Below are 72,089 nucleotides of genomic sequence, written 5' to 3'. Positions count from 1 at the left end.
AGCATTGATACTCTCTATGACCCTTTCCCTCCAGACCACAGGGCAGAGACTTAGTCTAAGCAAACCTATAAACAAGAGAAGAAAGAAAGATAAAAAGCAACCACTGATATAAGAAGTATTGTATTCCCAATGAGACAAATGAGAGACTTCAGTAGCTTCTCTCTGTATTTCTAATCAAATCCCAGGACTCTCCAGTCCTAAGAGAAAACACTCACACAAATTAAGCCAGAAGCTCTGGTTATATTGATGATTAATGCTTTCTCCCTTACACCTGAAGTTAAACCTCCCCCAAAAGCTATGGTCAGATATTGGGATGTTAGTTTAGAATTCTGAGAGAAATTCAGTGTGTGGGATTCATACTCTGAATTAGGCTGAGAATAAAAATCGCACAAGAGGCACAGTTTTCAAAACTGTCACCACTGTCCTCATCAATGCCATTTACCTTCTAGAACAGTGGGTGAGATAACCCTAAGTTCTAAGACTGACAGTTGAGTAAGTGCTCTCCGTCTAAACCTAAGTCTTAGGAGCCTAGAATTTTGTGAAACATAACCTGAAAAGCCTGCTTCGTCAGCAAGAGATCTCAACATGAGGTTGGTGAAGAAATGAGTGCTATGAGGGAAAGTGCAGAGCCAGTGGTTGTCAAGGGGGCTCCAGCCTCTCTGTCTTTCAGTTTTTCTTCATTAAGGAGAGGACGACAGTTTCAAAGGATTTTTCACCTTTTACCATCAGCTAACAAATGAACATCTTAAAAATATTTTCTTATCTCTAAAATAGGTACAGAAATCATTGCTTTGGGTTATCTAAATTTTTATTAGGACTTCAGACAAAGACAAAGATAGGCCAATGACCACAAAGAAAAACCTGTAGTCATTTCTTTTTGTGACTGATTCTTCATTATCTCTCATATTACCAACATTGCCCCAACCACAGTACTCACTGGAGGAAATTCAGGTAAAGCTCATTTTAATAGTTGGGCATACATGTCTCATAAGTCTGTGTGGCCACTAGAGACAACATGGTGTTCAGAGACAACATGGAAATACTGAATAGTGGCCAAAGAACCCTGGTTTCAGTCTCCCATTTTTTTTTTCTTTTGTGGAGGCAATCAGGGTTAAGTGACTTGCCCAGGGTCACACAGCTAGTAAATGTCTAAGGCTGGATTTGAGCTCAGGTTCTTCCAACTCCAGACCTGGTCCTCTATCCCCTGCTCTACATAGCTACTCCTCAGTCTTCCATTCTCTATGAACCTCTGAAAAATTGTATCTCTTCTGCTGTGCTGCTTTTTTTCCCATTCTCACAGAGCATCCCTTTCAAATGGACAGAGGAAATAACTCTGCAGTGACAAAATTCATCCTTGAAGGGCTAACACACAGTCCAGAGCTCCAGATTCCCCTCTTCCTGCTATTCTTGAGCATCTATGTGGTCACTGTTATGGGGAACCTGGGCATGATAACACTGATTGGCATCACTTCTCACCTCCACACTCCCATGTATTATTTACTCAGCAGCTTGTCTTTCATTGATCTCTGTCATTCTACAGTGATCACCCCCAAAATGTTGGTGAATTTTGTGTCAGAGAAGAATGTCATCTCCTATAATGAGTGCATGACTCAGCTCTATTTCTTCCTCATTTTTGTAATTGCTGAGTGTCACATGTTGGCAGCTATGGCATGTGACTGTTATGTTGCCATCTGTAGGCCCCTACTATATAGTGTCATCATGTCCCATCAAGTTTGTCTTTGGTTGGTGGGTGGTGTATATATGATGGGCTTAGTTGGTGCAACCACTCACACAAGCTGCATGCTTAGAGTTGTCTTCTGTGAAGACAATGTCATCAACGATTACTTCTGTGATCTCAATCCTCTCTTAGAGCTCTCTTGCTCCAGCACCTATGTTAATGAAGTGATGGTTGTTTGCCTCAGTGCATTTAATATCATCACCCCAACTCTGACCATTCTTAGCTCTTACATCTTCATTATCGCCAGCATTCTCTGCATCCGCTCCACTGAAGGGAGGTCCAAGGCTTTCAGCACCTGCAGTTCCCACATGGCAGCTGTTTGTATCTTCTTTGGCTCAGCTGCCTTCATGTATCTCCAGCCCTCTTCAGTCAGCTCCATAGAACAGGGGAAAGTGTCCTCTGTGTTTTATACAATCCTTGTCCCCATGTTGAACCCCTTAATCTATAGCCTGTGGAACAAGGATGTCAAAGTTGCCATTAAGAAATTCAAGGAGAGAAGAATGTTTTAATGAAGAAAAGAAATGACAGGGTAATGAGTTTATAGGTTGTCCTGTAAAATATGTTGCTTTTTTAAAAAATCATTTATCTTTCTCAGATGCCAAAACACGCTGGCATACACTTTCTACTCAGGATGTCTTTTCTGAAATCTCTCCATGATCTTCTATCTTTTCAAATATATTACAGTACTCTTCTTGGAGCAATAATAATGATCAGGTATACTAATAAAGAACATTAAAGTATCATATCCTTTTTTGGTGAACCATTGCTATTTTAAGGATTGCAAAGTGACATCTACCATAAAGATTTCACTTCTCAAGGATTTCATTTCTTTGAAATTTATGTTCACCATTGCAATAAGCTACTTATGTACCTTAACTTTGCTGCTTTATCTCTAGCTTCCACTGCTACCTTTTGTTATGTTATACCATTCAATCTTGACCCATTTTTTACTCAGTGCTTGGCCTACCCAACCAATTAGTTAACTGGGCTTGTGGCTTAAATCCCTTCTTTCTTATATTGCTAATATGATAATTTCATTCTTTTGGTAAGTTTCTTGTCTTTAAAGACTGCAAACTGCTCCAACTCTGTGGATGTCTTTGTGCCCTGCTGTAAGCTGTATAGCCATCTGTCACCAATACAGGCCACTGCTAGCTTCCACTAGCCTTACCAAATCCTCAAGGTCCATAGAAACTTAGCACTTTTAAGTAAAATTTAGTGTTCTAAAGCCCCCTTCAGGGTGAAGAAACCAATTAATCAAATATTTGCTAAAGAGTTACAATAATCAAACTGTAAGCCTCCTAGCAGGTAATAGGGGCATTGGAGGGAATGAGTTTACTTGTACAGATGTAAGACACTCTTTTGTTACTAAAAAGCGCATGAGGAAACTCAGTACACAATTCTTATAAGGACACTTCTCAAGTCAGCTTTAACCTGGGACATTGCACACACCAGCTGTTTTAACAGGAATACCAGCTTGGTAGATAGACTATTAGGGATCTCCCTATAGGTATGTATAATCTATATGAAACTCATCATGAATCCCAAAACTTCAAGAGTTGGATCACTTAGTACAGAAAATCTGAGAAGAAACGAGTTTATTTTTTCCCCCGGCTGCACAAAGAGGATGTAGCTGCTGAACCTGGAGGTTGACTGAATGAAGTATCAACCCAGCTACCTTGGAAAATATTGAGGGGTTTGAGAGGATGTCTTCTCTTCACCTTTTGACTGAGGAATATGGAGGTGTTACCTGATACAAAGAGGAGAATCAGAGTTGTGGTGAGTGATTGTTATAATATAGGTAAAAAGTGGGACTGTAAGAAACAGGGCAGAGACTTGGAGCCATCATAATGGAGGTGATAGCAATCCAGTAGCACTTGCTCAGTATGTTTTTTGCCTAAGTGGTTATCCTGGTGCATAGGAAGGAAAAGGGTCAGTGTATGGGAATTTGCTTCAGGAAGGGCTTGTGCTTGATTTCTACTACATAGTGGTATTTACTAATAGTAAATATAGTAGCAGTAGTAGTAGTATCTACCAACATAGTATCTACTAATACCCAAAGATAATCCTGAGCATTTTAAACTCATATTATTCTAATAGAGCTTTATATGAACCATGAGCACAGCTGGATATGCCTTCACATTTTATTTCTTGATAAAAAATTCATAGGAGTTTGCAGATGGAGAGAGTTAGATTAGGCAACCCAACAAAGAGACATGAAAGTCATTCTATACTCTGCCCTGGCGAGATTACATTCACAGTCTGGCATCAAATTCCAGCCAGTACATCTTAAGAAGAATGCTAATAAGGTAGACATATTCAGGGGTGGCACCAGAATGGTGAGGGTACTGAAGACCAGACATTATAGCCATCATTTGAAATAGAGTTGTTCAGGCTTGAGAAGAAAAGAGAAGGTTAGAGGCTTCAAGTACTGAAAGTGCAGTTATATGGAAGAAAAATTAGACCAGAAAGACAGTCAGACAGAGATAGAGAGAGAGAGCCATAGACAAAGTCATGGAGAGAAAGGGAAGAAAAAGGAGAGAGAGAAACACAGAGAGAATTTTCATTCTTTTCTTAGTCTCTTTTGTGCCATTTTAACATATAGTTATACGTTATAATATGTCTCTATGTTAAGGGATAATTTTAGGTAGATGTTCAATATGACATAAGCAGATATATCAGACAGCCTGGGCACAATCTGATTCAGCACTCGTTCTAAGATTATCTTATCACCCTAATAGTATGCTTAAAAATCCAGACATAATTGTTCCCTTGTAGTATCATGGAAATTCTTCTTTCTTCCACCATTATCCTTGATGACCTGGTAACATGTGGTCACAAGCTTAGAAAGCAAGCACAGGAGTAGCAGTTCATAACTAACACATGAGCAAGATAAACCTGTTCATATGATGCTTATTATGCATTCAATACTGTTGCATATTCATCCTGACTCTAAACTCAGTTTAATAATTCACACACACATATCTTTAAAGTACAACAGAAATAGATATCGGCTTCTCTTGATGAGTGTGAACTAGGATTTAAAATGTAGACTCTCATTTTTGCTGTTTCTCAAGTATAGGTGTCCCTTGTGATAGGGAATTAAGAAATATCTTGGGAAGGAAGAAATGGAGGAGGAAGAAAGAAATGAGACTGTTGCTTTAGTGTTAGCCAGAGTTTAAGGCAGGGAAACTTGAGATTTGTTGGTGATGTTATTCTTAGTAGGATATGGTTGCAGGCATTCTGGAACAATGACATCAAAGAAATTCATTGTTAAATATGTAAATGATTTTGCCAACTGAAACCCATATTAGTCCAGGGAGGCAGAATTAGCAGAATTACTTTTAAGGGACTATCTGAGGAATTGGAGGCCTTCTTATACATGTATCCTGTACCTACAGATTTAATTATCTTCACTGACATGAACATATATGTCAATGACTACCTAGAGCAGTGTTCTCCACATTTTTTGATCTTGCACCCTTAAATAAGAAACTTTTTGAGCCTGCACCATTAACAGAACTATAATTATTTATTTATAAATTAGATAACTGATCTTCTCTACTAACATATTATTCAAATTAACAACGAGCAAGTCAACAAGCATTTATTAAGTGCCTGTTTTCTGCTAGGCACTGTGCTACATGCCGGGAATAGAAAGAAAGTCAAAAAAAGTCTCTGTTCTCAAGGAGCTCACCATTTAATGGGAAAAAACAACCTGTAGACAGCTATGTACAAACAAGATATATACAAAATAAATGGGAAATAATCCAGAGAAGGAAGGTGCTTCCTCAGGAAAGGCTTCTTATACAAGGTGGACTATATCTTAATATTGAAGGAAAATCAGCGAAGCCAGGAGCTGGAGACAAGGAGGGAGAGAATTACAGGCATGCAGGAAGTCAGTAAAAACATACGGAGTCAGGATGTAGAGAATGATATACAAGAAGCAGCAAAGAGTCAGTGTAACTGAATAACAAAGTACATGGAAACAAAGTGTGAAAAGGTGTGAGAAGATTGGTAAGGTGAGGCATAGGTTATAAAGGCTTTTCAGTGCAAATAGATGATTCTTATTTGATCTTCTAGGTAAGAGGAAGTCACTCAGGTTCATTGAATGGAAGAGATTGACATGGTCAGACCTGAACTTTACAAAGTTCATTATGAAAACTTCCCTTTTTTCAACCTTTGGCTTGACTGGAATATGAACTGGAGTAGGAGAGACTTGAGGCAAGGAAACCAACCCAAAGGTTATTTCATAGTCTAGGCAGGAGGTAATGAGGCCAACACTAGGATGGTTACAGTGTCAGAAGAGAGGAGGTGTATATGAGAGATATTATGAGGATAGCATCAATAGGACATGGCAACAGATTGGACTGATCATGAGAAATTGAAGATGACCCCGAGGTTGTAAGCCTAGGTGATTGGGAGGATGGTAGTACCCTCAAATGTAGTAAGAAAATTAGGAACAAGGGAGGGTGTGGAGGAAATACAATGAATTCAATTTTGGATATGTTGCATTCAAGATATCTATGGGACATCGAGTTTGAAATATCCAATAGAAAGTTGAAGATGTTAGACTCGGGGTCAGGAGAGAGGTCAGGACTGGATAAATAGAGTTGAGATTTATCAGCAGAGAGATAATAATTGAATCAATGGAAGCTGATGAGCTCACCAAATAAAATAATAGAGAGGAGAAAAGAGTCCAAAACATTAGGAAACATGAATGAAATTGAAGTTAAAAAAATGAGATAAAGATGAAACAAACATTTTAAAATGCTGTGTTTTCACTGATGTACAAAATTTCTTTTGTCCTTAAATAAAATATCAGAATTATATTAAATAAACTAATGTTTTTGAGAATATGATTGAATTTTTTTTATCTTTGGAAGTCTTAGATGCTTTTTGATAAAGTGATTTAAAAGCCTGGTTCTAAATTCAATTTATTTCACACTAGGTTTCAATGGATGCCATTGCTTGGAAAAAACCCCACCAGCTTTAGAAAGCCAGAATTTCAAATGGAAGAAGTTCATCATTGGCTGGATTTACTGAATCATAAAACAAATTTTAATCCCATCCATCAATTATAGGAAAGGTGTTTTTTTTACTGAGTTTTGACTAGTAAGTCTCCTTTTTCCTGATGCCAAACAGTTGTATTTGAGCATCAATGTGTTGCATTATGTATATTGTATGTGTGATGTGATATGTGTTTGTGTGTATGCATGTGTGTGTGTGTCTCTGTGTGTATGTGTGTATCCCTTGGTTGCATGGGACTACTCTCATGGATGGAGACTGTTTACTCAATGCTCCACTCTTATGTGAGGGACAGAGTTAGTGGGAGCTGGAGAAAAGAGAGATCCTTGCCTTCTGTCTTCCAGCTTCAAGAGAAAAGTCATAACAATTCAGAGTCTTTTCAGGTCACTGAAGGAAAAGAAAGACTAAGAAAAAACCAGACATTTAAAGGAGCTGGAAACCTCTATTATATTCCTATCCCCAATTTGAAACTTACATCAGAGAATGGGGAATTTTTCCTTAGGTAAGAACTGAGATTTTCTCTCTTGGTTGAGGTGAGACACCTCAGTTAAGTGATATGACTACCAAAAGAGTCCTTGCCCTCAAGAAGCTTATAATCTAATGGGGGAGACAATAAGTAAACAAATATGTATAAATAAGCTATATATAGAACAAATAGGAAATAACTAAGAAAAGAAAGACAGTCAGATTAAGAGGAGTTGGAAAGGTTTATTGGAGAAGGTGGGATTTTAGTTCAAATTTGAAGGAAGACAGGGAAACCAGGAAGCAGAAATGAGAAGAAACAACATTCTAGGAGGACAGCTAAAGAAAATGCCCAGAGTCAAGAGATAGAGTGTCTTGTTCATGGAAGATCAAGGAGGCTAGAGTCATTGGATCCAAGAGTATGTGGTGGACAGTAAGATGAAAAAGATTGGAAAGGTGAAGAGGGAGGGGACTAGGTTGTGATGGACCTTGAATACCAAGGACTTAGTATTTGTTCTGGGAGGTGATAGGGAGCTGCTTGAGTTCACTGAGAAAAGGGGTGACAAGTTTGGACCTGTGATTTAGGAAAATCATGTTAGTGGTTGAAGGATGGATCGAGGTGGAGACATACTTGTAGCAGACAGACCCACCAGCAGGCTGTTGCAATAGTCCGAGCATGAGGTGACAAGGGCCTGTACCAAGATGGTGGCTGTATCAAAGGAGAGAAGATGGAATATTTGAAAAAAATGTTGCAAAGGTGAAATGGACAAAACTTGGCAATGGATGGGATATGAGAGGTGAAAGATAGTGAAATTGAGGTTAATACCTAGATTGCAAGCCTGGAAGACTGGAAAGATGATGGTGCCTTCAGTAGCAATGGGGAAAATAGAAGCAAGGGAGAATTTAGGAGAAAGATAATGAGTTCACTTTGAGACAGGTTGAGTTTCAGATGTGTACTAGGCATCCAGCTCTGGAGATGTTGGGGCAGGATAGGCAGACTTGTGAATCATAAGCATAGTGATGATAATTAAATCCATGGGAGCTAATGAAATCACTAAAAGAAATAGTATAAAGGGAGAAAAGGAGAGCGCCCAGGACAGAACCTTGTGGGACACTTGTGGCTAGTAGACATGACCTGGATGAGAATAAAGCAAGGAGACTGAGGAGTAGTCTGATAGGTAGGAGGCACATCAGGAAACAGTGGTATCCGGAAAACATAGAAAGAAGAGAAGCCATTAACAGAGTCAGAGCCTTCAGAGACGTCCAGGAAAATGAGGATTGAGAAGAGGTCATTGAATCTGGCAATAAGGCAACATATATTTTATTTTTGGCAATGTACACTTAGGTCAAGTTTCAATATTAAAGATAGTGGATAGATAGCCATAATGCAAATGATATTAATAATTTTGCATATTTTTACTCTTCTGATAATATGTTAAGATTCCCATTGTTTTACCTTGTGTTGTGAGATTTTTCTTAGGAGCTGGAGAAATGACAGCTTTGCTACTCTTTTGTTCACTTGTGTTCCCATTAGTAGCATCATATTTTACCAGTAGTTTCTTTATAGGAATCTTTTGTAAGTTGTCTGGTTTTTGAAAGTTAGTTTTAGTTAAAACTAACTAATATAATTAATTCACAGTGGAGGAAGGATTGAAACACATACCCCAGCAAGTGTTGAATCTGTGTTCTGGTCACTTCAGTATGGCTCAATGCTGAAGGGCTTATTGCCATTTAAATCCATTTAAATGGGCACATGTAAAACATGGTGAAAATGAATGAGTAAGGTTAACTTCAATTGTCAATCCCTCCACACTGTGGAATTCCCACTGTTCCTAAGGATGCCACATATACAAGCTTGACATATTGACTGAGCAAAAATGCCAATGTCAATCCACGCATTAAATATTATTAAAGTCTACTTTCTTTCTAACTTTTAGATAAGAAAACATAAATCCAATGTGAGTTTCATCCCTACACACCAATGGGTCACCTTGCACCATATAGGGGTCATCCTAAAATCCTCAACTCCCCCTATCCAATCTGTTGCTACCCTCTGCCAATTTTACCTTTGCAATATCTCTCAAATTCTCCCCTTCCTCTCCTCTGATACTGCAACCACCCTGATACAATCCCTCATCACCGCATGCTTATACTATTGTAAGAGCTCACTGGTAGGTCTGTCTGCCACAAGTCTCTCCCTACCTAGTCTAACCTTAATTCAGTGATTGAAGTGAATTTCATAAAGCACATGACTATATCATCTTTCTATTCAATAAATGCCAGTAGCTCCCTATCACTTTCAGCATTAAATATAAAATCCTCTGTTTGATGTTGAAAGCTTCCATAACATAATCTCTGTACTCCCTACATATCCCTCACCCACCATTCCAGTACATTCTCTTGGAACCTGGCCAAGACACTGGGCAGGAAACTAGGCTCTTTGCTGTTCCGTGAATAAGACACTCTGTCTCTTGACTTCAGGCATTTTCTCCGCCTGTCCCCCATGTCTGGAATGTGCTCCTGTCTCACGTCTACCTACCTGCTTCTCTGCCTTCCTTCAAGTCCCAACTAAAGTCCTATCTTCTACCACAAGCCTTTTCTAAACTCCTTTAATTCTAGTGCCTTCCCTTTTAAAAATTATTTCCAATTTATTGTTTATATACCTTGTTTGAACATATTTGTTTGCTTATTGTTTTCTTTTTCTTTTTGTCATTGTAGATGGCTCTCTGAATGGGAGGGACTTGTGAATGATGTAAAAACAAAATATATCAATAAAATTTATTTTTATTAATTTATTTTTAGTTTACAACATTCACTTCCATAAGCTTCTCCCCACCTGCTTCCCCAAGACTGTGTGCAATTTGAAATAGGGAGTTAATTGATGGCTTACTCAATTTCTTTTTTCTGAAATGGAGTTATTTAAATATTTTACTTCCTCTTCTGTCAATCTGGGCAATTTGTATTTTTGGGAATATGCAGCTATTTCACTAAGATTGTTAAATTTATTGGCACACAAATGGGCAAAACTGTTCTAATTATTGTTTTAATTTTCTCTTCATTGGTGGTGAATTCACACTTTTCATCTTTTATGTTGGTAATTTGGTTTTCTTTCTTTTTTTTAAAATTAAATCAACCAAAGGTTTGTCTATTTGTTGTTTTTTTTTTCATAAAACTAGCTCTTAGTTTCATTTGTTAGTTCAATAGTTTTCTTAATTTCAATTTTATTCATTTCTCCTTTGGTTTTTAGTATTTCTAATTTGGTATTTAGCTGGGGATTTTTAATTTGTTCTTTTGCTAGTTTTTTTTTTGTGATTGCATGCCCAATTCATTGATCTCTTCTTTCTCTATTTTATTCATATAAGCACTGAGAGATATAAAACTTCCCCTAAAAACTGCTTTTGCTGCATTCCATAAGTTTTGGTATGTTGTCTCATTATTGTCATTTTCTTGGATGATGTTATTGATTGTTTCTATGATTTGTTGTTTGACCAATTAATTCTTTAGGACTAGATTATTTAGTTTTTAATTAATTTTAGTCTACCTTTACATGAGCCTTTATTACATGTAATTTTTATTGCATCATGATCTGAAAAAGATGCATTTAATATTTCTGCCTTTCTGCATTGGATTGTGAGGTTTTTATGCTCTAGTAAATGGTCAATCTTTGCGTAGGTGCCGTGTACCACTGAGAAAAAAAGTATATTCCTTTTTATCCCCATTCAATTTTTTTTCAGAGGTCAACCATATCTAACTTTTCTAAAATTCTATTCACCTCCTTAACTTCTTTCTTGTTTATTTTATGGTTAGATTCGTCTAGTTTGGGGGGGGGTTTAGGTTCTCCACCAGTATAGTTTTGCTATCTATTTCTCTCTGTAACTCCCTGAACTTCTCCTCTAAGATTTTTGATTCATACCACTTGGTGCACATATGTTTAGTAATTATATTACTTCACTGTCTATGGTACCTTTTAGCAGGATGTAGTTTCCTTCCTTATCTCTTTTAATAAGATCTGCTTTTACTTTTGCTTTGTCTGAGACCAGGATTGCTATCCCTGCTTTTTTTACTTCAGCTGAAGCATAATATATTCTACATCAGCCTTTTACCTAACTTAACCTGTGTGTATCCCTCTGTTTCAAATGTGTTTCCTGTAAACAACATATTGTAGGATTATGGTTTTTAATCCATTCTGCTATCTGCTTCTGTTTTATGGGAGAGTTCATCCCATTCAGCTCAGGTGAGTTCCTGCTTTCACTCTACCATCTTGGCTCCGCTCTGTCAATACATTTTTTTTTAAAGTGTAGGGGACTTGAGCTTCTGCCAAGGTCCAGTACTTATGGTTCTACCTGCTGCCTAGATCTGGAGTTTACTTCCCACACAGAACAATTATATCTTCCAATGCAGCCAGTCACAGTGAGAATTACTCTACTTGTCAGGGTAAGCTTTTGGATGTCTACCATTGTTAGTTTTAGGCGATCTGCTCAGGGAGCCAGTGAATAATGTCAAATTACCAGCAATGGACTAAAAGGATTATGATCATCAATAGCATTCCAGGAATCTCAGCAAAAGAAGCTTATATGGTCATAGAATCTAGAGCAATATGAAAGTCCAAATTTGTATCTAAGATAAGAGATTCCAGTATCTAGGCCAGATGGAAAGGTTGGGTTTTCCTAGAACACTGAAAAGCCAGAAACCAGATGTGATATTAAAACTGGGGCTACTAATGTTTCATCTAAAGACAGAATTTAAAGGAATCTTGATTCAACACTCTATCTCCAAATCTTCAGACTTCCAGCATAGCTATGTGTTCCTTGCCCTTGACCCTCTCTTGCAGTCATACGTTAACATGATCTTAGACTTGGTCATTGGTACTCGGCCATGAATTAGTCATGCAACAAAAGGCTAAAGACTTGGCAACAGAAATGGAATAGTAAAAAGAGGAAAGTTGTTATTTTGTTTCAAAGTTCTCCAAAGTTGTGGGTTGGGGGAGGGGTCATGTCATATCTAATTTCTATTTCTAGTTCAAACTTTACTAAGTTTCTGCTAAGTTACCACTCTGAGAATCAGTTTACTCATCTGTAGCCCTGTCTATTCTTGTGTCCATCCTTAAAAAACGCATCTGCAGTTTGAATAACCACAGTGATCCATGGGAATAAGAAAGACTAGCACAAGGGAAGGTCTCAATATAATGTACACTTTATCTTCTTCAAACATACTCTCTTTCACCTTTTGCCCAAGATCAAAGACTTTACTGTATACTTGCCCATAGAACTGAGGAACCTTCCAATATCCTTAACTAGGGTGTCTATGAGGATACTTTTAAGTGCCAATTCTTCCCCATTGACCCTGAAAATCATTCACCTGAGTGAAATGAGGAATGTGAGAAACAATAGAAAAAGTTCCTCTCCTATCTACAGTCAGTAATCAAGCATTCCGCAGTACCAATAAAGGCTTGAATTCCCTGGGATTTAATTAAATTGGTGGCCTTTGTTATAAATGCAAAAAATGGCTTCTACAAATGTAAGTGGTTCATTAACATTCACCCCATTCAAAACTATTTTAAATGAGACTGCTTTTAAGTGGGTTTTCTACATCTAGGTAAAGAGACACTAGAGACAATTGCGATGTATAATGTACACACTTGAGTATAGTTTGCACTCAATGTATAACCTTCATTTTCTGCAGTAGAGATTCTTTCCTTGGAGAGTTACATAAATAGCCTAGGGTGTTTCTAATGTGAACTCAGATGAACTTTTCCCAGCTATTGCAAGTCCCTCCAAGGATCCTAGAGAAAGTATAACTTTTAAATTAATCACTGAGGTCTCCTTTTCCCCAGAGGTTCAAGAAAATTTTGCCTTCTGGGATTAATTTCAGTGCTGGTTTTATAGATGAGTTATTGGTCTCTGTACACAGGGACACAGGCTGACAGACTAGAGATTGGGAATTTTAGTGACTTCTGCAGTAGAATAGTTGGTATAGATTCTAAATATTGGGATTTTAGAAGGAAAGAAACACTTACAGATGAAAAATCAAGAGTTTATCTGATTTAACCTTTTGAGACTGAATTGAGTCCTATCATTTGAAATGTTTCCTAGCCAAGCCATTCCACATGTGCACTGATCCAGTGTCTAAGCATATTTATAGGTGTGATCAAAGTCCTTCATGCTATACTTAGGCTTATTTCCACATTGTCTTATTGCTTAACAAATAGGAAAAAAAAACAATCCACAACCACAGTGAAGAAACTGGTGTTACCTGTCATTGATATTGACTGAAAAGTAATAAAAGCATAAATGTATTTACTCGTATGCACATACATACACTCATAAAATCAACAAATAAACAAGCAATGATTAAGAATTTATTGTATGGCAGACAATGTACTAGACACTAGGAACACAAAGACAAAAAAAAGCCCCTTACTTTAAATATTTTATATTCTATCATGAGATCAAATATCTACTTACATGAGTGTGTACATGCATTTTTACATTTGGATCCAAGGATACATAAAAACTTCCCCATTCATTTGAATATCTTTGGGATCCAAAGGCCAGCCTTATAAATTGAACTTAAAAATAGCTAACAGGGAAGGAAATTTTAATTCCTAATTATTTATTTGCCCATTTTCCTCTTCCTCTCTCACTGGGAATGCTTTCTTTCTGAATATAAAATTTTTCCATGCTTCAGGACCCACCTCAGTTGTTACTCTGTCAATGAAATCTTCTCTGACTATTCAAGCCTTACCCAATGTGATTGTTTTTACCTTCAGTGTGGCACTTATTCATGCAATATCATGCAATATTCATTTTTCCCATGGGTATTAATCTTTTTTCCCTAAATCAATTATGATCTCATTCAGGTCAGAGACAAATCTTTTATTTTCTTCTCTACCTCATTTTCTATCTTTTCTACCTATCCTTTAAAAAAATGTGTTGAATTATTCACTGATGAACATGAAAAGGTAAATGGGGAGGTAGGTAGCAGGGCTAAATAAATCTTGAAGAGTAATTTCATTTCACACTGAGAATTCATAGGAGCAAATGTTTCTACATCTATCTGGCATGTAAAATTTCTCAGGATAACTTCATTTCTTCCCTCTTCATATGAGGTCAGATAATTCTACTCTTCAGACTTCCAAAGGGAGAGAGAGTAGGACATTCTTATAACAGATCTTTCCTTAGGGCATTGAAGAGAATGCTTTAAAATATATTTTAACTTTTCATTATGATTCCCAGCTCTTCTTTGTCTTTTTATTCATTTTTAAAATGAACCTTTTAGATATCTACTTAACACTGTAGGGGACAGAAAACGCTAACTTTTTCTTTTTATTTCACTGTATCATTTCCCTGCTTTTACCAAATAGAAAAAAAAAATCTCAAAAATAACACATTTCATGAATAGCTCCATTTCTGGGATGATATCTTCTGTTTTCATCAATTTTGGTAGCTTAAATTTTGATATTTATAACTATCCTTCCTGATGCCTATTTCCCTCTCACTGAGTTCTCCTGTTTTACCTATTAAACCACTCCTCAATCTCTCCTTTGCTGTTTCATCATCCCCTAACTACGGGTGACCTATAATACTCTGACCTAGGCTCTTTAATTTTCTTTCAATTTAGCTTCTCATTCTCTATTTTAGTGATCATATTGACACTTAGGGGTTCAATTATCATCTGCATATGGTTAATTTCCAGATCTATCTACCCCTAGTCTCTCTCATGTACTGTTCTCCCAAATCACTAACTGCCTTTAGGGCATCACGAGTGAAAGTTCTATAGATATCTCAGAATCAATGTGTATAAAAAAGCCCATTTTCTTCCCCCGCCTCTCTTCTCAAAAAACTCCCACCCCTCTCCTTGACTTCTTTAGTCCTTTTGAGGACACTCAAGTCTTTCTAGTCATCCAGTTTCATGATTTTGGACTGATCCTTAACTGTCCTCTCTCCTCCAACCCCTAAAAGCAATTGCCAAATTGTTTTCCTTTTACATACTTTATTGACATTTTCTGTTTCTAATATCACTATAGTATCTCTTGCATCCCTCTCCCTCTTCTTCTTTGCGAACTATGCCAAATGATAAATAGTTTTTCAAAGAGAGGCATAAAAAGTCAGGAAAATGGATGGATACATTTATAAAAATCTGAAAATCTGTGTAATATGTAATACCTGTAGCCCTTCTACTTCCATGAAGGAATAGCTTGAGAGCATCTTTTTATATTTCTTCATTTAAATCCAACCTGATCTTTATAATTTTGTTGCATTTATTTTTCATTTTTTGGTGTGTTGTCTTTCCATTTACAATGTTGTAGTTACTGTGTATATTGTTTTCTTGGCCCTGTTTACTTCACTCTGCATCAGTTCATAAAAATCTTTCTGTGATTCCCTGTATTCATCATATGCATCATTTCTTAAAGCATAGTAGTATTCCATTATGTTCGTGTACCACAGTTTGTTTAACCATCCCTCAATTCAAGGGCATCTACCTTGTTTCTAATTCTTAGACATCATGAAAAGGCATGTTATAAATATTCTGGAGTATGTGAAGACTTTTTCTTATGTATAGCTTTCTTGTGGTAGAACTCATTTTTCTTTTACAATTCCACATTGCTTTCCAAAATTCACTGCACCACTTCACAGACCCACTAGCAATGTATTAGTGTGCTATCTTTCCACATCTCCTCCAATATTTACTTTTGCTATTTGTTACCATTTTTGACAATTTGCAAAGCATGAGGTGAAACCTCAGTGTAACTTTAATTTGTGTTTTTCTTATTGTAAGTCATTTGGAGTAATTTTTCTTGTGGTTATGAATACTTTGCATTTCTTCTTTTGAAAACTATTCAAAATTTTGGGGAAAACTAGAAAGCAGTCTGGTAAAAACTAGTATAGACCAATACCTTGTACCATTTGCCAAGATAAAGTCATTGGATACATGACATAGTAGACATAAACTGAGACATCATAAGTAAATTAGAAGAACGTGGGACATACTGCCTACCAGACTTATGGACATGAGAGGAATTTAGGAATAAACAAGAGATAGATAGCATTGTGGGATATAAAATGGATAATTTTGACCACATTGAATTAAAAAGGTTTAGTGCAAATAAAACCATTGTAGCCAAGATTAAAAGGAAAGAAGAAAATTGGAAAAATATTTTTTTATAAATGGTTTCTCAGATAAAGGCCATATATCAAATATACAGAGAATTTTTTCAAGTTTGTAATAATGAGTCATTCCTCAATTAACAGATGGTCAAAGGATATGAACAGACTTTTTTAATGAAGAAATCAAAGCTATATATAGTCATGTGGAAAAAGTACTTTAAATCATTATTGATTAGAGAAATGCTAATTAAAACAGCTTGGACATATATCATAACTATCAAATTGACTAAAATGACAGAAGAAGTAAATGACAAATACCGAAGGAGATGTGGAAAAATTGGGACGTAATTCACCATTAATGGAACTGTGAGCTAATCCAACCTTTAGAGAGTGATCTGGAAATTTTCCCGAAAGAGTTATAAATTGTGTATACCCTTTGCCCTAGCAATACCACTGTTAGGTCTGTTTCCCTAAGTGATCAAGGAAAAAGGAAAACAACCTATATGCTCTAAAATATTTATAAGAGCTTCCTTTTTGGTGGCAAAGAACTGGAAATTGAGGGGATGTCATCAATTATGGAATGGATAAACAAGTTGTGGTGTGTAATTGTGATAGAATACTACTGTGCTGTAAGAAATGATGAGCAGTGTGATTTTAGAAAAACAAATGTTGTTACTGTATCATATTATCTTGGTTCTTCTTATTTCACTATTTTCATGCAAGTCTTTCCATGTATTTCTAAAATCACACTGCTCATCATTTCTTACAGCACAGGATGTCCTGAGTATTATAAATATTCAAATCCATCAAGCTCAGGAGGTTTTTTCTCTTAGGTAGTACTTTAATCCCAACTTTCTTTTTCTGAGATCAGGTTATCTAAGATCTCTAACTGATCTTCTGATAATTGGGATATTTTATTTATTTTTTTTGGTGATATTCTTTTTTTAATATAAATTTATTTATTTTCAGTTTTCAATATTTACTTCCACAAGATTTTGAGTTCCAAATTTTCACCCCATCTCACCCTCCCCCACCCCAAGATGGCATGCATTCTGAATATCCCTTCCCCTAGTCTGTCCTCTTTTCTATCTCTTCCTCCCTTCTCTTATCCCCTTCCCCTTCTATTTTCCTGTAGGGCAGGACAGACTTCTGTACCCCATTTCTAATATTTCTTATTTCCCAGTTGCATGTGAAAACATTTTTTTAAACATATGTTTTAAAAACTTTAGGTTTCAAATCTTCTCCCTTCCTCCCTTCCCACCTACCCTCATTGAAAAGGCAAGCAACTCAATATAGGTTATACATGTGCAGTTATGCAAAACACTTCCATAGTAGACATGTTGTGAAAAACTAACTCTATTTCCCTTAATCCTATCCTGCCCTCCCATTTATTCTATTCTTTCTTTTGACCCTGTCCCTCCTCAGAAGTATTTGCTTCTGATTCCCCTTTCCCAATCTGCCCTCCTCTCTATCATCCCCCTGCTCTCTTGTCCCCTTCTCCCCCTATTTTCCCTTAGGGTAAGACAGATTTCCTTACCCAATTGAATGTGTGTTATTCCCTCTGTAAGCCAAATCCTATGAGAATAAGATTCACTCATTCCCTCTCACCTTCCCCCATTTCCCCTCCACTGTAAGAGCATTTTCTTTTCTGTTTTTTTTTTGTGAGATAATTTACCCCATTCTACCTCTCCCTTTCTTCTTCTCTGAATATAATCCTCTCTCATCCCTTAATTTTATTCTCCAGATATGACCCCTTAATCTTCAACTCACCCTGTGCCCTCTACCTACCTACCTACCTACCTACCTATCTATCTATCCATCCATCTATCTATCTATCTACCTATACATACATATAATTTTTTTCCTCCAACTACCCTAATACTGACAAAGGTCTCATGAGTTATAAATATCATCTTTCCATGCAGGAATGTAAACAGTTCAACCTTAATAAGTCTCTTATGATTTCTCTTTCCTGTTTACTTCTTCATGTTCCACTTGAGTCTTGTATTTCAAAGTCAAATTTTCTATTCAGCTCTGGTCTTTTCATCAAGAATGCTTGTAAGTCCTCTATTTCACTGAATGACCATTTTTTCCCCTTAATGATTATATTCAGTTTTACTGGGTTGGTGATTCTTGGTTGTAATCCTATCTCCTTTTCCCTGTGATCCTTTAATGTAGAAGCTACTGAATCTTGTGTTATCCTGATTGTGTTTCCACAGTACTTGAATTGTTTCTTTCTGGCAGCTTGTATTATTTTCTCCTTGACCTGGGAACTCTTCAATTTGGCTACAATATTCCTTTGGGGATCTCTTTCAGGAGGAGATCAGTGGATTCTTTCAATTTCTATTTTGCCCTCTGGTTCTACTATATCAGGGCAGTTTTCCTTGATAATTTCTTGAAAGATGATGTCTAGGCTCTTTTTTTGATCATGGCTTTCAGATAGTCCAATAATTTTTAAATTCTCTCTCCTGGATCTATTTTCCAGGTCAGTTGTTTTCCAATGAGATATTTCACATTGTCTTCTATTTTTTCATTCTTTGGATTTGTTTTACAGTGTCTTGATTTCTCATAAAGTCACTAGCTTCCAATTGCTCTATTCTAATTTTTAAGGAAGTATTTTCTTCAGTAATCTTTTGGACTTCCTTTTCCATTTGGCCAATTTTTCTTTTTAGGGCATTCTTCTCATTGGCTTTTTGGACCTCTTTTGCCATTTGGGTTAGGCTATTTTTTAAGGTGTTATTTTCTTCAGTATTTTTTTGGGTCTCCTTTAGCAAGCTGTTGACTTGTTTTTCATGATTTTCTTGCATCACTCTCATTTCTCTTCCCAGTTTTTCCTCTACTTCTCTTACTTGCTTCTCAAAATCCCTTTTGAGCTCTTCCAAGGCCTGGGACTGATTCATATTTTTCTTGGAGGCTTTGGATGTAGGAGCTTTGACTTTGTTGTCTTCTTCTGGTTGTATATTTTGATCTTCTTTGTCACCAAAGTAAGATAATATAGTCTGACTCTTTTTGCTCTGCTTGCTTGTGATTCTGGCCAATTACTTGAGTTTTAAACTCTTTGTTATGGTAAGCGTCTGCTTCCAATGTGGAGAATGTACTGTCCCAAGCTTTGTTTTTACAGCTGTTTTCAGAGATACTTGTAAGGACCTGTAAATTTTCAGTTCTTGCAAGGTGGTATAATAAGGGGTGAGGTGTTTACTCCTTTCCTGGCCTGTGTTCTGGTCTACTAGTGACCACAAGCACTCCTTTCTGTCCTGGAACTGTGAGGAAGATTTCCTGTCCACAGCCACTGCAAGTTCCACCACACCAGCACTCTTCCTCACCCCAGGAACACCCCCAGAACTGTGACCCAGATCCAAGCACAGGCAAAGCAAGAGATTCCTGCCTAAGCACCAGCAGAGAGATCCCTGCAATCCCTCTCTGATCAGCCCCTTTATTCCCCCTCAGTCTGTGGGCCAGAAGCTCAGGAAGCAGCTGCCCATCCCAGGGCCTCATTCTTGGCCAGTTGGAGCTGAGACCCCGCCTTACTCTCTCAGCACTGGCCAAACAGACTTTTCCCACTGACTTTCTAGGTTGTCTTTGGCACTGGTGGATTGAGGAGTCTGGAAACCGCCACAGCTGCCCGCGATTCAGTTGTCTAAGGCCTGCTCCAGGTTTGCTGTGGCCTGCATGCCCACACTGCACTGCACTCCTCTGCCAGCCCAGAGCAATATACCTTTCTGAGCAATCATCCAGGTTGTCCTGGGCTGGAAATTTATTTTGCTCCATCTTTTTGTGGGTTCTGCTGCCTTAGAATTTGTTTAGAGCCATTTTTTTATAGGTATTTGGAGGGGTTTGGGGGAGAGCTCAAGCAAGTTGCTGCTTTCACTCTGCCATCTTGGCTCTGCCTTTAATTGAGATATTTTATATTTTTACAGATACTCTATTTCTTTGATGTTTTGTTTTATTATATAACTGCATAATATGTTCTGATTATTCTTTTTATTTCTTCCAGTTTTGCTGTGATTTTGCCCTGCTCATTTGATATTTTATTGATTTGATTTCTTTTATCACATTTGCTAAGGACTTCTTAATTTATTAGGTTTTTTTTGAAGAGCAAGCTTTTAATTTTATTCATTATTTCCATGGCTGTTTGTTTCTTTTTCAAATAGTATCTTATTTTTTCCTCAATTATTTGCCAAAACAATGTTTAGCATTCATTTTTTACAGATCTTGAATTCCAAATTTTTTTCTCTCCCTCCCTTTCCTGCCCTCTTCAGAAAATGGTAGGCAATTTGATATAGGTTATATATGTGCTATCATGTAGAACATATTTCCATGTTAGTCATAGTTGTGAAAGAAAAAACAGCTCAAAAGAAAAAAAAATGAAAAAAGAATAAAGTATGCTTTGATCTGCATTCATAGTTCATCAGTTCTTTATCTGGATGTGGATAGTGTTTTCCTTTGTGAGTCTTCATATTTATCTTGGATTATTGTGTTACTGAGAAGAGCTGTGTTATTCATAGTTGATCATCACATGATATTGCTGATACTGTGTATACCATATTCCTGGTTCTGCTCATTTCACTTTATATTAGTTCATACAATTCTTTCTGGGTTTTTCTGAAATCTGAATGTTTGTAATTTCTTATTGCACAATAGTATTCCATTACATTAATATACCATTCAGCCATCCCCCAATTGATGGGCATCCCCTCAGTTTTCAATTGCCACCATGAAAAGGGTGCTATAAATAATTTTGGACATGTGGGTCCTTTCCCCTTTGTTATCATCTCTTTGGGATACAGTCCTAGTTCTGGTATTGCTAGATCAAAGGGTATGCACAGTTTTAGAGTCCTTTGGGTATAGTTCCAAATTGCTCTCCAAAATGGCTGGATCAGTTCACAAATCCACCAACAATGCATTAGTGTCCCAATTTTCTCACATCACCAACATTTATCATTTTCCCTTTTTGCCATATTAACCACCTGATAAGTATAAGGTGGTACTCAGAATTGTTTTAATTTGTAATTCTCTGATCAATAGGTCATTTAAAGCAATTCTTCATATGCCTATAGATAGTTTTGGGTTCATCATCTGAAAGCTGCCTGTTCATATTCTTTGACCATTTATCAATTGGGGAATGGCTTGCATTCTTATGAATTTGACTTGGTTCTCTATATATTGAGAAATGAGGCCTTTATTAGAGACAATTTGTTATAAAGATTGTTTCCTAGTTTTCTGCTTTCCTTCTAATCTTGGTTACATTGGTTTTGTTTGTACAAAAGCTTTTTATTTTAATATAATCAGAATTATCTATTTTGCATTTTATGAGGATCTCTGTCTCTTGTTTGGGCATGAATTCTTTCCTTCCCCATAGATTTGACAGGTAGACTATTCCTTGCTCTTCTAATTAGCTCATGGTGTCACCCTTTAGTCTAAATCATGCACCCATTTTGACCTTATCTTGGTATGTGGTGTGAGATGTCATCTATAACTACTTTGTGTCCCATTTTTCCCAGTTTTCTCAGGAGTTTTTGTCAAATGGTGCATTCTTACCCCTAAGGCTGGGGTCTTTGGGCTTATCAAATACTGCATTACTATGCTTATTGACTACTGTGTCTTGTATACCTAATATATTCCACTGATCCACCACTATTTCTTAGCCAGTATCAGATAGTTTTGATGATTACTGCTTTATAATATAGTTTAAGATCTGGTGTGGTTTGTCACTTACCTTTGATTTTTTTTTCATTAATTCCCTTGTTATTCTTGACCTTTTCTTCTTCCAGATGAATTTTGTTGTTATTTTTTTTCTAGCTGTATTAAATAACATTTTGGTAGTTTGGTTTGGCACTGAGGAAGTAAGTTAATTTAAGCAGAATTGTCATTTCTATTATATTGGCTTGGCCTACCCATGAGCAGTTTTCATTTTTCTTATTGTTTAGATCTGATGTTAGTTGTGTGAAAAGTGTTTTGTAATTGTGTTCATGTAGTTCCTGGGTGTGTCTTGGCAATAGACTCCCAAGTGTTTTATATTGTTAACAGTTATTTTAAATGGAATTTTTCTTTCCATTTCTTGCTGCTGGGTTTTGTTGGTCATATAAAGAAATGCTGGTGATTTATGTGGCTTTATCTTATATGCTACAACTTTGCTGAAGTTGTTGATTATTTCAAATACTTTTTTAGTTGATTCTCTAGGGTTTTCTAAGTATACCATCATATCATATGCAAAGAGTAATAGTTTGTTTCCTCATTACCTGTTCTAATTTCTTCAGTTTCTTTTTCTTCCCTTATTGTTATAGCTAACAATTCTAATGCTCTGTTGAATAATAGTAATGATAATGGCATCCTTGCTTCAACCCTGATTTTACTGGGAAGGCTTTCAGCTTAATCCTATTACAGATAATGCTTGCTGATGGTTTTAGATAGATAGTGCTTATCATTTTGAGGAATGCTCCCTTTATTCTTATGCTCTCTATCATTTTTAAATAGGAATGGGTGCTTTATTTTGTAAAAAAAAAAAAGTCAGCATCTATTGAGATAATCATACGATTTCTGTTGGTTTTATTATTGATATGGTCAATTATGTTGATAGTTTTGTTAATATTGAACTAGTGCATTCCTGGTATAAATCTCACCTGGTAAAATATATAACCTTGTGCTATATTGCTGTAGTTGCCTTGATAGTACTTTATTCAAAATTTTTGTATCAATATTCATTACGGAAATTGGTCTATAATTTTCTTTTTCTGTTTTAGCTCTTCCTGGTTTAGGTATCAACACCACTTTGTGCCATAAAAGAAGTTTGGTAGGACTCCTTCACCTTTTTTTTCCCCCAAATAGTTCATATAGTATTGAAATTAATTGTTCTTTAAATGGTTGGTAGAATTCATTTATGAACCCAACTGGCCTTGGGGATTTTTTCTTAATGGCTTGCTCAATTTCTTTTTCTGAGATGGAATTATTTAGGCATTCTATTTGCACAATTCTAACTTCTAAGGAGTTGTTTTTCTCAATTAGCTTTTGTACTTTCTTTTCTATTTGGCCAATCCTCCTTTTTAAGAAGTTATTTTCTTAAGTGGATTTTTCATAATTCTCTTGTATCATTTCTTTTCCTAATTTTTCTACTACCTCTCTTATATGGTTTTAAGCTCCTTTTTGAGCTCTTCCATGAGTTTTCTGGTCTTGAGACCGCTTCCCATTTTTCTCTTTAAAAAAAATAATCTCTTCCTTTAATTCTTCTATGATTATCTTGTAAGATGTGTCCAAGATGCATTTTTCTTTGAACCTTTCCTTGTAGAGGTTTTCAAGTCATTCTCTACTGGGTTTGTGTCTTTAGATTGCCTGCCACCATAATAGCTGTTTGTGATGGGATTCCTTTTTTTGTTTGTTTGTTTGCTCATTCTTCCAGTCTACTTCTTTATTTTGGCCTTTATGTTAGAGTTAGGCTCTGTGCCCTTTTGGGCGATGTCTGGGCTGAGGTTCTGTCTGCTTATATTCCTCTGCACTTTTCATGGTTCATCCTGGTACCGTTCAAGCTTCCAAAGTGCTTCCAAAGTGATACGATCCAGGGTATAGTCAGCTCATTGCCCTCCTCACCTGAGCTCTGCAAGAACCTGACCCAGATTTGGGCCTGTCAGCTTGCCCCTGATTGGGAGTTTCACTAGACTACTGCTGAACTCAGCTGCCATTAGCCCTGTAGGAGGCCCTGCAATTTCAGAACAACTTAATTGCAGGCTAACCTTTTGTCTGGAACTCCTACCCTGGTTATTCCACTGCAGGCAGACTTCCATGCTGGGCTGGAGTGTAGAACTGATTCACAACTCTTCTCATGGGATCAGATGTCCATCACTGTAGTTTGATTTTGGAACTTGTTCCTTGCTCAGTACACAACTTGGGCCCATGCTCACAACCATTCCTTTCCAACCTGAATCCAAGGCTGAGAAGTAGGTGGTAGTCACCATATGGCACCTGTTCCTTCCCCCCTTCTAGTATTTTAAAAATCCCTTGAATCTCTTTCTGCCCCCATTTCCTGTCTCCTTTTCTGTGCTGTCTCTCTCTTTAGATTGTAAACTCCTTGAGAGTGGGGAATTATCTTTTTATTAACTGTCTCTCCAGTGCTTAATACAATGGCTGGAACATAATAGGTGCTTAAAAAATTTTCATTGGATTGAATGGATTGATGCTTTTTTGCTCTCATCTTCAGCCATGGCACTCTTTCACTTTCTAAGCATTGGAACACTCTGCATGCACACACTCCTGACAAGACCCTGTCCATAGTGTCTGAAGACTTCTCTGCTTGTTTCCTTATGATGCTCTGTATGGAAAAAAATATTCTACCTGTGTGTGTGTGTGTGTGTGTGTGTGTGTGTGTGTGTGTTTTACCAATCAGAATTTCATCTGGTCCATTTCCTAGATACTTGTGAGGGAAGATTAGTGGGGATCTAGGCTCCATTGCTTTCTTTCACTCCCTCATTTTGTTTCAACCACTTTTCTTCTTCCTATTAAGGCCACGTAGACTCAAATTTATCCTCAACTCTTCACTCAGCCTTAACGTACAATCTGTTGTTTTTACTTTTGTGAAGTCGCTCAGACCTTCTTTATTTGGACAATTTAAATAACTTTTTAATTAGATTTTCAGTCTCAAGTCTCACTGAAGTAGGTACTTCAGTCCATCATCTCTGCTCAGCTGCCAAGGCGTTTTTTCTGAAAATGATTGCATGCCTTTAATTAAAAAAACCTACAAAATCCCTATTATCTTTAGGATCAAATATAAAGCCCTCCATTTGAAATTTAAAGCTCTTTACAACCTGGGTCCCTCAATCTTTCTAGTGTCCTTACACTTTACTCCCTTCCCTCACTCTATGAGCCAACTATACTCTCCTACTTTCTATTTCAGACACAGGATACTTCATCTCCCACATCCATGCCTTTGCACTGACTGTCATTTCTTCTTGAGTTCTTTCATTTTGTCCCCTTGGCTTCCTTCAAGTCTTAGCTTAAATTCATTTTGCTAAACCCTTTGCCAGTCCTTCCAGCTGCTAGTGCCTTCTCTTCTGAGATTAGGTTCCATTTATATAAACTAATGTTACATTTGTGTCATTATTTACATATTGTATCTCACATTATCATATGAGTTCCTTGAAGACAAGGACTGTTTTTGCCATTCTTCACATCCCTAGTGCTTAACACAGTAACTGTTACATACTAAGTGCTTAAGAAATGCTTGTAGACTGAATAAAAGAAATAACACACCCTTGTAAAAAGTAAAGATGACTGACAGCTCAGCTTTTGTCCTCCAACAGCACCTAGTAACTTACATGTGGGAGCTACATTTGGGAACCTGTTTTTTTTTTTTTGAGGTATGCTTACTTAGACAAAGACTTGTACTATAGTGAGCCAAATATACTTCCCTAAATTAAAAAAAAAATCTTCTTTCAATTTTTTTCTTTTACTTTCAAATTTGAGTACATAATTATTGGTATGAACCACTGGATTTGGGGAAAGTTTTTCATTCTTTTACACTCCACTTTTAGTAGAAGCTCACATTTATAAAATCTTTTTTTTTTCTTCAAGGGGATAGGAGTCTACTTTTCAGACTTTTGCTCTCTAACCTTCTTATTATAACTAAGTACTCCTTCAAAAGCATGATCAGAATGTACTGGTTCACTATTAGAACTCGTTGTCAAAGATATTAGCACAGCATGATTAAGGGAATTTATTGCAAGATTTCTAGGGCAAAGTTCCAGGAAATAGGATCTATCAATAGATTAATTATAGAATTGTAGATTTAGGACTAAAAGGAACCATTGAAATCCAGCTCCTTAATTTTATATGTAAGGAAAATAGGACCTAAGAAAGCTAAAGATATTTTTCCAATGTGACACAGGAAATATGTGGCAAATGATTTCTCACAAAATTTTATGATGCATTAAAGCAGGAGTTATTAGCCTCCTTTGTGCCATAGACCATTTTGGCAATCTGATGAAGCCTAGGACCTTCTTCCTTGATAGAGAAATGATAATGTCTTTGAATGCACAATTAAAATAAATAGGACAATATAATCATAGATTTAGGGCTTGGAAAGACCATAAAGGTTTACATAGTACAACTTTCACATTTTATATATGAAGAAATTGGGACCCAGAGAGGTTAAAAGACTCCCTCAATGTCATATAGATTATGTGTCAGAGACAAGATGTTAATCCAGGTCCTAAAACTCCAGAGTCAGTGTTCTTTCCCCTGTTCCAGCTAATATTCATTAATTTAGTAGTGACTATAAGATCATTTTTTTAAACACCAAGAACTGAAATTCAAATTCATTTCCTCTTCCTCTAGTTTAACATTCTTTCCATTGGATGGCCTAGTGGAGCTGGAATAATTCTTTCTAGATCCACTGGTACTACATATTTTGTTGCTTTTGTTCAGTAACTTTAGTTATGTCTAATTCTTCATGACCCCATTTGGGGTTTCCTTGGCAAAGATACTGCAGTGATTTGCCATTTCCTTCTCCAGCTCATTTTACAGATAAGAAAACAGAGGCAAGCTGCATTAAGTAGCTTGCCTAGGGTCACACAGCTAGTAAATGTCTGGCTCAAGATTTGAACTCAGGAAGATGAGTCTTCCTGACTCTAGACATGGTACTTCTCACTTCACCATCTAGCTGCCCACTATATATTTACTGGAAACTAAACACAAAACTTCAAAACCTAACAAAACCTTTGTTTTAATTTAAAGATGGCTAACTTGATAGACAAGGAAAATTATGAATCTTGGACAAGATGTGGAAAAATGGGGACATGAATGTACTGTTGGTGATTTGTGAACTGGTTCAACCATTCTGGAGAACAATTTGGAGAACAGTAGCCAAAGGGATATAAAATTGTGTGTACTCTTTGACCCAGCAATAGCATTACTAGGTTTGTATCCCAAAGAGATCATTAAAAAAAAGAAAAGGACCCACATGTATAAAATATTTATAGAAGCTGTTTTTGTACTATCAAAGAACTGGAAATTGAAAGGATGCTCATTAATTGGGGCATACCTGAAAATAATTGTGGTTTATGATTGGGATGGAATGCTATTGTGCCAGAAAAAATGATGAGCAGGGTGGCTTCAGAACTATAGGCATGAAGGAACCTTTTAAAAATTTCATTAAAATCATGTATCTAAATCCAAAAGCATCATATCCAGTAGAGGTATACTAGAACTTTTTTCTTTTTTTAAATATATTTTTATTTCATTAGATATTTCTTAATTACATTTCAAAAAAAATTAAGTCAATGTATAAAATTTGCTGCCTTTCCCATACCTCTTGAGATGGCAAGCAATATGATAATGATTATACATGTGAAGTCATGCAAAACATATTTCTGCATTAGCCATGTTGCAAAAGCAAACACACATACACAAAACAAAGAAAAATCAATTTAAAAAAGTATGATCCATTCTGCACTCAAAATTCGCCAGTTCTTTCTCTGGAGGGGATAGCATTTTTCATCATGGGTCCTTCGGAAGTGTCTTGGATCATTGTTTTGATAAGAGTTGCTAAGTCTTTTACAGCTGATCATTGTTACTACTTTGCTGTTACTATACAATGTTCTCTTGATTCTGTTCACTTCACTGTGCATCAGTTCACACAAGACTTCCCAAGATTTTCTCAAGCCACCCTGCTCATCATTTCTTATGGAACAATAGCATTCCATCTTTATAATAAACCACAATTTTTTCAGCTATTCTCCAATTAAGAGGCATCCCCTCAATTTTTAATTTGGAAGTTATGGATAACTACCCCTATCCTCTATTCCCAACTCCCTTTTTGGAAGTTAGCATAACTTAGTTGTGTTAGCATAAAGTAGTGCTGTATATTATCAAAGACTTTTTCATACACCTGCAGAGATGATCATGTGGTTTTGGATTATTTGGTATTTAATATAATTATGTTGATTGTTTTCTAAATGTTAATTCATCCTTGCCTTCCTAGTATAAACCTCACTTGCTCATAATAACTGATTTTTTGGGATAAATCACTGTAATCTGTTTGAGAGGATTTTGATTAAAATTTTAAGGTAATGTTCATTAATGATATTGGCTGCTAGTTTATTTTTTCTGTTTTGTTGTCCCCTGGTTTAGCCATTAGGTATATATTTGTCCCATAAAAAATTCTAGTAGGGTTCTTTTATTCATATTTTTAAAGAGTAATTTATAAAGTATGAATACTAACTTCTTTAAAAGTTTGATAGAATTATTCTTTGAATTGTTCAGGACAAGGAGGGTTTTTTGGTAGTTCTTTTACAGCTAGATCCATTTCCTTTTCTGAGACTGAGTTATTTATGATCTCTATCTAGTCCTCTATTTGTTTTGGTGTTTTATATTTTTGAAGGTATTCCCCTATTTCTTTTTTGTTCTCAGTTTTCTTAGAATACAACTCCACATGGTATGCTGATTATTCTTTTTATTTCTTTTGATTTTGCTGTAATTTTACCTGGATCTTTTGATATTTTTTATCTGATTATCTGCTCTTTTCTTTTTCATGATATTAGCTAAGGGTTTATCAATTTTATTATTTTTCTCAATGAATCAACTTTTAGTTTTACTGTTCATATCTATTTTTTATTCTAGTTTATTTATTTATCTTATAATTATTAATATCTCTTCTTTGTTATTATTTTAGGCTTATCTGTTGGCTTTCTAGTTCTTTAAAATGTATATTCAGCTCATAAATGCTTTCTTTTTCTGTTTTGTTAATGTATCTTCATAAGGACATGACTCCCCTTCCGAATTATTTTACGTGCATCCTAGAAATTTTATTATTTTGTTTCATCATTGTCATTTTCTTATACATAGTTAAATCTCCATTTGGATTTGTAGCTTTTGTTTGTGGTCACATAACCAATTATTACTTTGATTGTATCATGATCTGTAAAATATGTATTAACTCTTTCTGCCTTTTTACATTTGTTGGCAATATTTCTATCCCTTCCACATGGTCAAGTTTTATAAAAGTTCCGTATAAGGTTCAGAATATACATATTCTTTTTCTGTTCTGTTTAGAACATGACATAAGTCTGTTAACTCTAGTTTCTCCAACAGCGTGTTTGGTTTCATATTCCCCTTCTGTTTACTTTCTGTTAGATTTATTGAGAGGTGTTGAAGTCTCTTGTCACTTTTATTTTACTATGTATTTTCTTGTTCAGATAATGTTCCCTTTATCAATTTGGAAACTAAGCCATTTGGGGCATATGATTTTTTTAGTAATATTAATTTGTTATTTACGATTCCAGTAGCATAATATAGTTTCTTTATTTGCCCCTTTTTGCTTTTTTAATGTTTTTGCTTTGTCAGATAGCTTGTTTCCCACTGCTGATTTTTTGGATTCATGATGCATAATATTTTCCCATTCTCACAACTTTGCTTTGTATATGTCTTTGTTTTTTAAATATGTTGCTTCTAAGCAACACATTGCATTTTTTTTATCAAATTGGCACTTTTTTTTTGTTAATGGATTGCTTTATCCATTCACATTTAAAGTCATGAGTTAGGTTTATATTTTATTCAATCAGTCTTTAATATTTTTTCAACTTATGATTATTTTCTCTTTTCTGCTATAAATGCAGTATTATTGGACCTCACATAAAGTCTAACGGCATGAAATAGACTGGAAGAAAAAGCAAACAAAAAAAATTTCACCATAAATATTTGTTTTAATGACAATGATACTCAAGATGCAAACTCCTAAGAAGAGAATGACTCTAAAACATCTACAAAGTGCCTTAAAAATACAGCTTGGTAAAAAAGTTTAACCAGAATTCCTGGAAGAGCAAAAGTAAGAATTCAAAAAGAGCTAAAAAATATTTTAAAAACCAAATGAAAGCACTATAGGAAAACATAAAGAAAGAGACCTATGGTGGAAAGATTTAGAAACAGGATTAATTAATAATTTAGAACAGGAGGTACAAATATCAAGAAAAAATTTAATGAAATTTAGAATTCTCCAAATAGAAATAATGACTCCATGAGAAATTAAGAAATATTAAAACAAGGTGAAAAGACTGAAAAAATAAAAGAAAAATTAAAAAATCTAAATACTTAAAGGAAAAATCAAATGAGTTATAGGAATAAATAGCGCCATGAAATTATCAGAACAACTTACCTTGGAAATATGTTGAGGAGAAAGAGTTTAAGGATTATTGGATCTTCTGAAAATCATAATAAAAAAGGAGTTTTGGTATCATATTTTAATAATTCATAAAATAAACTTGCCCATATGCCTTAGAACCAGAGGGCAAAGGGCAAGTAGAAAGAATCAACTGTTTACCTTCTGAAAAAAAACTTAATAATAAAATTCCCAGGAACAGAATCCAGACAGAATCCAAGTGAAAGGAAACAATACTTCAAGTAGCCAAAAAGAATTCAAGTACTAATGAGTCATAGTCAGTATCACACAAGACTTTTCAGTGACAACATCATAGGAGAAAAGAACTTGTGATACAATATTCCAGAAGGCAAAGGATAAAGGCTGACATCCAAAAATAACCTATGCAGCAAAACTGACTATAATTTTATGTGGGAAAATTGACCTTTAATTAGAGAACCTCAGAGAGGAGAGCTTAGCATAAAAAATTATATACCAATACTGGATTCAAAAGAAACATAAAAGTATTGAAAAATAATGAGGATTAAAACAAGGATTGACTGTTTACATTCTAATATGGGGAATATAACATTTGTCCCCTCAGAACATTACGATCATCAGAGGTCATAGAAGGAGTATAATTAGACACAGAGTCTGGAGTGTTTTTGTATGTTTTAATTATCTTTAAAAAATAATAGAAAGGTAAGGAAAAGTAATATGCTAGAAGGAAAGGGGAGAGGAAGATCTTTTCACATAATTGGGGTATGACAGTATGACTCTATACAAATGAGGAGGAGTGGTAGGGAGTAGGTGACACAAGCACCTCATTCTCACCTGAACTGATCAAAGGAAGGCTACATATCAATAGTTGGGGACAGAAATATATTTCACTCCACAAGTAAGCAAGAGAAAAAGTGAATAGTAAAAGGATGTAATAAGAGGGAAGGTAGATTAAGAAACAGATTAATATGAAGCAAAATAAACTCTAACTAAGAAGATCAAGTTTTGAAGAGAGGTTTAAAACAAAACAAATAAATTGTAAGTATCTGTGATTGGATTCTAGGCAAGGGAAAGAGAAGAAGGGCAGGGAACAGAAGCATATCACACCAAACTTAAAGGACTGGTACTAACTCACTTATCCCTCATCACCCTCTTCTGCTTTATAAATAGGAGACAGGAAATAGGGAGAAAATAAAAAAAATGTACAGCACAATGGGATGGAGGGAAGCATACAATTAAACACTGTGTCTATGAAAATAAATGGGATTGACTAATTTTTTAAAAAAGAAGAATGGATTAGGAAATAGAATCCAAAAATATGTTGTCTCTCAAGTGTGTCAAGAAAAAAACACTTGAAATAGAAAGGTTCACACAAAAGAAGATGCTGTAGTAAAATCTATTATGCTTCAGTTAAGGTAAAAGGGCAGGAACAGCAATCGTGATGTCAGACAAAAGAATAGCAAAAAGTAGACAATTAGAAGATACAAATAGGAAAACTACACTTTGCTGAAAGGTACCATAGACAATAAATGAATTTCAGACATGTGCACACACACACACACACACACACACACACACACACACACACACACACACACATATATATACATATATAGATAGATAGATATAGATATACATATATAGATATAGATAGATAGATAGATAGATAGATAGATAGATAGATAACAAAATGTATAGTATCTAAATACTTAAAGGAAAAATTAAATGAGTTATAGGAAGAAATAGCACCATGAAAATGAGACCTCAATTTACTCTTCTCAGACCTAGATAAATCTAACCAAAAACAACAAAAAAGTGAAGAACCATCATAGAATTTTAGAAGGTCTAGATATGACAGATCTCTAGAGAATATTGAATGAAAATAGAATATATGCACAAACACACATGTATGTACAGATGGATTTTTTGCATTTAATAGTATTTTTTCCCAATTACATGCAAACATAGTTTTCAACATTCATTTTTGTAAGATTTTGAGATCCAATTTTTCCTTCCTTCCCCTCCCCTCTCCCCAAGACAGCAAGTAATCTGTTATAGGTTACACATGTACAATCATGTTAAACATATTTACACATTAGTCATGTTGTGAAAGAAGAATCAGAACAAAAGGGAAAAACCAAGAGAAAGAAAAAACAAAAAAACAAAGTGAAAAAAGTATGCTTCAATCTGCATTCAGACTGCATAGTTCTTTCTTTGGTTGTGGATAGCATTTTCTATCATGAGTCTTTTGGAATTGCCTTGAATCATTATATTACTGAGAAGAGTTAAGTCTATCATAGTAGATTATTGCACAATGTTGTTATTACAGCATACAATGTTCTCCTGTTTCTGCTCACTTCACTCAGCATCAGTTCATGTAAGTCTTCTGAACTCCACCTGCCCCTCATTTTTTAGAGCACAATAGTATTGTATTACATTCACATACCACAACTTGTTTAGGCATTCCCCAATTGATGAGCATTTCCTCAATTTCCAATTCTTTGTCACAGCTACTATAAATATTTTTACCTGTAGGTCCTTTCCCTTTTTAATGATCTCTTTGGGATACAGACCTAGCAGTGATATTTCTGGATTAAAGGGTATGAGCAATTTATCCTTTGGACATAGCTCCAAATTTCTCTCGAGAATGATTGGATCAGATCACAACTCCACCAACAATGCATTAGTGTTCCAATTTTCCCACATGTTCTCCAACATTTATCATTTTCCTTTGCTGTCATATTAGCCAGTCTGACAGGAATCAGGTGGTAATTCAGAATTGTTTTAATTTGCATTTCTGTAATCAATAGTGATTTCAGCCATTTTTTCATATGACAATATGTGGTTTTAATTTCTTCATCTGAAAACTATATTTTCATATCCTTTGACCATTTATGAATTGTGGAATGACTTGTATTCTATTAATTTGACTCATTTCTCTATATATTTTAAAAAGGAATCCTTTATCAGATACATTGGCTGCAAAGATTGTTTCCTAGCTTTCTGCTTTCCTTCTAATCCTTGGTTGCATTGGTTTTGTTTGTGCAAACCTTTTTTAATTTAATGTAATCAAAGTTATTCATTTGTATTTCATACTGTTCTCTATCTCTTGTTTGGTCATAAATTCTTCCCTTCTTCATAAATCTTACAGGTAAATTATTCCTTGTTCTCCTAATTTGCTTAAGGTATCACCCCTTATGTCTAAATCATGTGCCCATTTCAACCTCATCTTTCTATATGGTGTGAGATGTTGGCCTACGCTTCACTTCTGCCATACTATTTTTCAGTTTTCCCAACAGTTTCTGTTAAATAGTGAGTTCCTATCCCAGAAGCTGGAGTCTTTGGGTTTATCAAACAGTAGATTGCTATAATCATTTACTAGTGTATCTTGTGTACCTAACCTATTCCACTGATCCACCACTCTATTTCTTAGCCAGTATCAAATAGCTTTGATGATTGCTGCTTTATAATATAGTTTTAGATCTGATATGGCTAGGCTACCTTACTTACCATTTTTTCATTAATCCTTTTCATATTATTGATCTAGATAGATATTTATGTATGAAAAATAAATATCTCTACATACACACTACACACACACACACACACACACACACACACACACACATTTCTTAGCTGTATATGGCCCCTTTACAAAAATTAACCACATATATTGGGCATAAAATCTTTAAAAATACAGAAAAATATTTAAAAAATACTTTTATAGACTATAATGTTATAAACACATTCAATTAAAGGCTTTTGAAGAAACAATTAAAATTAATTTGATTAAATAATGTTACGCTAAAAATGGGTGGCTCAAAAAACAAATTATAGAAACAATAAAGAATTAAATTACAAATAATTACAACAATGGTACACCATGCCAAAATTTTTACAAACACGCAAAGCAGTCCTTAAGGGAGAACTTATATTTCTAAACACTTTCATCAGTAGCACAACAATAACAACACTTATACAGCACCTGCTATGTACAAGGCAGAGTGATAAGCACTTTACAAATATTACCTCATTTGATCCTCATAGTAACCCTGGGAAATAAACAAGGGAAAGAGCATGCAACTAAAAAATACTGGGAAACCAATTATCTACCCTCAAATTAAATATGAAAATAGAAATTTTGAATATGAAAGAAAAGATTAGCTGAATGGAAGACAAAAAATCATTAGATTAGTAAATAAAACAAAAAGCTTAAAAAACAATAAAATAGACAAACCATTACCTAACTTAATTTTTTTTAAAAAGAAAGAAAACTAAATTACTAATGTCAAAATTGAAAAAGGTTGAATCACAACCAATGAGGATTTTTTTAAAATTATGAACTATCTTGCCTAATTATATGCTGTAAAATTAACAATTTAAATGAAAAGAAAAATATTTACAAGATGCAAAATGCCCAGATCAACAGAACAAGAAATAAAAGACAACCCAATTTTAGGGAGAAAAACACCAAATTAACATCTATATCTAGAAGAGGAGAGGAGAGAGAGAGAGAGAGAGAGAGAGAGAGAGAGAGAGAGAGAGAGAGAGAGAGAGAGAGAGAGAGAAAGAGATAACAGATAAATATCCCTAATGAATAAAATACAAACATTTTAAATTATTATTTTGGAGAGTACTACAACACTTCACAAAGATTACACATCATGGTGAAGTAAAATTTGGACCAGGAATTCAGGGCTGTATCAGTGAACATAACTAACCATATTAAAGCAAGAACAAATAATAAGCTGATATCAAAAGATCCAGAAAAAGGTTTTGACAAGATGCAAAGTGTATTCATTTTAAAATATTACAGAATGTATGAAAAGTATATATTTCCTTAACAAAATAAGTAGGATCTATTTAATACCAAAAGGCAGTATTTTCTGTAATGGGCATGAACTAGAGACCTTTCCAGTAAGATAAGAGAAAAAGCCAGGATTCCATTTAAAAAATAACTGTCAGAATTCCAACAATGTTTGTAATGAGTAGTTTCAGAAAAACAAGAAGATAGAATTTGTGTGCATCTTACTTCCTTTCACTTTTAAAGAATGCTATTACCTCTTATAGCAAGAACTCTTCCTTTGATATTTTTAAGATTTTCTTATAAATATAAGCTGACATTTGGTTGTCTCAAAGGATTACCTGCTCATTTCAGTAACTTCTTCCTCTCTGTGTAGCAGCCAGGAAAAACCCCCAACAACAAAGGATAAGATTTGGGGTTGGAATGGAATTTAAATGTTGCCTACCTGATTTTTCAGATGAGGAAACAGGATCAAAGAGGTTAAGTTACTTGTCCGCAGTGATACAGATAAAGTGGCCAAGCTAATACTTCAATCTAGGTATTCTGACTCTAAATCCAGCACTCTTACCTCTGAACTGCATTGTCTTTCTGTTAAAATTTTGTTCAATAGGGGAACTATATTAAGGTAATTTTAGGAGCTAGATCTGGCTAGATTCATGTTATAAGTGTCTGAGAATAGTTCCCCCATTATTTTCTTCCTTGTTGAGACAGTAGTCTGGTAACTGACAAGCTCTGTGTGTGTGTGTGTGTGTGTGTGTGTGTGTGTGTGTGTGTGTGTGTGTGTGGTTGTGTACAGCACCCTTCCTTAAACTAGAAACATAATTAGTGGAGATATATGTGTTCTCCTCTGCACATGCTACAGGTTTGAGTACTGTATTTCCTATATAACCTGATCCCTATTTAGCTCTAGTAAACTTATAATAAAGCTTGATGTAATAAAACTTATTAGCAATTATTTGCATTTTTTTAATCCTGAGCACGAGTCAAAAACAAAACAAATAAACAAGGGTACTACTGAATTGCAAAATGCAACAGTTGACAAATTGGGTGACTAATAGTCTCAATGCCCACTTCTTGGGCACACGTACATTCAATAGGGTTGGGGGAATAGAGGGCTGTAAGTATTCTTAATGTTTCCTACATATTCCTGCTAAAGAGCATAGCAAGGTGATTGAAACTCCTGCTCAACAGGTCCGAAAGAGGGAATTTGGGACCCAAACTAAGAGTAAATCTACCTGGCACCTGGAAATTGTCACAAGTCTAGAGCTGATAAAATAGGATTACAAAATGATTTTGATTGTGTAGTGTGCCCTTATAGCTTCACAATAATTTGATTTTTAAAATATCAACAGCCTATCAGACCCAATGCACAAGATGTAATATTAGCTATGAGTAGAACCAATCATTATCATTCCTCCTCAGAAATCCATGGCAGTATTTATAGAAAGAGGAGCTAGGGATAAGAGGGGAATAACAAAAAAAGGACTATGAACCACAACAAGCATGTTAGTGGATCCCAACTCTCCAAAAATTAACATTGCGTCCTCTAATCTCTAACACTGTTACCCTCACATTTCTTTTTTATAGGCTCTACATATACATTCATATTAAGCATATTTTCCCATTAATCATGAAGTAAAGAACAATTACAACTAATGTGAGAAACCATGAATGAAGCAATGAAAGAAAACAACAAAGGAAAAGAAGAGTAAATAGTATGCTTCCATCTGCATTTTTACTCTCTATTTCTTTCTCTGGGTGTGGATAGCAATTTCCATCATGAGTCTTTTGGAGTTGTCTCAGATTCTTGCATTGCTGTGAAGAGCCAAGTATATCAAAGTCAATCATCCCATAATGTCGCTGTTACTGTGTGCCATGTTTTCCTAGTTCTGCTCAATTCACTCTGCATCAGTTCATGTAAATCTTTCCAAGGTTTTTTGAAGTCTTCCTGTTCATAATTTCTTATAGCACAACAGTATTCCATTACATTCATATACCACAGCTTGTTCAGCCATTCCCCAACTCATGGGCATCCCCTCAATTTCCAATTCTTGACCACCACAAAAAGAGCTTCAATAAATATTTTTGTACATGTGGGTCCTTTTCCTGTTTTTATGATCTCTTTGGGATACAGACCTAGAAATGGTATTGCTGGCTCAAAGGGTAAGCAAACTAGAGGAGCAAGGAATAGTTTATCTTTCAGATCTATGGAGAAGGGAAGAATTTATGACCAAACAAGAGATAGAGAACAGTATAAAATGCAAAATGGACAATTTTGATTACATTAAAATAAAAGGTTTTTTCACAAATAAAACCAATGCATCCAAGATTAGGAAGGAAGCAGAAAACTGGGAAAGAATTTTTACAATCAGTGTTTCTGATAAAGACTCATTTTTAAAATATAGGGAACTGAGTCAAATTTATAAGAATAAAAGTTAATCCCCAATTGATGAATGGTCAAAGGATATGAACAGGCAGTTTTCAGAGGAAGAAACTAAAGCTATCTATAGTCATATGAAAAAATGTTCTAAATCACTATTATTTAGAGGAAATGCAAATCAAAATGACTCTGAAGTATCACATCACACCTATCACATTGGCTAACATGACAAAAAAGGACAAAGATACATGTTGGAGAAGATGTGGGAAAATTTGAACACTAATACATTGTTGCTCGAGTTGTGAAATGATCCAACCACTCTAAAGAGCAATTTGGAACTATGTCCAAAGGGGTATAAAATTGTGCATACCCTCACATCTCTAATCATCATCTGAATTTTTTTTCTCTAAGATTTTGATTAGTGCTAATTTGACATCTTTATTCCTCAGCCTGTAGATCAGAGGATTCAGCATGGGCACAAGGGTAGTATAAAACACAGAGGACACTTTCCCCTGGTCCATGGAACTAACTGAAGAGGAATGTAGGTACATGAATGCAGCAGAACCATAGAAGATGGAAACAGCAATTATGTGAGAACTGCAGGGGCTAAAGGCTTTAAACCTTCCTTCAGTTGATTGGATACAAAGGATGCTGGCAATGATGAAGAAGTAAGAGCTAAGGATGGATAGAATTGGGAAGATGATGTTAATTACACCAAAGAATAGAATGATCACTTCACAGGCATAGGTACTACAGCAGGAAAGCTTAAGAGGGGACGGAGATCACAGAAGTAATGGTTGATGATGTTGTCTTTGCAGAAGAACAATCTGAGTATGCAGCCTGTCTGAGCAGTGGCAGCAACCAAACCTATTATGCTCACTCCACCCAATAGCCACGTGCAGACCTGATAGGACATAATGACATTATATAAGAGAGGGCTACAGATGGCAACATAATGGTCATATGCCATCACTGTCAACAAGTGACACTCAGAAACAATAAAAATGATAAAGAAATAGAGTTGAGTCATGCCCTCATTGTAGGAGATGTTGTTCTTCTCTGACATAAAATTAACAAGCATTTTAGGAGTAATGACAGTGGAGTGGCAAAGATCAATGAAGGACAAACAACTGAGTAAATAGTACATGGGGTGTGAAGGCAGGAACTGAACCCAATCAGTGTGATCATGCCCAAGTTTCCCACAGCAGTGGCCACATAGATGCACTAAGAATAAGAGAAAGACGAGGAGCTTGAGCTTTGGCTCCTCCGTTAATCCTGCTAGGATAAAGTCAGTCACTGTGGAGTAATTTCCTGTGGCCATTCTCTGGATGATATTTCTGTGGATGGGTGGAAAAACACATTAAATAATACGTTCATGATTACCTGCAGACAGACAGTTCTCAAACCTGGTAAAAACTCATTACTTAGGGTTCTTATTTTTCCTTTGAGTCTGTTCTCTTAGACACCTAGTTCCTCTTACTATCTCACAGTCCTATGGGCCATTTAAATGCAAGAAAATACCATTGCTGTCTTTCCTTCTGAGCATGAGAATGAAAACTGTGGTGTTAGATTAGAGAATGCATGACTCAGAGAAAGGGACTTTAGGGAAAGAGAGATCCTTCTAGCAGGTTTTAAAAAATAATTTTATTGATTATTTTACAGACCATAGCTTCCCCCTTCTTTCCCTGCCCCCTTCTCAGGGAATCATCCCACACAGCAAAAAGTGTTTTTAAAGATAAAGAGGAAAAAATCACCAGCACTTCTTCATAGTCACTCATGTCTTTCTAGCTCCTGTTCATGTGGATGAAGCTCTGCACAAACCACTTAGCAGTTACCCCTGTTGGCTGCAAATGGAAAGTAAATTTTGCCATTGTGGAACAATAGCTCCTCTGTTTCAGAAACAGAAAAGCAATGTCCTAGAGGGGTATTGTGGCTTTCCAATGTATTTCAGTGAAAGAGCTGTGCAAAGGAGTCATCCCTTTTGGGCAAAGTAGTGATCTGTATCCAAAGTAGTGATCAGATCCCTTAGGATTGGATTTTTATTGGAGATTATACAAATCATTTAATTCCCCAATTGTTTACCAGAATTCCTTGGGGGAGATGGAAATGGGACAGTAATCCCACCATACCCTACAGGTAGCACCAGAGTTCTAGGCCAAATACTTACAATCCCCTTCTTAAAGATCCAATTTAATTTAATTTAATTGATTTGAAACAAATAGGAGTCTATTAAACACACATTAAGAACAAGATGAGAGGAATTTGTGCCATAATGAATAGAGCTATCATTGTAATCAGGAAGACCTGGAGTCAATGCTCCAATGGAGACATTTTAGTTACTCCATCCTGACCAATTCACTTAATCCTCAGTGTCCCCAGGCAAATATTTAAAGTCCAGGTTTTAAATCAGGTACTAATTTACACTGATAGAGGGAGTTTCTTCATCAGAGTTCTCTATATTAATGAAATCATAGATCTGCTCTCCTTGAAAAAGCAAAACACAGTATATATAAGGCTGCGGATACAGAGATGCAAAGAGACTCACTTCTTCACCTAAGAAACATACTCTACTAGGAGGAATACAAATATGCAAATATAAATAAAATGCAAATATGTTCAACAAGTATTTTATTTTAATAAAATGTAAATATATTCAACAAGTATTTTTTTAGACACTGTACTAGATTGGTTACCGGGCATTCAAAGACAAACATGAAAATAATCCCTGCCTTCAAGGAGCTTACATTCCACTGGGAGAAAATAATGTGTGCACAGGTAAGTAAATATAAAACAGTTTCAAGAAGTACTGACAATGGGAGTGACCAGGAAGAGTATTGTAAGGGAAGCAGCACTGGAACTTAGCTTTGAAAAAAATGAATGATTTCAAGAGATAGAGGTGAAGAAGGAGTACATTCTAGGCTTGGGAGACAAGTGCTCTGGCAACATTTTGTAATGCAGAACATTATTTTACCATTTAGGTAGTAGGGCCCTTTAAGCCATGGAAAGCAGAAATTACTGCTTAATCTTGCCCCAGACCTCTTTCCTCCTAAATCTAAACAATAGTGAAATGTACTCTTGCATAGCTCAGCACAGCCCATACCTCCAGTGCAAATGGATAAGAAAGCTTGCAATATAATTGCTTTAGATAATTATGTTTATACCAGAGACCAGGATACCTGGTCTGGTTTGTGTGATCTCTGACCCGTAATAATGGGGTGCTCAGGAGCTTGTGCTTGTACTTGTGCCCCAATTTCTCCCTAGTCTCAGAAACACTGTCTCTGACAACCACTCCCCAGCCCAAGGACACTGTGCCTAGCAGTTATTCACACATGGGCCTCAGCACGACCCTTATCTCTCTCCCTGCACAGAGCTGGGTTGCTCAGGCCCCAGCCCTCAGATCATGTCTCTGGAAGCCTCCCAATTCCTTAGTAAGTTCCTGTGTTGTGAGAGAGCTTTCCCTTGTTGCAGAGCACTCTCTCATCAAGACAGAGGGAGAGGGGTGTCCTTTGCCAGCCTAAGGACTCTTCCTCCTGCCAGACTCCAAAGATCCATCCCCCTCCCTGTCTGTATACTCCCTGTACTTTCCCGTCCTTAGCCCCCAAAGACACCTTTGGATTACCTCATCAGTGTTCCTGGAATTTCTTTCCCATGCTCTTTTCCATATAAACCCTAGCTCAACCCCTGGTCAGGGGTGCTTGATTTTGGTGTGCATACCCCTTGCGGCAGTGCACTAATAAATCCACATTTTAAATTACATTTGGGTCTCGCTGGCTTATTTCTCGGTACAACAATTTGAGGAAGCAAGAATAGTTTTAGAAGGGAACAACACTTCAGCTTAGCTCATCATGAGTACCTTAACATTGAACTTTAAGTAATAAATTCCAGTCACATAAAATTAATTAACTACATTTTTATACATCTCCAGTATCAATATATATTCCAATAAATATTCATGTAGCTAAATGCTATTTTTTCAAAGATTTAAATCATTATCAGAATATGCTGGAATATATTTATCCTCCTCCAATATATGATGTGTTATGTTTATGTCATATATGATATTAAACATACTCCAATTACCATAAAGAATTAGTCAGTCTTTCATTTTTGCTTTTGAATTGGGTCCCTGGGAGACAATTTTTCCAACAAGCATATTCTACTGATGAACAATTTGTAATAGGGAAATAATTAAAACACTTTCAAAACTTCAATTCTGACTTATTAATTAAATCTAAATTGGTAAAATCCATGTTGTTAATTTTTTAAATGGAATAAGTGCCATACTAAATAAACCCAAAAAGTAATTCACATCAGATGAAATGGAATAAAATAACTTTAAATGTAATATTTTGCATATAATATTTTATTTGTTAAATTTATAGTAGAGACAAATCTCAAATTCTAGCTAGAACAAAATAAAAAATTATGTGAGTGCAGGGCCAGAGGGAAGAAGAGTAAGCATTCTGTTACAGAATTTGTAATAAACAAGCAAAGGACAGTCTTAAAGTCCTAAAACGTACCCTAAATTCTAGAGCAGGTGTGGGGAACTTGCAGCCTCAAGGCTACGTGTCTATCTATGTCCTCAAGTGAGGTCCTTTGACTGAATCCAGACTTCACAGAACAAATCCTTTTATTAAGGGGACCTTCTAGGACCTAGAAGAATAGTTTTCTAAGGATAAAGAAAAAAAGAGAAGAAGGAATCAATGGCCTAATATTCCAAAGGAGAACCTCAAACAAAAGCTCTCAAAAATCAAACAATAAGCTAACTCCTACAAAGTATAGGGATAAAGGGACTTTAAAAAAAATTCAATAAAGGCCTCTAACTAAATCCAAGTAAATGTTACATACAGTGAAGATATACTAGAACCCAGCCCAATACATATGGGAGTGAAGCAAGTATCTATCCCCATTCCCCACTATTAATTCGTGTAATTCTTGAACCTCTAGCAATGAGTCAAGAGAAAGAAAGTAAAAGTGTTCCCCTTCATGGAGATAGGAAGCCCACAGGGTTTACATATTGTGCATATTTTGGGGCTTTTTCATTGTATCAATCAGTTATGATGACTTTTTTCTTCTCTAAAAAAGTACTATTTATTATATAGGATGGCTTTCTGGGAGAGGGTACTTAGGATAACTATGGTGATTTAAGAAACAGAAAATATCAATAAAAATATTTTTAGAAATAGAAAAATACATACTAAAAGCATATATTTACAATATTTGTAAGTGGAGATTCTTCTTCATGTAAAAAATAATTTGTACTAAAGTAAATGTAAATTTATTCTTATTAGATTTTGTCCGCTGTTTCAGCCTGTCCAGATAATGTTGGATGCTAATGCTGTCATCTTTCCTATTAGTTATACAGTCCAGCCTTATGCCAATTTTATATTTCATAAATATGACATCTTTCCTTTCATATAAGTCATTGGTAAAATGTTAAACAGAGCAGGGCCAAGCACAGATCTCTGTAGAACTTCACTAAAGCCTTATAATAATAACTCTATTAATCATCATACTTTTATTTTACCAAGTCTGGACACATCTAATTGTGCTATCATTTAATTCATATTTTTGTTCCTTTTCCACATGGAGACCATTAGGAATGTCAAATGATTCACTTAAACTGAGGTACTTTATATTTGCGAAAATACCCATACTTATCCATCGAAAAATCCTTTCCAAAAGTTAGTCTCATATGTATTTTTCTTTGAAAATCAATACATTTTGGATCATAGTGACTGTAGATTTCTTTTTTTAAGTATGCTGAAACCATCTTTTTAAATAATGTGCTGTACAATTTTGCCAGGAATTGAATCCAACCTCACTGGATTATAGTTTGAAGAATTCATTTACTAAAGAAGTCAATTAAAATAAAATTAGTTCAATTTAGGAGAAATTAATTCTTCTATAAAAGACCCAACTTTCTGCATAGATGAAATATGAACTCCTTTTAAAAATATCCCTTAATCACCCTCCATGGAGAAAGATATGGCTAGATTTGCTTCTCCTGCTAAAAAAATCTATTGTTTCTCTCACTCTAGAGTCCCCTCATGAGATCTGGTGAAGGCACAAAGAAGGTTCTATATTGGCTATGGAGTTCTTGATCACAGACCATGTTTCTTTGCTTTACCAGGTGGGCTAACGTCCCCTAAATGCTACACTGGCTTAAGTCCCTGAAGAATCCCCAAGTTCAGAGCTGTGTCTGGGATTTTCTTAAGTTCCACTAACCACATTCTGTTATCTTTCCTCACAGAGAGGAATATACAATACCCACGTATGTATTGCATACAGATTCTTTCGTTTTTAATTTTTGTTGATATATTTTATTTTTACGTTATTAACATTTACGGATTATACCCATTCCAGAAAAGGTCTCTGTAACAAAGTAAAACTGTTAAGCAAAATTAACAATACGTTGACTCATCTGAAAATGCATGCAGCATTCCCACATTTGTAATACCTCCATCTCTGCATTTTTAGATCATCTTAATTAATATAAATCTATTTTTCTTTTTCTCACATCTACTCCCACTGGAAAAAAAGAAAAAAGAAAAGAAAATTTCTTGCAAAAATATACTTTGCCAAGTAAAACAAAACAAAGAAACAAAAAAAACCCAAATTGGCTATATATAAATATATGTATGTATGTATGTATGTATGTATGTATGTATATGTGTGTTTCTGTATATATACACACATACACATGTACATATGCTATATACTCACATAGTGTGTATATACATATATAATGTGTATATATGATGTGTGTATGTTTGTATGTGTCTCATTCTGTACTCTAAATCCATCACTTCTCTGGCAGGAGGTGGATAATATGTTTCCTCATCAATTTTCTGGAGTCATGGATGGTTATTGGATCATTGGATCATAGTTCTTATAGCTTTAAAAGTTGTTTGTCTTTACATTATTATTATTATTGCATACACTGTTCTGCTGCTTCTCTATACTTCATGTTTCATCAGTTTAGCCAAGTCTTCATAATTGTTCATTTTATAAAACTGATGTGATAATGCAAATTTTTCATCCTCTTCTGCTCACATCACTATGCAGTAGTTCATTTAAGTCTTTCTACGTCTCTTTGAAATCATCTATTTCTTCATTTCTTTTTTTTTTAAGGCAATTAGGGTTAAGTGACTTGCCAGGGTCACACAGCTAGTAAGTGTCAAGTGTTTGGTCTGAGGCCATATTTGAACTCAGGTCCTCCTGACTTCAGAGCCAGTGCTCTATCCACTGTACCACCTAGCTGCCCCTTATTTCTGGCAAAATAATATTCCATGATATCCATATACCATAACTTATTTAGCCATTTCCCAGTTGATAGGCATTTGTTTAGTTTATAGTTTTTGCCATCACAAAAAGAGATGCCATAAAGATATTGTCACATATAAAGCCTTTTTGTCTTTCTTTGATCTTTTTTAGCTATAGGCCTAGAAATGGCACATGGATAGGTGACCTAGATATAAAAAGTCACATCATAAACAAATTAGAAAAATATGAAGAATATTACTCATCAGGTCTAAGAAAAATTCTTGAACAACCAAAATTTAGAGAGGATCACAGAAGAAAAAAATGGATGTTTGACTATCTAAAATTAAAAAGGTTTTGTACAACCAAATCCAATAAAGCTGATTACTGTGTGGGAAAAAAAATTGTATCAAGTTTCTCTGGTAAAGGTCTCATTTTCAAGATATGTAAGAATCTATCTGCACATACATACAATAATACACGTACATATATCAAACACTTCAAATATTTCAATTAAGAATAATAATCATTCCCCATTTGATAAATGATATAAGGGTATAATTGTTCAACTGTCAAGAGAAGAAACTTAGGATCTCTACAATTATATGACAAGTGCTCCAAATGACTACTAACTAGAGAAATGCAAAGTAAAGCAATGTTGAATTTCTACTTCACACCTATCAGATTTGTAAAGACAACAGAAAAGTAAAATAATAAATGTTGGAAGGAGTGTGGGAAAAACAGACACTTTTATGCTCTGTTGGTGGACCAGTGCATGGGTATAACCAACCTGGAAAGCAGTTTGATTTATAAATCAAAAGTTCCAAAACAATATATGCTGTTTAGCTCAGCTTTACTATTGCTAGGCCTATACCCATATGGATTCATAGTCATTTGATTTTTTGGAGATTAAGGTCTCCACATTCCTTAATTCCTTGATGAGCACTTATCTAACACAACTATATCCAGTTCTGCCTTTATCAGCCCAGTTCCATTTATTGCTTCATTTCACTCAAGACAGATTGAGGTATCAGGTATCAGAAAGGAAAGTTCATATGATAGTGCAGGATGTTAGGGTCGGTGACAATGGAACCAGATATAGTAACTGGCCAAGCTGAATGATATTAATGGACAATGGACAATGTTGGTGGGAGACAGAATACTACCCCTGTTTCTACAACATCCCATCAGGCCTACAAGGGCTACAGTGAAGGTCTCAGAATTAGTTGTTTTATTTCACTTTAACTGAAATAACAATCTGTGCAATGCACAACTATAGAAGGTTTGAGACAGGAGGATCATGGAGTTGGTAGAAAGGTATGCGCTAACACAACTCAAAAAAATACTGGGAATCAATAGGTTGAGAAAAAAGAAAGGTGAATCTAGATTTCCCTATTGAGCCTGGAAAAAAGTCTACCTCCATAGTCAGTGCATGCACAGAGAAGAGATGCTTTTCTGTTTGTACCCTTTAGATTTTTCAAAACAGCTGAGCTCATTTTTTGGCAATCCCAGAAAGTCACCTGCTAGTTTCAAGAACTCTTTTTCTAAGTCTTAATATGGACAGAATTTAAAATAAAGCCTTTTAAAAAAATAAAATTTATGCTATCATTCTCTTAAAAATTCTCTAATAATTTCTAAAACAACATGATAATGCAGATTCCAACAATAGGATGCCCTCTGTGTGACAGCCAGAAACAATCCCTGCTCAGCACAGATTTCTACAATGGGGAGTCAGCTCTGGTGGCGCACTTCACAAGCTGTAGTAATACGGAGCTGGATTACATGTGCATGGTTTCAGATCCATCTACAACATTTCTTCTTAGTCGGAAAGCCAGCCACATAAGAGAAGGCTGTTACATGCAGAGAACCCTTTCAATGGTGAGAAATGTCCTTAGAAGAGCTGTTCTGCCAGGAATCTCTTCACACATACTATATAGGTAATAATTGTGCATATGACATCTGTACAAGCAAATGCAAATCTTCCAATAGCCCTACTCATCTTGTAGCATTAGAGCTTAATGTAGCAGCAGCTGTCAGCAATCCTGGGGTTTGGGTTTTCCTGACTTTGCATGAACCTCTAGGACACTCTTTTAAACAGAGAATCTCTGATTTGAAGCAAATCTGCAGGTTGTTCTGAGACTTGCATAGAACAAAGGTGACCTTTGACTACCACTTCGTGAGCTTTGTGCTTTTAGGTAGGACAGAAGGATCCCAGTACAGATGAGAGGGTTACTATTCTCTAAGTACAATAAATCAATAAGTCTATCAGTTATTTCTTCTAGCTAAAAGTGTTCTCTCCACAATTAAATTTTCCTGGAGCATTTTACCTAGATCACTGGTATCAAAATCAAATAGATGTGCAGCCATTAATTCATACATAAGGATCTCCATGGGCTGTGTATTGACTTAGTATCAAATTACAATGTAATCTATGTTTTATTGCATTTTTATTTGCTTTGTAAAATATTTCCCAACTACATTTTAATCTGGTTCCTGCTGCATGAGAGTATTGCAGATCACATGTGGTATGTCTGACACCTCTGGTCTCCATCTTCCCTATGTTCCTACGACATTCTATTTTGTATTTTGCCAAACTTCGTACACATGATATTCTTCCTCCTCCTCATAACTCCCTCACCCCCACAAGTAGACTACAAGGTCCTTAAGAACTAGGGCTGTGTTGTTTATGGTTTTTCTATACTAGGAAAATTCTTTATACCTATCAACTGATAAACATATGGGGGTTTTTTAGATTGAATTGAAAAACAATTGAAAGAAATAAGGGGACCAAAAAGTCTGACCAGAAAAATGAACAAATAGAAAGTTGAAACATACATTAGAAATAAAACAACAACAAAAACAGAAACAACAATAATAACAGAATTTAGATATCTCTTGTTATGTGCCAGGCACTGCATTTAGTGCTTCACAAATACTATTTCATTTGATCCTCACGGCAACCCTGGGAGTTAAGTATTATTCTTATCCCCATTTTACAGCTGAGAAAACTGAGGCAAACAGAGATTAAGTGACTCACCCAAGGTCACACAGCTGGTACGTGTGTGGGGCTGGATTTGAACTCAGATCTTGCTGACTGAGCTGCCAGTGCTCAATTCACTGCACCACCTAGCTGCCACAATGAATCATATATCTTGCCTAAGGGCACAGTTTAAAAAAACAGCATGCTATGAGTAAATAGGGAGAGGGAGAGGGCCTGGACCTCTGATTCCATTGATGTAAGGAATTCTTAGGTGAGGAAAGTCCTTCTCTTAATGCAGGTTAACACATTCTAAGCAACTTAGAGTACTACCAAGAACACTGACTAGTTAAGTGACTTATCCAGAATCACACTGACAATATGGATCAGAAACGGAACTTTAACCCAGGTCTTCTTGGTTTATAAAACAGCCAACAGGCCAAAGAGAGAGACAAGATCCTGGTCAGCAGTGTGGTATAAGAGAAAGAACTAGCTCAAGAATCAGGACCCCAACTTCATCTGTAAAAATGAGGGGTTTGGGTTAGAAGACACTCTTACAAGTTCTGTCACCCTTAACAAGTCATAACCCCTGTGTGCCTCAGTTGCTTCACTTATAAAATGGGGATAATAATAATACCTCCCCCCAGGGTTGTTGTCTGAATAAAATGAGATAATATTTGTTAAATTATTGTAAATTTTAAAGGGCTATCCTTTCCTGACCTATATCTATCATTTTCTTAAAAATCCAGAAAAGCAACTGATTACTACACTAAAGCAAAATTGTAGACTAATGGGGTGGCTTCACAGCTACCCTCTCTTTGATCCTAAAGGGCCAGTAGTTCTCCCTTTAATATATGTCACTCTTCTATTCATTGTTACTAGAGCCTCTAATTGTGATTTACCCACAAAAGTTTGCTTGCATAAGTAGGGAAACAAGATGGGGGGAGAAGGGTTGTGAGGAGGGGCATGTGAGTAGATCCTGTCACTTGAGAAGGCAATATGATCCATCCCTTTAAAAAGATAGTAACATCAGCAAAACCTTTGTGCCCATCACCAGTGACCTTTCTATTGTTTATGAGAACACCCTTTTCTCTAGAATTTTCTTCAATGCAACCTTTACATCTTTATTTCTGAGGCTATAGATTAGAGGGTTCAGCATGGGGATCACTATGGTATAAAACACAGAGGACACTTTTCTCTGGTCTATGGAGTCAGTAGAAGGCTGCAGATACATGAATGCAGTTGAACCAATGAATAGAGAAACAGCCATGATATGGGAGCTGCAAGTGCTGAAGGCTTTAGACCTGCCTGCAGTAGACTGGATGCGAAGGATGCTTAAGAAGATGAAAATATAAGAGCTAAGAATAATTAGGGTTGGGACAAAAAGGTTAAATGAACAAAAAGCCAGAAGTAGTACTTCATTGATGTAGGTGCTGGAGCAGGAGAGCTTCAAGAGGGGAAGAACATCACAAAAAAAATTATTGACAATATTATCTTTGCAAAAGTCAATTCTAAGCATGTAGACTGTGTGAACTGTGGCACCAACCACAGCCAGTGCACCCACTCCACTCACCAACCAAGAGCACAATTGATAGGACATGATGACATTATATAGCAGAGGGCTACAGATGGCAACATAGCGGTCATATGCCATCACTGCCAACATATGGCATTCAGAAATTATAAAAATGAGGAAAGAATAGAGCTGAGCCATGCACTCAGGATAAGAGATGATGTTCTTCTCTGACACAAAGTTCACAAGCATTTTAGGGGTGATGACAGTGGAATGACAGAAGTCAATGAAGGATAGACAACTGAGAAAATAGTACATGGGGGTGTGAAGGTGGGAACTGAGAACAATTAGGATGATTATTCCCAGGTTCCCTACCATGGTGACCACATAGATCCCTAGGAACAGGAAGAAAAGTGGAATCTGAAGCTCTGGTCGGTCTGTTAAGCCTGCAATGATAAACTCAGTCACAGCAGAGTGATTTCCCTTCTCTAGATGGTGGACCTATGGGAATGAAAAACAAGTAACACATTAGAGAGGATTTCTCTCTTCCCTTCCTCCACACACAAAGGATGTTTACACAGAATGAACAACTCTAAATCCTGGAATTCAGGACTGTTTTGGTCCTGTGGGCCTATGGCCACTGTCCCTGGTCACTGTGTGAGATTATCAGTGTTATTATTAGCATGTCTTAGTATTATGGTGAAGGGACCTGTGAACAGAACTGTTGGAAAAGAGTCCTATCCAGCTTTTCTTTATTCTTCTCAAGGGATGAATATGTTATTGATAAAGACAGTTGAATCTGCCGACAGAAATGATAGCTCAGAGATGAAAGAAAGGGATAACTTCCAGCTCTCTATTTGTCCACTCATTGTGGTCCTCATCTATCTAGCTATTGTTCATGTTTCTGAAACTCAGTACAGAAGCAACCTTTGCTGGACATTAAAGGCAACTGGTCTCCATCAGAATGGGAACCATGGTTTCAGCCATTTTTTCAGAGAAAAGAAAATAGATTCTTGGGGAGAGTCAATTGCCATTAATAGCCATTCAATGAAAACATAAGATCCTTCTCTGTTGAAGCAGTTATCCAGTGGACCAGGGGATTGAAGCCTCTATGATTCCCAGTATCTCTGGATACTTCTCTCTTCCCCACAGACACATTTCCAGTTCTATATGACTTGGTGTTGGCAATGGACCAATAAAGATAAGGAAGTGAGATTTAATAAGAACTGGGCTCCCATAGTGGTGAGTTTGGTAGAAAGGATCAGGGCAGTTGAATTATTTTACTCACCCTCCATTGCTGGATCTTCACTGAAAGAGTCTTTGGAACACATAGCAATGGAGTCAGCAATGATCATCTTCATAAACCCTTCTGCTTCCTTTTTGTTCTGTTGCAATATAAGCATGGTCTTTATTAAGTGCTTTGAGTTCTAAGAGATGACATTTTTATTATTACTTTGACCCAACAGTTCTCTATAACTTTAGGATAGAAAATATCTCTCAATATCACTGTAACTGCTGGTTGATGGGATATTAGAGTTTTATTATTAATAGATAGTTTCTAGGGACCTTATTAGAAACTAACAGAGTTTGCTCAAGGTCTTACTTCATCAGGGATCCAGGGTCTTATGGGAATAAATCATTATTGTTTTCCAACATGTTCCATAGTCACCCTTCCTCCCACCACCCAACAGTTTGTCCCTAATTTATCTCTGAATGTTTTTTGAACAACTGGCCCTAGAACTTTAAGGAATCTGGCTCCATCAAATGCTCATTGAAGCCTCCAGAATACCTGGGCTCCAGTTGCGTACCCAACAGTTAATATATTTACAAGATTGAGCAAATCACCTAACCCCTCTGGGCCTTCTATTACCCATCTGCAATAAAAAGGGAGTTGGACTAGGGAGCCTCGGAAGGACATTCTTCTACCTCTATAGTCATGATGCTAAAATCCTCTAATTTTGGAATCTTTATTCTTGCTTACTTCGGAGAAGCAAACAACACTTGAGAACAGAAGACACTACCAAGAAGATGAAAGAAGAAAAAAGTTATATTTTTTTCTGTCCTCCACATCATCAAGTAGCTACAGAAAAAAAGTTGAGGGAAAAAAAATATTCTGAGACATTTTTTAACGAGGTCCAAAGAAGACACCCTTTCTAAGCATGTGGACAGGAAGTAGCTGATCTTATTGTAGAAAGTGCCATAGAGAAAAAGAGTAGGATTAAGCTTTGAATTTTACATGTAGGGGCAAGGAGTGTGCTGGGTATTTGCCATTTCTAGTAGGTTGTACAGAGCATGGGTAAGTTGTAACTACTTTCTTCCAGTCCACTACATTGAAGATAAGAGAGGTTTAATTCTGGTCATTCATATGGTCATACAATGAGAGGTAACAAAGAATCCCCTAAATGGCTGCTGACCTGGAAGAGATAATGACCTTTAAAAAGAAGAAAAAAACCTTTTGTCTGAGGCTTCTTAATTGTGTCTCTCTGGGTAACATGATTCCAATGAAGGATGGAGAAGGATGGTCCTTCTCTACTCTAGTATCATGATGACCTTACTGCCATTTGCCATGTGAGGGGTGGACTCAACTAGGCTGGATTGTACACAGGATGCATGGTGGCTTTGGAAATTTTGTGTTCGTTTTCTCCCATTCTTAGACAAATGAGTGCCCTGAGATGGACTTGGTCTGAAATTCTTGAGAGTTCAAAAAATCTGGAGGTGCTATTAAAATGTTCCATTTACAGAGCCAAATATTCATTATAATGGTGCTCACTGTAGCAATAGCGGCTGATTGCAAGGGAAACATCTGTTTTGAAGAGAGAAGTCAATAGCTTAGCTGTTTGATTAGAGAGTGCCTCATGCAGAGGTGAAATTGAAATATCTAATAAGCAGTATTTTATTGTTGTTGCATGATCTTATGACACTTTAAATATTGTCATCCCAACTGATTGTAGCCAGTTACAAACTGTTACTGAATCAACGTTGAGACCATTAAGAGTTCTAAAATGATCACTGTGATTTTTCCATGGTTAGCTTCTTATCTCTCTATATAGAATAAACAATCTTCCCATACCTGATTATATCATGCATATCTTTTTATTGCCCTTTTTCCTTATGCTTTTTGAGGAAATCTTCTGAGTCATAGCCATTGCTACAATTATCATCTTTCTTCAGGGATGGAGTTTAATGAGCCAATTAATGTGTTAAAAGGGAACTTAATTCCTTTACTTAGAGGAAGATTCCTCCAGTAATTAACTTGATCCAGAACTAAATGACTGGGCCCAGGACACTGAGGGACAAAAATCTTAGTCCTACATTCACAGCAATGATGCTTCCATGTTAGACATGACCATATGGAAAGTGAACCATTTGTTCATGAACTTGCTATGAATTAAAATGACTTTTCCATATGGGTGCATCTGCTCATATAGTCCCCATTTATCACTTTATGATCATTAAGTAATGAATAAAGACATATTTATTCAGATTGAATTATGTGCTCCACTAAGAACTAAGAGGGACTGAATAGAAATATATAATCTGGTCTCTGTCCAATAGAAGAGTAAAAGCTATTAAAGAGATAATGCTAAGAAATAGCTAAGAAATAGCTGGGACATAGCAAAATACCACAAAACAATGTCCTATTTTAAGTGTTAAAAAGTGTAAGAACCTTAATGTAGGTGGAAGAATCCAAGGAAGACTTCATGGAGAAGGCAGAATTTGATCTGTGCCTTGAAGAGTAGATAAAATGTGGACATTCAGAAAGCAGAAAAGAAAGTAATCCTGGTGATAGGAACACAAAAAGCCTTGGGAAGTAGGTATAAACCACTATTCATTATGGAAACTCAGAAATTAATAATGTCATAGCTTGCAGGAAAATGAAATATGCTACTCAGGAGGAGGACCATTCCAGAGTAAGTGTTGACATTTGAAGGGAGATCACTAGAATTAGGGTTTAATGGGGAAAGAAACCACCTTAATTACAGGAAAGATGGGGTGGGTCACTCAAGTCAAAAAATCTTTATGATGTATCAATGTAATGTAATATTATTATGTAAGAAATGAATGGTTTCAGGAAAACCTGAGAAGACTTATGTGAACTGATATAATGTGAAGAGACAAGAACCATTACACCCATATAACATAATTTATTCAATCATTCCCCTATTGATAAGAATCACCTGGTCAATCTATTTTTAACCAGTGCCACAATGTTTTGATGATAATAATTCTGTGGAATAGTTTAAGATTTGATATTGCTAAGTCTCCTTCCTTTTCACTATTTTTTTCCATTATTTCCTTTGAGATCCTTATATATCCTATAATTTTGTAAGAAATTGATATTGAGGGGCAGAGCCAATATGATGGAGAAAAGGCAGGGATTTACCTGAGTTCTCCCAAATTCCCCTCCAAATATCTTTAAAATATGTAAAAAAAATCTGGAGTGGCAGAACCCACAAAATGATGGGATGAGACAATTTTCTATCCCATGAAAATTTAGAAGATCAGTGGGAATGGTTTGTCACATCAGAGTGAAAGTGGAGTACAGTCCAGTACAGGCTATGCCAGCACAGCCTGGGCCCTAGCAAACCAAGAACAGGCCTTGGGAGTTACTGAATCAGCAGCTTCAGTGGCTTCCAGAAGTCTCAGCCCACAAATGGTAAAGGACGGGGTGTCAGACAACTGGTCAGAAGGCGATTATAGGTGTCCACTTGTTGGCACTGGGGGCAGGACTTTATTCATTGACCATACTGAGATCTGGATCATTGTCTTGGGTGACAGTCCCAGGGGAAGGAGGAACATTAGCATAAGAATGGCAACCCTGTAACAGTTCCATGGCAGAAAAGAGTGCTTTTGGTCACTCACAGATGGGAGCACAGTCCAGGAGAGCAGTAAACACACTTCTCCTTAGATCATCCCATGTCAGAAAAAAACAAAAAAACCAAAAGCTTACAGACCCCCAAAACTGGCTTTGTAAACAACTGTGCAAAAACCCTGTAGCTTGGGAAAGTGCACCCTTCACCCTGGTAGCAGAACCCCACTTTAGCATAGAGTTGAAAGTCAAGAAATTGGCTGGAAAAATGAGAAAACAACAGAAAAAGTTCTGAGTATAGAAAGCTACTACAATGACAAAGAAGAAAAAAACACACAGTCAAAAGAAGACAACAAAGTCAAAACTGCTGCATCTGAAGCCTCAAAGAAAACTATAAATTGGTCTCAAGCCATGGAAGAGCTCAAAAAAATTTCAAAAATCAAGTAAGAGAGATAGAGGAAAAATTGGGAAAAGAAATGAGAGTGATGCAAGAAAATCGTGAAAAAGGGTCAACATTTTGTTAAAGAAGACACAAAAAATACTGAAGAAAATAACACCCTAAAAAACCAGAATACAACAAATGGTAAAAGACAGACAATTCATTGAAAAGAAGAGCTCAAAAAGCAGAAATGGACAAATAGAAAAAGACGTGCAGAAATTCCCTGAAGAAAAGAACTCCTTAAAAAGTAGAATTGGCCAAATGTAAAAGGAAGTACAAACTTCACCAAAGAAAATAAATTCTTAAAAATTAAAATTGGCAAGTGAAAGCTAATGACTCAGTGAAACATCAAGAAGCAGTAAAATAAAATCAAAAGAATGAAAAGATAGAAGAAAATGTGAACTATATCATTAGAAAAACAAGTGACTTGGAAAATAGATTCAGGATTCCCTGAAAGCCATAATTTATTATTTTTTTATTTTTTAAAATTAATTAATTTATTTTTAGTCTTCATCATTCACTTCCACAAGATTTTGAGTCCCAAATTTTCTCCTCATCTCATCCCTCCCCTACCCCAAGATGGCATGCATTCTGAATACCCCTTCTCTTAATCTGCCCTCCCTTCTATCTCCCCCTTGCTTCTCTTATTCCCTTCCCCTTCAATTTTCTTATGTGGGAAGATAGATTTCTATAGACAAAGGTCTCATGAGTTACAAATATCATCTTTCCATGCAGAATGTAAACAGTTCAACCTTAATAAGTCCGTTATCATTTCTCTTTCCTGTTTACCTCTTCATGTTTCTCTTGAGTCTTGTAACTGAAAGTCAAATTTTCTATTCAGCTCTGGTCTTTTCATCAAGAAGGCTTGCAAGTCCTCTATTTCACTGAATGTCAATTTTCCCCCTGAAGAATTATGCTCAGTTTTTCTGGGTAGGTGATTCTTGGTTGTAATCCTACCTATCTTCCATAGTAGTCATGTTGTGGAAAATTAACTGTATTTCCCTTCATCCTATCTCACCCCCATTTATTCTATTCTCTCTTTTGACCCTGTCCCTCTTTAGAAGGGTTTGCTTCTGATTACCCCCTCCCCCAATCTGGCCTCCTCTCTATCATCCTCTTGCTCTCTTGTCGCCTCCCTCCCCTCATTTTCCAGTAGGGTAAGATAGATTTCCATACCTGATTGAGTGTGTGTGTCATTCTCTCTGTAAGCCAAATCTGATGAGAATAAGATTCACCGATTCCCTCTCACCTTCCCCCATTTCCCCTCCACTGTAAAAGCCTTTTCTTATCTATTTTATGTGAGATATTTTACCCCATTCTACCTCTTCCTTTCTCCTTCTCTCCTTATAATACTCTCACCCCTTAATTTTATTCTCCAGATATTACCCCTTCATCTTCAACTCACCCTGTGCCCTCTGTCTGTCGATCTGTCTATCTATCTATTATCTATCTATCTATCTATCTATCTATCTGCCAGTCTATCTATATATGTATACATAAATATAATTTTTTTCCTTCCAACTACTCTAATACTGACAAAGGACTCATGAGTTACAAATATCATCTTTCCCTGAAGAATGTAAACAGTTCAACCTTAATAAGTTTCTTATGATTTCTCCTTCTTTATCTCTTCATGTTTCTCTTGAGTCTTGTATCTGAAAGTCAAATTTTCTATTCAGCTCTGGTCTTTTCATCAAGAATGCTTGCAAGTCCTCTATTTCACTGAATGTCCATTTTCCCCCTGAAGGATTATGCTCAGTTTTTCTGGGTAGGTGATTCTTGGTTGTAATACTATCTCCCTTTTCCTCCAGAATATCATATTCAAAGCCCTCTGGTCCCTTAATGTAGAAGCTGCTAAATTTTGTGTTATCCTGATTGTGTTTCCACAATGCTTGAATTATTTATTTCTGGCTGCTTATTCATCATCTTTCAAGAAATTATCAAGGAAAATTACCCTGATATTTTAGATCCAGAGGGTAAAATTGAAATTGAAAGAATCCACCAATCACTTCCTGAAACATATCCCAAAATGAAAACTCCCAGGAATATTATAGACAAATTCAAGAGCTCCCAGGTCAAGAAGAAAATTTTGCAAGCGTCCAGGGAAAAAAAAATCAAATACTGTAGAGCCACAGTCAGGGTAGCACAAGATTTAGCAGCCTTTACATTAAAGATTCAAAGGTCTTGGAATTGATATTCTAGAAGGCAAAGAATCTAGGATTACAACCAAGAATCACCTACACAGCAAAACTAAGTATAAATCCTTCAAAGGAGAAGTGGATATTCAATGAAACAGAAGACTTTTAAGCATTCCTGATGATAAGACCAGAGCTGAATAGAAATTTTGATTTTCAAATACAAAACTCAAGAAAAGCATAAACTGGTAAATAAGAAAGAGAAATCACAAGGGTTGAATGAGATTAAACTGTTTACATTCCAACACATGGAAATGATACTAGTAACTCCCAAAATATTTCTCATTACTTGGGCAGTTGGAAGAAGTATACATAGACAGAGGGAATGGATGTGAGTTGAATACGATGGAACGATTATCTAAAAAAAAAAATTAAGGTGTGAAAAAGAGGAATACACTGGGAGAAGGGGAAATGGAGAGGTAGAATGGGCTAAATTATCTGATATTAAAGTGGTACAAAAGATTTTTTTACAGTAGAGGGGAAGATGGAGGAAGTGGGAAGGGAAAGAGTGAACCTTACTTTCATCAGAATTGTCTCTAAGAGGGAATAACATACACATTCAGTTGGGTATAGAAATCTACCACCCTACAGGAAAGTAAGAGGGGAAGAGGATGAGAAAATGGGGGAGTGATAGAAGGGAGGACAGATTGGAGTAGGTAAAAGAGAGAAGTAAAAAACTTTTTAGGATGGACAGGGTGAAAGGAGAGAGAGTAGGATAAACAGGGGGGTAATAGGATGGAGGGAAATACACAGTAATTATAACTGTGAAGAAATTTCTATAGCAAGTTACTCTGATAAAGACCTCTTTTCTCAAATATGTAGAGAACTGAGTCAAATTTATAAAAACAAGAGCCATTCCCCAATTGATAAATGATCGAAGGATATGAACATATAGTTGTCAGACAAAAGAAACAAAGCTTTCTATAGTCATATGATGAATGCTCTAAATCACTATTGATTAAAGAAATGCAAATTAAAACACTCTGAGATACCACCCCAAACCTATCAAATTGGCTAATATGACTCGTAAAAATGACAAATGTTGTCCTTGATGTGGGAAAATTGAAAAAATTTTTGGTGAAGTTGTATACTGATTCAACCATTCTGGAAAGCAATTTGCAACTATTCCCAAAGGGTTATAAAACCATGCATCCCTTTTGACCAAGCAATACCAAAAGAGATTTTTAAAAAGGAAAAGGACCTACATGTGGAAAAATATTTAAAGCAACTCTTTTAATAGTGTCAAAGAATGGAAATTGGGGGGAATGTCCATCAATTGGGGAATGGCTGAACAAGTTATTGAATATGAATATATGTCACTATGGGCATGGGTAAAGGTATTAAAATTAGTAGAAAGTAGTAGGAGTACCAAATGGTAGAAGTACCAAAAGCCTAGAAAAATGTAAATTCCCTGATTTACAAGAAAAAAGGGAAACAGTATAAAGAGTTAAAAGTCTACACAGTATGATGAGGTCAGTTAGGTGGCACAGTGCCACCTAGAATCAGGAAGTCTCTCATCTTTCTGAGTTAAAAACAACAACAAAATGAAATAGATATTCTCTGATCATTTATAAAGTAAATGGTGATGATTAAGAATCAGCATAGCTTCATGAAGAATAGGCCACTAAGATACTAATCTCAATTCTTTTTCAAAAAACAAAACAAAACAAAAAAACAAACTAAACTTAAAGATCAGAGAAGTGCCAGAGATTTAAGTCTAGGATTCCAGTAAAATAATGTCTATCTGTGATGCCGTCCTTATGGGCAAGATGAAGACATATGAGTTTAATCATTACAAATTTAGTTGAATGACTGGAACAAAAAAAAAATCAGTTATTAATAGGTTGATGTCATCTTGGATGGATTTTTCCAAAAGAGCATCCCAGGGATTTGTCCTTAGTTCTGGCTTATCCAATATTTTTATCAATACCTCGATACCTAGATGGCATGCTCATCAAATTTAAAGATAAGAAGCTGTTAGCTAGGATAGTCAATGTGTTGAATAAATGTCAAGATGAAAAAAAAGTATCAAGCTTAAGAAGACAAAATTTAATAGAAATAAACATGAAGTCTTATACCCAGGTGCAAAAAATAAACTGTAAACATATGTGGGGAAGAAGCACGATTAGGTGATAGTATAGTGAAAAAAAGATTTTGTCATTTTGTGAGACTGCAATGTTAACAGGAGTCAACATTAAGACATGACCCCCACAAAAACTAATATAAACTCAGAATGCTTTAAGGTAAGTATACTATTCTGAGAAAGGGAACCTGAGAATTTCATGACTTGCCATGATGAAAAAAAAAACCATTCATTTAAAAAAAAACCACGAAGGAAATCACAATGAAATCTACTATTTTACCCAATTCTGTGGTCACTGAAAGAAAAAATTAGAGTATCCTAGAAAAATTAGAGTCAACATTAAGACATGATATCCACAAAAACTAGTTTTTGGTATTATTGCCGTAATGAAAAAAAAATCACTCATTAAAAAAAAAAAACATGAAGGAAATCACGAGAAAATCTACTATTTTGCCCAATGATGTGGTCACTGAAAGAAAAATTAGAGGATCCTTGGGGGCAAGTGATTACACCATCATAAAGTTCATGATAGAGAAGGAGAAGGAAGATAAATACAGATGTGCACTGTAAATTAGGTGAGTGAAAGTTTTACATGGTTCTGAAAAAGGATGGGTGACCAAGTATTCTTCAAGGACATTAGCAGAAGAAGAAGAGGAAGCTGTCACAATTGAAATTCTGAAGAAACAACAGAAAATACATTAATTGGGAGATTTTTAAATACCTCAAATTAGATGCCCCAAATGCACCTCAAATTCAAAACATTAAAAAGCAGAACTCATTTTCCTCCTCTTTCAAACTTTCCAATTACCATTCCTAAATTACTGTCGAGGGTGCCACCATTCTCCCAATGACACAGATTGATAACCTTAATATCACCCTTAACTCTTTACTCTCACTTAAAAAGAAAGGAGAGACCTGTCTAAAGGGGCTGGTGTAGCTATACAACCATATCAAGAAAGATTCATATTTTAAAGAACATATAAAGAAAACATAGGCAATAGTTGGTAATTGTGGTTGAATATAATCAAATAGGACTTTTAAAATATTTTCAGTAGTGTTAAGGCAAAAAATTGGCTGGGATTTGAAATAAACTTAAAGAAAAACTAAGTGCTATCTTCAAAAAGGACAAAGTTGTGGTGGAGCTAAGAGAAAGATCAAAAGAATGGGAGTGCTATCCAATATGGATGGAATAATGATATTGCTGATGTTGTAGCTAAACTACTCACTTATCCTTTTCCTACAATTTTCTCTTCCAAAGAGAATAAATTTAAAGTTCAAAAGACATCTGTTTTTGCTTTATACTGTCTTACTTGGTGAATTCATCAGCTACCAGGGTTTCAGATATAATCATTCTGAAGATGATTCGAAGCTCTATAAGTCCTACTTTCTCTTCTTAGTTCCAATTTCATATCACTAACTGATTTTTGAATATCGCAAACTAGATGCCCCATATGCACCTCAGACTCAAAATATTAAAAAGCAGAACTCATTTCTCCCTCTTTCAAACTTTACAATTACCATTCCCAATTGCTGTCAAGGACTCCACCATTCTCCCAATGATAAAGATTGATAACCTTGGTATCATTCTTAACTCTTTACTTTCATTTACCTGACAGATCCAAATCCATTGTCAAACCTTGTTTCTACTTTCACCAAAGGTTAGTCTATTTACATGGCCACCACTCTAGTTCAGGCCATCACAACTCTCACCTAGACCACTGAAAAAGCTTTCTAATCATTCTTCCTGACTCATCTCTCCCTACTCCAATCCATCCTCCACCAAGTTGATTTTTTTCCCCCCTAAAGTATAGGTCTGATATTGTCATCCCACTATTAAAACAAAACAAAACTCCAGTAGCATCTTTAGGCTCAATTATAAGGTCTCCTATTTGTTATTTAAAACCTTTGACCACTTCCTGCCTTCCCACTTTGCTTCCTTCCACACACTCTAGATCCAGCCACACTAACCTGATGGCTTTTCCTCTAAAATAACAGTTTACCTCTTGACTCTATGTCTTTGCATTGACTATTCAACATGCACAGAATGGTCTCCTTTCTCACCCCTACTTTTAAGTTTCCCAGACTTCCTTGAAGAATCAGCTCAAAGTTCACCTTCTGCAGAAAATCTTTCTTGCTCCTATCAGCTGCTAGTGCCTTTCACATTAAGACTGTTTTCAGTCTTAATGTGTGTGCAACTCTGCGTGTATATGTGTGTGTGGGGGGGGCAGTGTACACAGTCATCTGCATGTTGTCATCCCAACTATAACATATTCTCCTTGACAGTAAGGACTGTTTCTGCACCCTCCCCCCATCCTTTTTAGTATCCTCAATACTTAGCATTGTTTCTGACAGGTAGTAAATGCTCAATAAATGCTTGCTAGTAAACTAAGAATATGGAATGGGGCAGCTAGGCAGTGGGAAGAGCACCATCCCTGGAGTCAGGAGGACCTGAGTTCAAATCTGGACTCAGACATATAACACTCACTAGCTGTGTGACCCTGGGCAAGTCACTCAACCCCATTGCCTAGTCAGAAAAAAAATTATAAAAAACAAAAAGTAGATACTTAAAAAAAAAAGAAGATGGAATGAATTCCTTTTCCACCTATGGGAGCCAGTCATCAAACTCCTACAGCATCATCAAACCTTCCTCAGTGCAAAAGGTAGCATTGGATTTTTATGATATTGATGGAATTTGTTCTAAATGAAGAAAAAAAAAACCAGATTCTACATTTTGGGATGGTACATTAACATCTACTCCATTTAAAGCTGTCTTCAATCAAGTTGGTTTTAAATGGACATTCTAGAGTGAGATAAAGAAACACATGGGGTGTTATGAGGTTTAATGTGCACTCCTAAGGACGTTTTGGCCACCATGTGAATAAATTATTTCTTACTTAAGCCAAATCCTGAGAGCAGGGCCTTTTAACCCAGGATATGTGAACTTTAAAAAAACAATAATTTGATAACTGTATTTCAACAGTTTCCTTTGTTCTTGTTTTATTTTACACAGTTAAAATATTCTGAGAAGTGACCCATATGCTTCATTATTGTCTAAGGGCTCCACAACACACAAAAAGATTAAAACATCTACTTTTAGGAGTAGAAGCATTGCCTTTGGTATTTTTGACACATAAACTCAGAGAAACTTTTCCAGCTATTCCCTCATTCAAAGCTCTCTAAGGATTCTAGTGGAAATATAACATTTAAATTAATCTCCTAAGTTATCTCATCCCTAGAGTCAAAAGGAAATTTTGTCATGTGAGATTCATTGCACTAATAGCTATGAAATTTTATTATTTTTCCCTCTGTAGAATAGTGGTAGCAGAGAGTGTGGGAGGTTGGGGATTGGAGTGGACTTCCTTGCAGAAATTAAGAGATAATGGGCGCTAAATCATCAAAATTTAAAATTCAACCAAGTAAAGAAAAAAAAAGATTATGTGATGCTTAATTTAGCCTCTTATCTAAAGGCAGAAATCAATTTAATTTTAGTCACATGATATTTAGCTGTAATATTCTTTGTAACCCCACTCCATTGTCTAAGGACACTCACAAGTATGATCAAATTCCTTCATTTTATAGCCTAAGTTTATTTCCAAAATTTCTGATTTTTAACATCTTATATATAAAAAAAAAGAAATGGAGTAATTGGTCTTACCTACTAGGGGACTGGAAGGCAACAAAATGATATGCACATTTAAATGCACACACATATATACAAGTATTTTTACATTGAGACTCAAGGATATAGAGAAACCTTTCTTATCAGTTGGGCAACATCTAGTTTGGAGATTTTTAATCTGGGGTCTGTGAACTTGGATTTTTATTTTTTAATAAAATTGTTTTAATATCATTGCTATGTATTTTATTTTATATGCATGAAAACATTATTTTGAGTAAGAGTTCACAGACTTCACCAGTCTGCAAAAGGAGTTCATGGCATACAAAAATGAAAAAGAAACCTTAATTAAAATTGTAATAATTTATCCATGTAAGGAGATATGAGAAATAAAGAATTAATCAAAAAACTTTCATTAAGTACCTACTATGTGCAAGGCATCTAAGTTCTGGGGATAGAAATGTCATTATTAGACATTCCCTGACTTTAAGGAATTCACTTTCTATTGAGGAACATAATATGTTCACAGATAAGAAAATCCAGGAAATATACAAAATAAATATGAAATGATATAAGGATAGACAGTCTCCTAAATAGTGGGATCAAAAAAAGCATCTTGTGTGAGTTGGCATTTGAGTCTTAAAAGAACAGAAGGATTTCTTGCCATCTGGAAGCTGTGTCATCCATTTGCCATTTCCAGATCACAGAAACAGGGCAGATAGAAGTGCCTGCTACTGAGAGCAGAGCCCTTAAGTACTGAGTGTAAAATGAATTGCAGAAACTCAGCTGTGTGGCTCTGAGCATAACAGCAGAGTGGTAACTCATTGCTAACCTTTAGCCTAGCATGTAGGTCTGCAGTGTAAAAACCATGGCAGGAGAACAAGTCCAAATGGGAACCAGAGATTCAGTAACTTTGAACCTGCAGAACCTCCTGTTAACAATGACTGAGTTCAGCAAAATCTATGGAACAACTACATACAAAACAAAAGATCCAAACCTGGCTCAGGAACTTACAAAGCTCAGAGTAGGAGGGCATTGAATAGATCTCTCCTCAGATCATACCACCTTGAAATCATTGAAAATTTGCAGGCACATAAACTGAGTTGTAAAAGCAGCAGAAGCTTAGGCTAGACATGTACATACATACATACGTGCATGTGTATATGGATACATACACACACACACACACACACACTTGACTTTCGAAGTCTAGAAATATCTTGGAATAATGAACAAATAAATAAAAAGAACTCTACCATAATGACAGAAAAGGTAAGGACTCAGAGAAGATAATGACTCAAAAACATCTGTAAGCAAAGTCTCAAATAAAAATGCAGATTGGACACAAGCCCCAAAAGAATTCCTAGAAGAGTTAAAGCAGGAGATAAAGCAAAAGGTAAAGAGAGAGAAAGAGAGACACACACAGAGAGAGAGAGAGAGAGAGAGAGAGAGAGAGAGAGAGAGAGACACAGAGAGAGACAGAGACAGAGACAGAGAAAGAGAGAAAGAGAGAGAGTCTAAAAATCAAATAACAGTAGCAGAAAAAGTAGGAAAAGAAACAAGAACTATCCAAGAAAATTATGAAAATAATAATAATAGATTAACATTTATATAGTGCTTACTATGTGCTAGGCACTATGCTAAGCATTTTATAATTATTATCTCATTTGATCCTCATTGCAAACCTGGGAGATTAGGTGATATTACTTCTATTTTGCAGATGAAGAAATTGAGTCAAAAAGAGTTTAAGTGACTTGCTCAGGATTACAAACCTACTAAGTATCTGAGGCTGGATTTGAACTCAGGTCTTCCTGCCTCCAGGTCTAGCATTCTATCCGTTGCTCCACCTTGCTGCCTCCTAGAGAATTACTGTATTAAATAACTCCTTAAAAATTAGAATTGAAGGGGCAGAGTCACAATTATGAAGTAAAAGCAGTAACTTGCTTGAGTTCTCCCCCAAACTGTAAAAAATGGCTCTAAATAAATTCTCGAGCAGCAGAACCCACAAAAAGACAAAGTGAAACAAATTTCCAACCTAAGACAACCTCAATGGTTGTTTGGAAAGGTCTACTGCATTGGGGTAGAAAAGGAGGACAATTCAGTATGGGCCATAGAGGCAAAAACAGGGCTCAGCAAACCTGGACTAGTTCTCAGGGGATTGAATCAAGAGGAGCTGTGATGGTTTCCAGACTTCTCAACCCACAAATACCAAAAACAATTTAAACGATCAATAGGAAAAGTGGGTCTGACTACAGGAAGAAAGGAGCTTGGTCCCAGCCCTAGTCCCAGCACAGTGTCAGGGTGGCGACTGCTTCAGGAGCTCTTCATCCACAGACAAAGTGGAGGATCAAACGGCTCATAAGAGGGGAATTGCAGAGATCTCTTTGCTGGTGCTGAGGCAGGATTCCCTTGCTTTGCCCATGCTTGGATCTGGGTTGCAGTTCTGGGTATCAGTTCTAGGGCAAGGAGGAGCACTGGCATGGTGGAGCTTGTGGTGGCGATAAAGAGAGAATCCTTCTCATAGTTCCAAGGCAGAAAAGAGTGCTTATGGTCACTCATAGACCAGAGCACAGTCCAGGAAAGGAGTAAACACCTCACCTCTTATCATACCACCTTGGAAGAACTGAAAATTTACAGGTTCCTAGAAGTAACTCTGAAAACAGTTGCACAAAATCCCCAAAGCTTGGGACAGTACATTCTCCACATTGGAAGCAGATCGCTACCTTAACAAAGAGTTTAAAACTCAAGTAATTGGCTGGGATCACGAGCAAACCTCTCAAAAAAAGTCAATCCACAGAATCTTTCTTTGGTGACAAAGAAGATCAAAACATACAATCAGAAGAAGACAACAAAGTCAAAGCTCCTACATCCAAAGCCTCCAAGAAAAATATGAGTCACTCCCAGGCCATGAAAGAGCTCTAAAAGGATTTTGAGAAGGAAAAAAGAGAAGTAGAGGAAAAACTGGAAAGAGAAATGAGTGATGCAAGAAAATCGTGAAAAACAAGTTAACAGCTTACTAAGGAGACCCCGCCCAAAAATACTGAAGAAAACAACACCTTAAAAAATAGACTAATCCAAATGGCAAAACAGGTCCAAAAAGCCAGAGGAGAAGAATGCCTTAAAAATCATAATTGGCCAGATGGCAAAGGAAGTCCACAAGTTCACTAAAGAAAATACTTCCTTAAAAATTAGAATGGAGCAAATGGAAGCTAGTGACTTTATAAGAAATCAAGAAATTTTAAAACAAAAACAAAAGAACAACAACAAAAAAGAAGACAATGTGAAATATCTCATTAGAAAGACAACTGATTTGAAAAATAGGTCCAGGAGAGATAATTTAAAAATTATTGGACTATCTGAAATCCATGATCAAAAAAAGAGCCTAGACATCATCTTTCAAGAAATTATCAAGGAAAACTGCCCTGATATTCTAGAATCAGAGGGTAAAATAGAAATGAAAAGAATCCCCTGATCACCTCCTGAAAGAGATCCCCAAAGGAAAACTCCTAGGAATATTATAGCCAAATTCCAGAGTTCCCAAGTCACGAAGAAAATATTGCAAGCAGCCAGAAAGAAACAATTTGAGTAGTGTGGGAACACAATCAGGATAACACAAGATTTAGCAGCTTCTACATTAATAGACTGGAGGGCTTGGAATATAATATTCCAGAGGTCAAAGGAGATAGGACTACAACCAAGAATCACCTACCAAGCAAAACTAAGTATAATTCTTCAGGGGAAAGATGGACATTCAGTAAAATAGAGGACTTTCAAGCATTCTTGCTGAAAAGATCAGAGCTAAAGAGAAAATACAAAACTCAAGAGAAGCATGAAAAGATAAACAGGAAAGAGAAATCATAAGGGACTTATTAAAGTTGAACTGTTTACATTCCTACATGGAAAGATGATATTTGTAACTCATTAGACCTTTGTCAATATTAGGGTAGTTGGAGGGGAAAAATATATGTAGATGGATGTATGGATAGATAGATGATAGATAGATAAATAGGTAGATAGATAGATAGATAGAACACGGTGAGTTGAAGATGAAGGGGTGATATCTGGAGAATAAAAGTAAGTGGTGAGAGAGGAGTTGGGGAGGTGGGAGAAGGAGAAAGGGATAGGTAGAATGGGGTAAATTATCTCTCATAAAATAGACAAGAAAAAAGTTTTTACAGTGGAGGGGAAGTAAGGGAAAGTGAGAGGGAATGAATGAATCTTATTCTCATCAGATTTGGCTTAAGGAGGGAATAACATACACTCATTTGGGTATGGAAATCTATCTTACCCTACAGGAAAAAGGAGGGGGTGTGTGTGAAGGGGACAAGATAGCAGGGAGATGATAGAGAGGAGGGCAGATTGTGGGAGGGGGTAATCAGAAGCAAACACTTCTGAGGAGGGACAAGGTTTAAAGAGAGAATAGAAGAAACAGGGGATGGAACAGGATGAAAGGAAATATAGTTACTATGGAAGTGTTTTGCATGACTACACATGTATAACCTGTATCTAGTTGCTTGTCTTCTCAATGAGGGTGGGTAGGGAGGAAGGAAGGCAGAAAATTTGGAACTGAAAGTTTTAAAAACAAATGTTAAAAATTGTTTTCACTTGCAACTGGGAAATAAGATATACAGGCAATGCGGTATAGAAATCTATCTTGCCCTACAGGAAAATAGAAGGAGAAGGGGATAAGAGAAGAGGGGTGATAGAAGGGAGGGCAGATTAGGAGAAGGGGTATTCAGAATGCATGCCATCTTGGGGTGGTGGAGGGGGGAGATGGGGAGAAAATTTGGAACTCAAATCTTGTGGAAGTGAATGTTGAAAACTAAAAATAAATAAATTAATAAGTGTTTAATATAAAAAAAATTAGAATTGACTAAATGGAAATTAATGGCTCCATAACTCATCAAGAATTAATAAAATCAAATTAAAAGACTGAAAAAATATGTAAGGAAATATGAAATATCTGATAGAAAATAAAATAACTGGAAAATAGATCAAGGAGACATAATTTAAGAATAAGTGGTCTACCTGAAAGCCATGAACCTAGAAAGAGCCTAGAAATCATACTTCAAGGAATTATAAAGGAAAATTGTCCACATATCTTAGAACCAGAGACAAAGTAGAAATCAAAAGAATTTATCAATCACCTCCTGAAAGAAACCCCAAATCAAAAGTCCTGAGAAAAGTGTAGCGTAGGAGTGGGGATACTATGGCCTTGAGGCCATATGTGGCCTTCTAGGTTCTTGGGTGTGGCCTTTTGATGGATTCTATTTGTTAACTATCAAGTGATGGAAGTTTGTGAGCTACAGTGTTAAGAGGATAGACAACCACAAGGTCTATTGTTATTTGAACCTAGAGTAGCATAAAGGTTGGGTTAGTAAATATTTAACAACATGCTCTCCCCAAAAGGCACATACATTTAAACTTAATCTTCCATGATGTCAATTTTTTAATATTTTATCCAACACTTCCTTAAGTCTAGACTCTACTGGGGTGGGAAACCTGTGGCCTTGAGGCCACATGGGACCTTTTAGGTTCTTGGGTGTAGCCTTTTGACTGAGTCCAAGTTTTACAGAAGAAATCCTTTTATTAAGGGAATTTGATTTGCAAAGTTTGGATTTAGTCAAAGGGCCACCCTTGAGGACTTAGAGAGCCACAGGTTTCCCATCCCTAGTGTAGCCCAAATCCAGAACTCACAGATCAAGTAGAAAATAATCTAAACAGCTAGAAAGAAATGATTCAAATACCATGGATTCACTGGAAGGATCACACAAGATTTAGCAGTCACCATCCTAAAGAAACAGAAGCCTTGGGATATGATATTTCAGAAGGTAAAGGATTACAACCAAGAATAACCTACCCAGCAAAACTCAATATAATCCTACAGAGTTAAATGGATATTTAATGAAACAGAGAAGTTTTAAGCTTTCCTGATGAAAATACCAGAGCTGAACAGAAATTTGACATTTAAACACAGGACTCAAGAAGTGTAAAGGTAAATATGTGTGAGACATCATAAGGGACTTTAAAAAGTTAATGTGCTTAAATGGCTATATAGAAGATGATGCATATAACCCTCCAGAACTTTATCATCACAAGCGATGTTAGGGGCATCTAATTATACAGAGAGACTGGATGTGATTCTATCCTATTCATATGATCTCAAAGGAAGAATGAAATGAGTGGAGAAGAAGAATGCACTGGGAGAGGGAGGAAGGGAGAAGAAGAATGGAGTAATTGTCTCATATAAATGAAGTATTAAGGGAAGAGGTTATAGAATGAAGGGAGCAGTGAATGAGGAAGTGGTCAAAACTTGAATCTCATTCTCATTTGGAACTGGTTAATGGAGGGAAGAACACACATACATTTTAGTAGAGATAGCCATCTTACCCAAACAGGAAGTATGAATGAAAGGGGCTAAGAAAAAGGGAGGTAGAATGAGAGGGAGAACATTAATGGAGGCAGTGGTCAGAAGTAAAAGAGACTCCTTAAAGAAGAAACAGGGTAAAAAAGAAGGATATGTATTCTAGAATAGGGTGGGAGGAAATACACAGTTAGCAGTCATAACTGTGATTGCGAATGGGGTGAACTCATCTGTAAAATGGAAGAGTATATAGAATGAATTAGAAGCTAAAATCTAACAATATGTTGTTTACAAGAAACACTTGAAACAGGAAGATACATATGGAGTTAAAACAAGAGGTTAGAGCAGAATCTATTATGCTTCAGCTGAAGTGAAAAGGGCAGGAGAAGAAATCATGATCTCAGACAAAGCAAAAGCAAAAATATACAACTGAATTGATAAAGAGGGAAACTGTAGCTTGCTAAAAGGTATAGACAATTAACTGATATCAATGCTGAATATGTATGAACCAAATGGTATATTATCTAAATTTTTAAAGGAAGAGTTAAATAAGCTATAGGAAGAAATAGTAAAATTATAATAGTGGGGGAACCTCAATTCACCTTTTTCAGATCTAGATGAACCTAACCACAAAATAAATAAGAAGTAAGTTTAAAACATGAGTAAAATTTTAAAAAAATTGGAAATGAGAATATTGCCAGAATAGAAATAAGTATATATATGTAAATGTAAATGTATATGTATATGTCTGTGTGTGTGTGTATATATATATATATATCTCAGCTGTGCATGGAATCATCACAAAAATTGATCATGGTTTAGAGCACAAAAATCTCACAAGTGAATTTAAAAAAAGCAGAAATATTGAATGTATCTTTGATGACCATAATGCAATAAAATAGTATTCAATAAATTGCCTCTAAACAATAGATTAAAAAATCAATTGGAAGCTAAATTAAGCCTAAAGAATTAGAGGTCAAAGAATGTAATTACTTCAAGAGGGGAAGATTAGGAAAAAATATGATTCATTAAATACTTATTTGTTTATGCTGTTTCCTACACTGAAAAAAACTTTTTCATTTCTCTTCTGAATACCCAAATTTTGCCAATTCTTAAATGGCCAACTAAATTTTGACTTCCATTAACCCTTTCCTTTCTACTCAAAACTTCAACAAATATATTTAACCTGCAACATAGTTCTTAATTGTACATTATTTAGTGCTCTTATTTTTTAATGGGTATTAATTTTGTCTCCCCAACTAGATTGTGACTTCTGTCAGGCCCAATTTTTACCTTCTTTGTTCTCCTTTCTCCATGTTCTCTATCGATGTGTAATGAAATTTCTTATTTATTAATTATAATAGTGACAAAAACAAGTGGGAAAGGATAGAGTAGATGCACAATCCTAGAAAAGTCATTTTATATCTCACTGAAAGCCACTCATGAGCATAAGTTTCCATAACCATCTAGTTATTTACAAGAAAGAGGGCTTCTTTTGTTTTCCAAAAATCAAGATAATCACTATACTCATTTCCAAAAATGAGGGGAGGAGGGAGTGCTTATAAAACATGTTCTCCTGAGACAATAAATAGAATGTCTTGAAAAAGATATTTTTACTTTTCAAGTAACATTTTACCTAAGCCTGGGTCAGTTTTGTGTTCTGCTGCATGCAGCAGACATAACTCCTGATTAAATACTCAGTATAGGACCTCAAACCTGTACTACTTCTTCAACCTCTCTTAAGGAAGAGGGTAACCCTTAGCTTATACTTCCTAGCTCAGCCTCTCCCCATGAAATGATGACTGCCAAAAAGGCCATCACAACTAGCAAATAGTGAGGAAACTCATTTATTGAAGCAAAACAACAGACAAATTAGAGTTCTAGAGATTAGAATATGCCAAGAAGGTTTTTCAGCTCAAACCAAGACACGAAAAAATAGTTTAATCCAGAAGAGGTTCTCTTTCAACAGTCACAAATATAATGAGGGCCTCTCCACATGTCTGTAGCTCAAAGGACTGCAATTCACCATTCAAATATACTCTGTCTTGACCAACTCTTCTGGAGATTTTTCTACAAATTTCCCTCTTAAAAGTGTCTAAAATTAATTGAAATAAGTTCTTTGCATAAGTATGTAGTACTGCATTCAGTATTCTCTTGACTGATCTGGTCTTGTGTATCCTTATGCAGCTGCCTACAAAACTGCTCCAGGCTTGGGTGGAAGTTAAGCTATATTTTTTTTCTCTAACATCAACTTCTTTAATTATTCATATTATCTTTAAATAGACAATTTTCAAAATTATCCTATATTTAAATAAGGTTTTTTGAGGCAATCAGGGTTAAGTGACTTGCCCAGTCTCACATAGCCAGTAAGTGTCTGAGATCAGATTTGAACTCAGGTCCTCCTGACTCCACAGTTGGTGCTCTATCTGTTGTGCCACCTAGATGCTCTTAAATAAGTTTTTTTTAAAGTTGTTTTTCTGTATTTAGTAGAAACAGAAAACACTAACTTCCTTCATCCTACTTTTTGGAACATCCTCTGTTCTTCCAAATAGGCAAAATAATAAAGAAACCATATTCCTTAAAGATGAGCAGTTTATTTTTAGTGCATTATTTCTAATCTTTCCTTTTGGGATTTCCCTTTTCTAATTCCATCCCCAACCACATTCCATAATATAAATATACAAAGGAATTCCCAGAAGCATTCATATGGCTATTTCATTAGTCAATTATCTCTGAGCTGATTTAGTCCCATTAAAAAAATAGTGTCTGAGGACAGATTTGAACTCCAGATCCAACACTCTTTCCACTGGGCCACCAACTTCCTCCCAGCAGCTACAGATAATCCTTTCAATAACTATTGCATATGGTGGTTATGAGAAAAACACTTTGTTGTTGTTCAGTCATGTCTGACTCTTTGTGACCTCAATATGGAGTTTTCTTGGCAAGGATACCGTGGAGCAGTTTGCCATTTCCTTGGGTTAGGGCAAACAGACATTAAGTGACTTACTCAGGATCACACAGCTATTGAATTTGAACTCAGTTGTGCCTGAATCCAGGTCTAGTACTCTATCTAATGAACCACTTAGCTGTATGGAGTGTTCATGGAGGACTAGTGCCTCTGGTATGAGGACTTGCCTAGCCCTTTTCAAGGCTGCTCATCCACAATCTGTCACCCAACTCTCATCTGTCATTCCAAG

At 35.9% G+C, this 72,089-nt stretch overlaps 2 protein-coding genes and 1 pseudogene across 4 annotated transcripts; 1 reads left to right on the top strand and 2 right to left on the bottom strand.

Moving 5' to 3' along the window:
* Nucleotides 1-1,314: 1,314 nt before the first annotated feature.
* LOC110218105 (olfactory receptor 8G1-like) lies at nucleotides 1,315-2,247 on the top strand. Its single transcript, XM_021000641.1, has one exon. It carries the CDS (start codon nucleotides 1,315-1,317, stop codon nucleotides 2,245-2,247), a length of 933 nt encoding a protein of 310 aa, XP_020856300.1.
* Nucleotides 2,248-38,012: 35,765 nt separating this feature from the next.
* LOC110218067 (olfactory receptor 8G3-like) lies at nucleotides 38,013-38,953 on the bottom strand (annotated as a pseudogene).
* Nucleotides 38,954-48,944: 9,991 nt separating this feature from the next.
* LOC110218111 (olfactory receptor 8G3-like) lies at nucleotides 48,945-57,760 on the bottom strand. 3 transcript variants are annotated; one of them, XM_021000652.1, is made up of 2 exons: nucleotides 57,734-57,760; nucleotides 48,945-49,868 (listed from the first exon to the last, which is right to left on the bottom strand). In XM_021000652.1, exons 1-2 carry the CDS (start codon nucleotides 57,758-57,760, stop codon nucleotides 48,945-48,947), a joined length of 951 nt encoding a protein of 316 aa, XP_020856311.1. The 3 variants fall into 3 exon arrangements, with proteins under 3 accessions (XP_020856311.1, XP_078002636.1, XP_078002637.1); XM_078146510.1 differs by lacking the exon at nucleotides 57,734-57,760 and adding an exon at nucleotides 57,677-57,691; XM_078146511.1 differs by lacking the exon at nucleotides 57,734-57,760 and having other exon boundaries at nucleotides 48,945-49,880.
* Nucleotides 57,761-72,089: the final 14,329 nt, after the last annotated feature.

Source organism: Phascolarctos cinereus, unplaced genomic scaffold, assembly GCF_003287225.1.
Source record: "Phascolarctos cinereus isolate Bilbo 61053 unplaced genomic scaffold, phaCin_HiC Scaffold_726;HRSCAF=1367, whole genome shotgun sequence".
Classification (NCBI taxonomy): Eukaryota; Metazoa; Chordata; class Mammalia; order Diprotodontia; family Phascolarctidae; genus Phascolarctos; species Phascolarctos cinereus.
This window is presented reverse-complemented; position numbering and strand designations above follow the sequence as displayed.

Coding starts and splice junctions, on each gene's coding strand:
- LOC110218105 (XM_021000641.1), top strand. CDS start 1,315: ATGGACAGAGGAAATAACTCTGCAGTGACAAAATTCATCCTTGAAGGG.
- LOC110218111 (XM_021000652.1), bottom strand. CDS start 57,760: ATGACTATAGAAAGCTTTGTTTCTTTT. Junction 49,869..57,733: donor TAGAAAGCTTTGTTTCTTTT/GTCTGACAACTA, acceptor CATCTAGAGAAG/GGAAATCACTCTGCTGTGAC.